The sequence below is a fragment of the Morus notabilis genome, unplaced genomic scaffold (assembly GCF_000414095.1).
Source record: "Morus notabilis unplaced genomic scaffold, ASM41409v2 Scaffold118, whole genome shotgun sequence".
Lineage (NCBI taxonomy): Eukaryota > Viridiplantae > Streptophyta > Magnoliopsida > Rosales > Moraceae > Morus > Morus notabilis.
This window is the reverse complement of record NW_010364457.1, coordinates 63,264-133,940: the sequence shown is the minus strand read 5'-3', so window position 1 is coordinate 133,940 and position 70,677 is coordinate 63,264. Positions and strand designations below refer to the sequence as shown.

The following is a 70,677-nucleotide window of genomic DNA, read 5'->3' as shown; positions in this document are numbered from 1 at the left end:
AGTTAAGCAACTGAAAATTGTTAAGGGAATATTTGTTTCATGTATCCGTCTCTAGTTTTGAATCACGGTTCATGATTCTCTATAATGTTTTTCTCTCACAAAAAATTTAAATTTTAAAAATTAAAATCATAAATTATAATTCTAAATCCATAAATAAAACGTTACCAAATTGTCTCAAACATGATCATATTAACAATATTTTGGTATAAAATTCTGGTACATGTGATGTCATTTCATTTATGCCATTAATTAGCGAGCAAATTTTGTAATAAAGGACTTAATTTGTTAGTGCGTCGTTTCACAAATGAGCAATTTTCTTTTCTCCCCCTAAGAACATGGTCGTTTTGACGCGAAAAAAAAGAAAAAAAAAAAGAAAAATACAATACGACTACCTACCACCTACTGAATTTACCAAAAAGGATAATCTCACGGCATTTTCTTTTTTCGGCAGTATCATCAATATCTCCGGAAACTTTGACCCGATTACAGCGAGAAATTGGAAGAAACAAATTATGCCAGATCATGTACGCGCTGACAATGGCAAATCCTGTAATTATAAGAAAATAGGGGGGCAAGTTTACTAAAAATAGCTCCAAAGATTCCACACCCTCTGAAGTTTTGAAGCTACAAATGGTGGACGAGTACTCATTTGAGCATTCCAATCCAAACAAAACAACTTTTCCTTTCCCGGAAAATTCCATTTTCTCTCTCTGATTGGTGAACTTCGAACGTCCAATTTCTTTTTCTCTGTTATTCTCTGCGTCCGATCGTCCTCTTCGGCGAGTTCGTCGTCGAGTTTCAGGTAATCTTCGCCTCTTTGATCGATCATCAATAAGTTTCTGTTCTTGGATTCTTCGCTAGTAGTGAGAATTTTCTTCTCCGAGGTGAATTTTACTCTTCGTCTCGAACCAGGAATCCATTCTCGGCTTTGTCTCTGGCTTTAGTTTGGATTGGATTTGTTTTGTTTTTGCTTCTCTGATTGTTTGGATTTTTGTTGGATCAAGTTCGTTTGCGTTTACTTGAATTTAAACCTTAATCGGCGTTTTTCTGGTTTCGTTGATTTTCTGAAGTTGATTAATTTCTCTAGTTCTGAATTTGATTCTGATTAATAGTAATTCTAGTTACATCTAAAAAAAAAAATTCTATTTCCATTTCTTTTGCGTTTGATTTTTCTCAAACATGACAGGATCACTGCTTGTGAATCTGGAATTCTAAAAAATTTAGAACCTAACTTGATTAAATGAAAATAAGGATATTACTAGCTGTAAGGTTTGTCTGAATTTTGCTTCTTTTTTTTTTCTTTTAGTTATTCGGTTTTGATTTTTGTTTCTCTGCAGTTTTTTCGTTCAGAAATTGAGGTGCAGTGCTTGGGAAGTTTCCGGAGTAAAGGGAAAGTGTAGGATAATCTGAGGTAAAACTGTTTTCCTCAATTTGACTACTCTGTAGACGATAGTTGTGAAGGGCTTATCCGTCATTTAGTTCGTTTTTTTTTTTTTTTCCTTACAAGAAGAAACGTTTCCATTTTTTAAGCAGTAATTACGTTATTCTTTTTGTTAATTTTTTATGGAAAATTACTGGATAATAATCTGGTAGTATGTGAACTAACTACTAAACAACAAAAAGAACGGGTCTTTCCAGCATATGGAAAAAAATAATAATAAAAGAATAAAAAAGAAAACAGCTAATTTCCTTCTGATATGATATCTGTCTTTTCTGAATCCCAATTGGCCTTCTGAATGATTCCCCTGCAAATCTAAAAGACATGCTGACGTGGCGCCAGATTAGAAACGTCACAACCCTTATTATTTCGCTCGTTAAAGAACAAGGCCGTTAAGCAGTTTTTCTTTCTTGGATTTGTGACTCTTGCGTTATAATTCTTTTTTTTCTCAGTTTTCCCAAAGAATGAAATAAATGAATGGGAATGGAATACTATAATAATATTCTATGGGTATGTCCTCTTTCATGCTGATTAACGTAACTGAGACTGGTTTCTGTTTTTTTATTAATCTTTATAGGTAGTGGTTGGATGTTCCTGATGCCACGAGTGATTTAGCTCGTTCGTGGATTTATTTATATTTATTTTGTGATCATCTTGTTTCTAGTGGTGCCTTTGGTTTTAAGAACATTGGGTTTTGACTATTCAAGTGGCTAGTTTAGTAAACAGAGAAATTAAGTTGGGACCATTATATCTTGTTTAACGGCTATACTTTACATATGTAGATCCACGAACCGTTTAGATTTATGTACCATACCATTAAAAGAGCCAAAGATGGATCAAGTAATGTTACTTTTTTTATTATTATTAATTATTATTTTATTTTTTAAGTGAGCACCAGTTGCCTATAAAATAATTTTAGGTTCAATTAATCCTACGTGTCAAAATAACACTTGGATTAACTGGGTACGTTCCTAGTTCTAAGTTCTAACATTCTGGCTTTTACTTTGAAGGAAAAAAAAGAAAGAAAGAAAAAACATTTCAAATTTAGTACCATGACGTTTACGTTACATTTAATAACTTTTTTCAGGAACAGTAATAATTTAGTTCTAGTATGAACTCTAGATATTGGTATGCAAACCCAAAAGTAAAGTTGTTGAAATTCTTAGACCTCGTTTATTTTATGTGTTTAAATTTATGGTTTTGATTCCGCCACAGTGCTTTTTTTTTTACAAAAAATTTAGAATTTCAAATGTCAAGAGTAAAAAATTACTGGTTTAAACGCATAAATCAAACGGACTTTTAGTGCGAGCTCGAGTAGAAATTGTATCGACTACAATTTTACTTTCAAACGTTCTTCCTCAATTTCTGTCTAAAGGTGACGCCATATATTACTGAATGAATTCTGCCGGCCGTTTTTCTGCCCATTTAAATATATATATATATATATATGCTATTTCTGAAGTTTGAAACATATGGGATTGTCTCCGATAGGCCATCCTACCGGTCAGACTAGTTTTTAAATCATTTGATCTGCTCAAAATCAAATGAGATTGAAAAAATATGCATAACAGACAGTCTTTTATACAAATTTGTGGTTGAAAACGACTAAAAAATGAACTACTGATAATTCTATTTTTCTGCACCTACGGAATAAACTCCCTTATTGCATATGTCAATAGTATTTCTTTAGCCTCTTAGGTGTAGTTTTGAGTCCTATCCAAATTGATCATCACCATGCTGAATAGATTCCAGACCAAAGAGCTCACTAGTCTCTAGCAACTTGGCTCCAAAATGTCCATGCTAATCTAAAATTTCAGCAGAGGAATTTGAATAAAAAGAAAAAGAGTTGTATATTTCTGAATGTGCACTTCTTTTACTTCCCTTTGCAACATCTGCTATTATGGAGGTACCTCCATTAACAGTCCATGGAAAGCTTTTCTTTCTTCTAGTAACATATACTAAAATAATAACCATAATATCAGCAATGTTTTCACATATATTCACATTCACCTTGTAAGACGTTCTTCATTTCATGCTCACGCCTCTCGACCTATAGGGAAGTAGTGTTTATTAGTATTTTAATTTGATTAGTGCTTCATGGTGCTTTTGGAATGAGAATAAAATATTTTGTGTTTCAGACTTTGGGTATGGACATTGTCTTGTCAGTTCATACTTTTTAGGGTGGTCAGAAAATTGAAGAGATGAGAAAGCACCGCATGGGGAGTTCTATCAAATCCTTATTTGGCAGTCACATTCAAGAAGAAAAGGATGAAGAGCTGGAAGGAGCTAAAATAGGTAAATTTTCATCAGACCTTTGAACTCTTCTGAGTCTGTAATACTTAACATTGATCAATACTCTGCTTAAAATACTCCACTTAAAATTTTGGGAATGACATAACGACCAATACTCTGCTTAAGTGTGCTTCAAATAGATAATTTACATGTTTTGCTCATCTTAAATGATTTTATAGCAGAGGCTTAAATAAATTCCTTTTCATTGCAGAAATTGATGATAACGTGAATAAAATCTTAAAGCTTATCAAAGATGAAGATCAAGAAGAAAATGATGATATTCCAGTGGCAAACTCCAAAAGAGAACGATTTGCAGAGCTAATCCAGGATTTCCACAAACAATACCAATCACTCTATTCACGGTATGATAATCTAACGGGAGAGCTAAGGAAAAAAATTCATGGCAAGAAAGAAAAGGACAGCTCTTCATCTAGCTCAGACTCAGATTCAGATGATTCTTCAAAGGAAAAAAGCAGCAAAAACGGAAACTTGGAAGGTGAACTTCACAAAATACTGGATGGGCTTAAGCAACAACTGGAAGTAGCACATCTCGAAGTTGCTGACTTAAATAGGAAATTGACCGCTACAACTGAAGAAAAGGAAGCTTTAAATTCAGAATACTTGAAAGCTTTGAGCAAGATGCAAGAAGCAGAGAAAACGGCTGGAGACTTGAAGAGTCAAGCTGAAGGGTTAAATGGTGAAAAGACACAACTTCTTACTGAAAATAGAGAGCTGAATCAACAACTGGACACTTTCAGGAAGATAGAGGCTGCTCTGAATAAAAAATTGGAAGATACAGAGAAAGAGAAAGATGACCTGGTCAAGGACAAAGACTATGCTATAAGAAGGATTGAAGAGGGAGAAAAGATTGCAGCAGACTTGAAAACCAAAGCTGATCGGCTAATTGATGAGAAAGCCACACTTGGGCAGGAGCTAGAAGCTGTTAGAGAGGAACTTTCCAATACAAAACAGCAGCTCCGATCTGCAGAGCAGCAAGTATCTAATTCAAGCCTCTCTGTGAAAGATAAAGAGGAAGAGAACACATCTCTAACCTTGAAAATTTCGGAGCTTTCAAACGAGATTCAGCAGTCACAGAACACAATACAAGAGCTCTTGGCTCAATCAAGTCAGTTAAAGGAGAAATTGGGAGAGAGAGAAAGGGAATATTCATCGCTCTCTGAGCTACATGCAGCACACGGGAGTGAAACATCATCTCGAATAAATGAATTTGAGATGCAAGTGGCAGCCCTACAACTGGAACTGGAGTTATTGCGAGGTCAGAAAAGGGATATGGAAGTGCAAATTGAGAGTAAAGAAACTGAAGCAAAACAACTGAGAGAGGACAGCGCAGGACTACAAGTCCAGATTTCAGGACTTTCAAATGAGATTCAGCAGGTGCAGGAGAGAATACAAGAGCACTTGGCAGAATCGAATCAGTTGAGGGAGATATTGGTTGTCAAGGAAAGGGAATATTCTACGCTCTCTGAGATGCATGAGACACATGGGACTGAAACATCAGCTCGGATAAAGGAATTAGAGGCACAAGTGACCGAACTGAAACTGGAGCTAAAGTCTGTGCAGGGTCAAAAAAGAGATGTGGAAATGCAGATTGAGAGTAAAGACACCGAAGCAAGACAACTAAGAGAGGATAACGCAGGACTACAAGCCCAAATTTTAGGACTTTCAAATGAGATTCAGCAATTACAAGAGACCATAAAAGGGCACTTGGAAGAATCTAGTCAGTTGAAGGAGAAATTGGGTGTGAAGGAAAGGGAATACTCTACTCTGTCTGAGACGCACGAGGCACAGGGAACTGTAACATCAGCTCGAATAAAGGAATTAGAGGCACAAGTGATGGGCTTAGAACTGGACCTGGAGTCTTTGCAGGGTCAGAAAAGGGATGCGGAAATGCGGATTGCTAGTATAGAAACTGAAGCAAGACAACTAAAAGACGAGATCGTAGGATTGCAAACCCAAATCTCACAGATTTCAAATGATCTCCAGCAAGCACAGGAAACCATAAAAGGGCACTTGGAAGATTCTAGTCAGTTGAAGGAGAAATTGGTTGTGAAGGAAAGGGAATACTCTACTCTCTCTCAGACGCATGAGGCACAGGGAACTGAAACATCGGCTCGAATAAAGGAATTAGAGGCACAAGTGACAAGCCTAGAACTGGAGCTGGAGTCTTTGCAGGGCCAGAAAAGGGATGCGGAAATGCAGATTGCGAGTATAGCAACTGAAGCAAGTCAACTAAAAGAGGACAATGTAGGACTGCAAGCCCAAATCTCACAGCTTTCAAATGAACTCCAGCAAGCAAAGGAGACCATAAAAGGGCACTTGGAAGATTCTAGTCAGTTGAAGGAGAAATTGGGTGTAAAGGAAAGGGAATACTCTACTCTTTCTGAGATGCACGAGGCACACGGAACTGAAACATCGGCTCGAGTAAAGGAATTAGAGGCACGAGTGATAGGCCTAGAACTGGAGCTGGAGTCTTTGCAGGGTCAGAAAAGGGATGCGGAAATGCATATTGCGAGTATAGAAACTGAAGCAAGACAACTAAAAGAGGACAAAGTAGGACAGCAAGCCGAAATTTCACAGATTTCAAATGAACTCCAGCAAGCACAGGAAACCATAAAAGGGCACTTGGAAGAATCTAGTCAGTTAAAGGAGAAATTGGTTGTGAAGGAAAGGGAATACTCTACTCTCTTTGAGACGCATGAGGCACAGGGAACTGAAACATCGGCTCGAATAAAGGAATTAGAGGCACAAGTGACAGGCCTAGAACTGGAGCTGGAGGCTTTGCAGGGTCAGAAAAGGGATGCGGAAATGCAGATTGCGAGTATAGCAACTGAAGCAAATCAAGTAAAAGAGGACAATGTAGGACTGCAAGCCCAAATCTCACAGCTTTCAAATGAACTCCAGCAAGCAAAGGAGACCATAAAAAGGCACTTGGAAGATTCTAGTCAGTTGAAGGAGAAATTGGGTGTAAAGGAAAGGGAATACTCTACTCTTTCGGAGATGCACGAGGCACACGGAACTGAAACATCGGCTCGAATAAGGGAATTAGAGGCACAAGTGACAGGCCTAGAACTGGAGCTGGAGGCTTTGCAGGGTCAGAAAAGGGATGCGGAAATGCAGATTGCGAGTATAGCAACTGAAGCAAATCAAGTAAAAGAGGACAATGTAGGACTGCAAGCCCAAATCTCACAGCTTTCAAATGAACTCCAGCAAGCAAAGGAGACTATAAAAGGGCACTTGGAAGAATCTAGTCAGTTAAAGGAGAAATTGGTTGTGAAGGAAAGGGAATACTCTACTCTCTTTGAGACACATGAGGCACAGGGAACTGAAACATCGACTCAAATAAAGGAATTAGAGGCACAAGTGACAGGCCTAGAACTGGAGCTGGAGGCTTTGCAGGGTCAGAAAAGGGATGCGGAAATGCAGATTGCGAGTATAGCAACTGAAGCAAATCAAGTAAAAGAGGACAATGTAGGACTGCAAGCCCAAATCTCACAGCTTTCAAATGAACTCCAGCAAGCAAAGGAGACTATAAAAGGGCACTTGGAAGAATCTTGTCAGTTGAAGGAGAAATTGGGTGTGAAGGAAAGGGAATACTCTACTCTCTGTGAGATGCATGAGGCACATGGGACTGAAACATCGGCTCGAATAAGGGAATTAGAGGCACAAGTGACAAGCCTGGAACTGGAGCTGCAATCTGTGAAAGGTGAGAAAAGAGACGTGGAAGTGAAGTTTGAGAGTAAAGAAGCTGAAGCTACGCAACTGAGAAAGGACAATGTAGGACTGGAAGCCCAAATTTTAAAACTCGAGTCAATGTCAAAAGAGAGAGAAGACGAGCTTTCTGCCTTGACAAAGAAACTTGAGGAAAATAACAACGAGTCAACGTCTAGAATAGCAGATTTGACAGAACAAATCAATAACCTGCTAGTGGATATGGATTCTTTGCGTGCTCAAAAAGTTGAGTTGGAAGCATTGATGGTAAGTAAAGGTGATAAAGCATCAATTCAGGTGAAAGGCTTAGTGGATCAGGTGAATTCACTTCAGCAAGAATTGGAGTCCCTGCATGGTCAGAAAGCTGAATTGGATGTGGAACTCGAGAGAAAAACTCAAGAAATTTCTGAGTACTTGATACACGTGCAACAATTGAAAGAAGAGATAACAAGCAAGACCCTGGATCAACAGAAAATTCTAGAAGAGAAAGAAAGTCTGACAGGAGAAAATAAGAATTTGGAGCTCAAGATTGATTCCATTCAGAACCAAAACAATGAGCTGGAAGAGCAAATAAGAAGTAATATCCAAGAGAATGGTCTGTTCAGAGAAGAAATTGTGGAGCTAAAGGACAAAGTTTCTGAGTTAGAGAAAACGTTGAAAGAGAAAGAGGATGAATTATGCTCTCTCCAGGAGGCACTTAAAAGTGGGGAAAATGAAGCTTCTGTTCAAATAATAGCCCTAACAGCACAAGTTAACAATCTGCAACAGGATTTGGAAGCTTTGCAGACTCAGAAAAACGGGATGCAGTTGCAGTTTGAGAGAGAGAAACAAGAACTTTCAGAAAGCCTGGCTGAACTGGAGAATCACAAGATTGAATTAATGAGCTCGATCGCTAATCATCAGATAATGCTGAAAGAACGAGAAGATTCACATAATAGGTTAAATGAGGAACATAAACAGGTTGAAGGCTGGTTTCAGGACTACAAATCGAACCTTGAAGTTACAGAAAGGAAGGTCGAAGACTTCAGTAGGAATATCGAGTCCAAAGATCAGATAATAGCTGATTTGGAACTGACGGTTGAAGACCTGAAAAGAGATCTGGAAGTAAAAGGAGATGAACTTAGTACGGTGCTTGATAATATCAGCAATATCGAAGTCAAGCTCCGCCTCTCGAACCAGAAGCTCCGGATCACAGAGCAGTTACTAAGTGAGAAGGAAGAGAGCTTCAGAAAGGCAGAAGAAAAGTTCTTGGAGGAACGGAGAGTGCTTGAAGAGAGAATTTCTGCACTGTACGAAGCAATGGCTGCCAACAAGGAAGCTTACGAGAGGATGATCACAGAAATCTCGGGGAAAGTAAACCGCACCATGACTGAACTGGAAATGGTGGTCCAGAAATTTGAAGACAGCTACACACACTACACAAACTCTATCAACACTGCATCCAATGAGCTTCAGATTACAAAGAACTGGGTCGCGGAAACAACCAATGAAAAGGAGAAGCTGAAGAAGGAAGTTGGTCATCTAGCTGAGCAACTGCAAGACAAGAGACAACAAGAATCAGAGTTACGGATCCAAGTCGAGAACTTAGAAGCAAAGGCGGCGAAAGAGAAGGGGACTTTGACCAAAGCGGTGAACGTACTCGAGACGAAGGTGGTAGGCTTGGAGAAGATGATGGAAGAGAAGAACGAGGGAATTTTGGGCCTGGGAGAAGAGAAGAGAGAGGCAATAAGACAACTTTGCTTGTGGATTGATTATCATCGAAGCCGTTATGACAATCTCAAGGAAGTTCTCTCCAAGACGACCACTGTAAGAGTCCAGAGGGCAACTTAGTTATTTATTATTCTTGACAGTTTGTGATTTGTATTATGTGTCCCGTTGCAGCTATTTTTATGTATTATTTCTATTGTTTCATTTTTTTTTCTTTTCTATTTCTTATCGAAAACAAAAGGCAGGTCAGTGTGTTGATATAAAATATTGAGACTGGTAAGCACATCAGACGGGTTTGGCTGCAAATTCGCTTTGCTTATATGTGTCAAACCTTTTCTTCAAGCTACCATTTCATTAGCTATTTTGACGTTGATTATAGAACTCATTATTTAAGAGGAGATTATATTGTTGAAGTCTTGCTTGATAATATTTATATTGGCTGGTTTTCGTTATCGTTTTTGTTTATATAAAAATAGAATGTCAAATTCAACTAAGCAATGCTTCGATATACTATCTAAAAATATTAAACTCTTTAGTTTTAATTAAAAATAAAAAAGAAAAGGAAAGAAAAGAAAAAATACAATGATTGCAAGCGGGACCTAAATGGATAATATCTTGTTTTGTGGTATTCTTTGTTGCGTTCTTTTGTACAATATTTGGGGAATCATGTCATGTTAGTACCCATTTGAACAATATGGCCCACAATGCAACAAGCGGCTTCAGCCTATGATACCAAAAGTGTAAACTGAAAATGGAAAATCGCATAATATTTGTCGTTATAATGCCATTTCTCGATATGTCACAGAACTTAGATGAATGATGACATATTCCCAATCCCAAGGCAGTGAAATTAGTAATCATGAAAAATGTCTCACAATATATATCTGGGTTTTATCATGCTACGATTACTTTAGGTCACAAAAGCCAACCAAACGATGCACACATCATAAAGCAAAATATCAATATAAACGGTGGCCATAGAGAAACGACACTAGAAGAACACCAAAAAAGAGTATAAAATCGTGTTTCGTAAACCAGCTGCACATATATAATTAAGGATTTACTTTACATTCTTCTCGCAATCATTTCTTAAAGCTTACTTATTTCCATGATGCAAAAGCACAAGAATAGAAAGGCTAAAGATTTGCTCCAAAAGCATTTCGAAATTCGCTGCTATCTCAATATTAAAGAATCAGCAAATATACCTTCTCCTAATATCCCCTTCGTTTTGTCTAAAGAATTAGCAGAAAGATGAACAAGATATATAGAAGTCGTCTTGCTCAATCAGATATCCTCATCTCAACTCCAAGAATGTCCTTCACCACCTCATAAGTCACGAACGCAATGGCTATAGACGGGACCACCTGAAAAGAAGGGCAAGTATGAAAAGGCGGTTATAATTTTACAATCGTAATTGACAATTGCTCTTGTTTTTCTTTTTCTTTGCTGATCAGAGTCTAACTAGTCACCTTCACAGAATTAGGGACCAAGCCCTTGTAGAGCGCTCTGGCCCCCTCATGCCGAACTGTCTTCCTGAATGCATCAATCATCCCAGTATATTCGAGAGGTGCCTTACTTTTCCCGTCACCAGTCACAATTGAAGCAGCATCTTTCCAGCCCACCATCTGCATTCGCCGCCGGATAACATCAAGAGGGTAAGCAACCGTCTGGCCAACAGTTCCAGCTGCAGCTCCACATGCAAGCCTTGTTGTCACACTCAGCTCAGAATCCTCAACTAGTCCAAAAGGTCTAGCTTTAATCAACCAGTCTTTTAGAGATTCATAGACGGCAAAGTTGAGACCAACATAAGGTACCTGTTACACCACGAAATAATATCAAACCCTTTAAAACAACAACTTCTGCAGCTTTAGACACAAAATGACCAGAAAAATAAAATCTCTCGCAATAAATCAATGAACAAGTATTCCTCTGCGGACTTATTCCATCACTTGTGGAACGGAAACTATGAGTCCTTGAATCGATTTATTACTATTATTGGATTTTAATATTAAAAGTTAGGACATTCACAGAAATAGATAAGCATTTTACTTACAACTCCTATGACAGACGGTAGCCAGCCCTTGTATAAAGCGCGGGGCCCTTCTTCTCGGAGAACTGTTGTAAGGGCATGGAAGATTCCTCTGTACTGGCGAGGAGATTTCTCTGTCTGAATAACATTAGGTAGTGAGAAAGTTAATCCACCAAAACCAAAATGTCAAACAATCAAAGGAGCTCACACACAAAAAGAGTAAATCCAGAACCCATGTCAATTCAGACTTCAAAGAGTCTCAATGATACCTGAACAGTCAGTCGACCTCGTACCATGTCCATTGGGTAAGTTGCTGACATGGCAATAATTCCAGCACACGCACCAGCTCCAAGGCGTAAAAGAGGTGTCAGTTGAGCCTCTTCTGCAAGAGGCAAAGAAACAACCGGCCATCATCACAGCAGTCATTGTTATAATATTATTCTTTCTCCCTCATCCCCGAAAAATTAATTCCCTTAGACATAGAAGCAGATGAGGATAACACGACAAAAGTAAACAATTCCATGACACGAGAAAATATACTAATATATTCTGGGCTCACAATAAGAACTAGACCAAATGAATAAGGAAAGGAGAAAGCTTCTATGTGATGGACTCAGTGACACCAGTAAAGGTTGAAACAGATCAATGCTTATAAAATGACAATAGAACAAATTGACACATATAAAAATGAATCTAAGAAAACACACATATAACTCCTTATAAGATGAAATGAACACAGTCTTCATACCCTCTCCAGTTTGCTGTCGGTAAAGGCATAGAATACCCCTGTTCAACAAAAAGGTCGGAATGAAAATAAAAAATCAGTCTCAACAATAAAAATAGATATTTATTTCCAGAAATTGAATTCTTAAATCGTATAAATCCAGTATGAATAAGGTAACGTAGGTGGGAAAAAAATTAAAATGACGTGAAGAAGCTTACTTAGATGCCTGCTCGTAGCTATAGAATTTGACAGCAGAGTTTGGAACAATGCGAGCACAATTAGTTCCATTGCCTTTAAACATTCCTCTAACACCCTCAGTTTTCCATATATACTTCAAACCCTGAATCGTTCCACTGTATCTGATACTGTGAGGATTTTGGACCTGCGTGATACCAATGCAAACTATCAATCATCTACAAAAATGGACCTCATCTCTCATTCTATCCCAAATTTCAAACCCCAAAATACAACCCGTTGACTCATTGTGCTCAATGCAATAATCCGAACAATGAGTCTTAAGTCCCGCAGCTCCAGAGGTGGTGATTATTGGCATGCATTCTAGTAATTAGCGATCTTCCTTGTGTATCTTATAACTATTTTAGTAAAGGAAATCGCAATAAAACCACCAATCCAAAGAAGAAGGGGAACCTGGAGCAAAATTTTTAATCTTTCCAATGGAGCAACAGCAGAACGTGACCTACAGCAAGCAAGTCCGTGGACATTTATATCATATAATTACTAAATTGAAAAAAAAAAAAAATTGCTAATTACTACGGTACATAACATAAATGCAAGTTCTGGTCAATCGTCTAACATCCATTCAGAGTCAAGCATCTCATAAAGATAATAGTATCCCAATTAAGTCAGAAGAAAAAGCAGTAACACTAAGCCACATATTTTGGTGTATTTTATTCATCCAAAATAGTTGCAAAAATAACAGAAGACTCGGCAAATTCAATACAAAAAACGTCAGCCTGGTTCTTAGCACGTAATACAATGATACAAACTGCTAAAAATGGGATCTTATAACTAAAAAGTTCCATTATCTTATGCGATTAATAAGAAATTTGATCCATACACTGAATAAGAAAAGTCAAAGCGGCTAATAACCAGCGCTTTCTTCTGGCACAGACAAGTAAGGAATAAATTCTTCAATTATTCAAAAAGAACAAAAAATCAAATCTTTAACACAAAAATCTTAGATAACAGAATCAATAACACAAGGTCGAGAGAGAAATGAACCAAACAGTCGCAGAATTTACGTAAATCGCGAAGAAAAATCAGAACTTCACCTAAAATAGAGCACAAGAAAACTAATTCAAGAAAACGAGCATTTAAACAAATAGAACATGAAAAGAACAAAAACAGATCCAACAAGCAACAACTGAGAAGAACATTGGAAGCGTCGCTACGAACTTACACTCCGCCGGCGACTCCTCCGGCGACGAGAGACTTGCAGACGCTGAGGAAGACGTGGCTCGGAGCCTTGACTCCCTCGCTGGCGTGCTTCGCCTCCTCGGCGAGGTTAACGATCGTCGTGACCGCCGACTCGCTCGTCGTCTTCCCAACCACATCCTCCGACGCCATTTCCGAAAGTCAAAAGGATCGCCGGAACCCGCGGGTTGCCGATTCCCGGATGGCGGCGATCGACGGGCTTCCGCGGCAAATTTATCGGGGAGTACGCACTCGCATGCCTACCTACACTGTAGGGAGAAAGATGCTGTTTGGCTCGAGAGAAAATAACACACTTTCTGGAAAGGAAAATTGATTTTTGACCCTCAATAACTATTTTATATAAGCGAAGCGTCGTTTTCTCTATGTTTATTCGTGTTCCTTCTTTTTTCAAATTTCTTTTTTTATTTTGATGAATAAAATAATAATATTCGTGTGTGTCGTTAGTTGGTGGTTGGCTCCGAATTTTTAACACAACAAAAGTAGTTGTACATGATTCGCGCGTTTTGTTTGCGTGGTAAATTGGGGATTTTACTTTTTCCTACCTCTTCTTTTCTCAATTTCTTTAAAAAAAAAAAAAAAATCTCTCATCCTGTTTTTTCTTGTTTTTGTCCACTGACCATCTCTCTTTTTTTTTTTTTTTTTGAAAATTGTATTAATAGAATTTATATAGTTTCATCTATCTTGTATATATAATTCTATTTTGATTACTTGATGTGATTTTTATCATATAAAAAACATACATAGTAAAGTTAGAAAAAAAAATCATTCGAATGAACAAAAATTTTAATTTAATATGAATATTTTTTACTGTTGTTTTTTTTTTTTTTAATTTTTTTACTATTGTAATTGTTTTACAAAAAAAGCCAAATATTTCTTAACATGTTTTTTTCGTCGGAAATGAATCCCAAACATACTATTACTATGTCAAATAAATGTTAACGTCACTCTTTTGATCATTTTTTAGTTTCTACATTCATGTTTGACACTTAAAAAATTTTACTTGCATGGTATATTATTATTTTAATAGAAAACGAGATAATAGAGTTTACATGTCAAATAATGAATGTAAAAAGTGATAAAAGAGAGTAGCACAAAAATTAATGCTAATATTTTTCTGTTATGTTATTTTCCCTCCTTTTCCCATTAAATTAAATTCTTAATTTGTTTTCTTTTTCCTTTTTTCCCCCAAAATATCTCTAAGTTTTCCTTTTAATCGTTTATGCTTCCAACTTTTTGGTGTTTCCCATTAATTCATGTGGATACCTCAATTTTTAGATTACCGTCTGAGTATGCTTAGCATATTTTGGATAAGAATGTTATTTCCCACAAAAGGGGTTTATCCAGAAAAAAAACGTTGCATATTTTGGATAAGAATGTTATTTCCCATGAAAGGGGTTTATCCAGAAAAAAAACATCACTATCTAAGTGAAAGCTGAAAATTGAGGAAGTATATGATGCTTTTGGTCCACAGATTGTTCTTGAGATGTCCAAGCACCAAGGTCGATTTGGCATTTGGCCACGGTAATTTCAACATCAAAGAAATAAAATGGTCATCAAAAGATTCAAAACAAGTCATTGTCAAGATTTATCCATTTAGGTGAATAAATAAACGCTGGTCGCACACGTAACAGGGCAACAAATTTAGTCACCAGACAACCAAAAAAAAAAAAAAAAACAAATCACGCAATTAATTTATTGAAATTTTTATGATTGAAGTTTATTGAAATTTTAAGGGTTGGATATGAAATTTTTTTTTTATAAGATTCTATTTTGAATAATCAAATTTGTAGTTGGTTTCGTCAGATTTTCATTATAAAATAAAAAATATTTTAATTCAATTTTTGGTCGAACCTAACATTTAGATACATGCTTTATATATAATAGAGCATACCCTATTGAAATAAGCTCCATACATTTATATTCGGTTGTGATTATTTTTTATTATCGTGATTCTATACCTAGAGGGTTGTCGGGATCCGGTAGATCCGGCAGGTATGACGTGGTGAGAGTATGCACGTGTAAGTATTTAATTTGTTGGTGGCGGTTCTAACGTGACCGAAGTACTTAACGGGCCTTCGAAGTAGACAACGATGTTAGGACCTCTGACGGTAGTGTGGTTCGCTAAGGCCTAAATTAGGCTGAAGAACACATGCTCTAGGGCCCTCTTTGTTGCCAAAATCACGAAAAATGCTCCTGTAAAAAATGGTAGAAAATTCATAAAATAATAATGAAGAACTTCGCGAATGAAGAATGGTGAGAGAAGTGATCACGTAGTTGGTAGAGAAATGACTCGAGAGGTAGATAAAGCTTTTTGATGGAGAAGGGCTCCAAAAGTAGTTTTTAGGCCACTTTGGAGGCTTTAAGTATGTAGCTTCACTGGTGGATAAAGCGCTGATGGAGAAACGTGATATGGAGGAGTTTGATGAAAGAGCTTGGGAGAAATGTAGGTCACTCCAAGAGTGTGGAGACTGTTTGGAGCATTCCCTCCGACGGTCGACAAGAGTGGCTCTGAGGTTGGAGGCTTAAATACTACAGGAAAAGTGTAGAAGAAACTCTTGGACCACTCAGATGATGGTGGAAAAGGATTTGGAAAGTGTTCTTGAGGAGTTTTTAAGGAGGTCAACACTTAGAAACTATAAATTTCCTCAAGAACTTGAAGAAGACTCCAAGTCTTTATAGCAAAAGACTTGAAAAAGGCACTCAAAAGGAGATGTGTTTTTTATGTGCTGGTGTGTCCTTGGTCTCTTGTTGAAATGAGGAAGGTAAATGGGGTATTTATAGAAGGATATGAGAGTGCTTGACAATTGCTCTGACGGAAGCCTGAATACTCATTTTCGTTTTGGAGTAAGTATATCAGAGGCCTTTTTTGATTTGACAAAAAGATAGTTCAGAAATGGAACGAAAGACTTTAGAGTGGAAGAAATGGCGGCAAATGGCATTCCCATTCAGAGGAAAGGTGTCAAATCAAAGAGACTCATTAAAATGGGATGAAAAGTTTTTGAAAATTTGCTCAGGTGGCGTTCAAATGAAGTAAGGCATAAGTAATTCCGTTCGTAGCAAAATCTCAACTGTCTTGTTTGAGAAAGCAAAATGACACCTTAGAAGTGGAAATACTTGAAGGTCAAGTTCTAGATTTTGGTCTGACGCAATGTGATTTCAGACTTGAAATCTCCAAGAGTGTTTGACTCAATCAAGTGCTTCGAAGACTTTCTTTTTTGGGGGATTGATCGTGTGTCAGACCTTCGTCGGAGATTGTTTGTATGAGAATGACCAAGTAGCCATTATACTTGCTCTGACAACAAACTGCTCGGATACCAAGTTGCTCCAAATGGACAACTTGATACGAAGAAGAGTTGGGAAAGTATGCCAGGCACGGGGAGTGCTCCAAGAGGCATGTCTGATCATAAGAAAAGCCTCTGAATGAGCCAAAACTAATGGATTTCTCAAGCCTTTGAGTTAGAGAAACTTTTTGAAAGATCAGGCTTTGGTTTTGCGTCTTTCAAGGGCTGAAATAAAAGATTTTAGGCTTCCAAAGACAAGGAAAATACTTTTTTAGGTTGAATCCTTCATCACCCATTCATGCTTAATTTGACTAGTTCTGAAAAACCCCCCAAGCAAGTTTCAAATTGGGCAAATTAAGGACAAATGGGCCTACGTGATAACTCATGGCCTACCAAATCACAACCCACGAGAGTTTCTTGAGTGTGACTTAGATCTACAAAACAGGACCAATTACGTCGTCAGATGTAAAAGATTAGGCCTAGACTCATAATGAGCCTGATACGAATTTAGGTATCAATAAAGATTCAAGAGATTTATTGACACAATAAGAATAGATATAAACCGCCGTAAAATTGACAAAAAGTTAAGAATACAAATTTATTTTTCTATGAAACAAAACTACGGAATATACAAAATTATCAAGCAACAATTTCTCAAAAATAGTAATATTAAGAATTTATAGTGCATGGACACTTGAATTTTCCGCGACTTGACACTTTTGTCTATAAATTTTCATTTAGTAATTTATTTTATGAATTTCCAAAAGAAGAATAATCAAAGTTTAATTTGTTAATGGAGGTTAAACTTTGTGCGGATGAATATAATATTTCAGTTCATATCCCCCAAATTTTTTCATAATTTGTATTTTTAATACCTGAATTTGTACAAAATCACCTAGATTTAACTCCCGTTAACCATTGAAATTAATTTATGTTATTTTAAAAGTAGAATATTGAGGGAAAAATAAAATTTTGAAGGAGAGTGTCTAACTCCAAAAAGTTTAAGAGGAAGACAAGTGAGAACACTCTAATTAATTATAAATCCCTCCACCTTAATTATGAGTTGAGGGTTTCAGTCACTTAAGGTTTCAGTCACTTTAAGTCCGCTTAAAAATCATGGCATTATCTTCTCCTCTTATATTAAAAAAAAAAAAAATTAGAGGCCACATAAAATGCCAGAATCCTAGAATCAAAGCAAAAACGCTAAAATTTCCTAAAGATCAAGATATGTTTATTTAATAGATATCCAAAGAGAGAAGAAAATAGACAAGCACGTAATAATTTACATGCCAAGAAGGAAGAGCCTATAGAACTTTTTACCTCAACAACAAGATATGCTCTCTCTTTTCTCTTCTCGCATCGTTCCCACTATTTATGTTCTCACCCTTAAAATTGGTGAGAATAAAAGAGAATTAATATAAATTTTTAAGGTCATGTTCATTTCTCTGATTCAAGTATATAATTTGAGTTTTGCTACAGTGAAAAGCTCTCTGAACTAGTCACATCTAACTTTTTTGCTATAGTAAAAAAATTTTAACATAAAGTCACATCTCAACTCGAATTAAAGAGGACTATGATTTTCGTGGTTTTATAATAGTATTATGGTGACATGCACTAGATAGGAACCCAACATAGGAATAGTCATTTAGGAATAACTTTGTTGGATAGACGAGAGAGGTCATCATCTTCTATAGTTCCATTTCTAGAACATGCTTTACAAATTCACTTTTGTTTCTGCTTCATTTTTGGTAAAGAAATCCAGTTATACAAGTTCCTACTCTCCATTTATGCCGTACTATATTTCATAGGAACAAGTAAGACAAGCTTTGCTATAATTTGTGAATGAAGAATTTTGTCAATTGTTGCATTATGAGTGAAAGCCACCTAAACTAATGATTAAAGAAGGTCATTGTGGTAGTTGTAACTTGTAACTGACGCTAGCCTAATGTAGTTGCATTGTTCTCAAATGTCGTGCATGAAATCTCACACATTTTCACCAAAAAAAAAAAAAAAAAAAAAAAAACGATGGTGGTGTTTCTAAAAAAATTGTGAGAATTAGTTGGCAAATTTGACACCCAACTATCTTCTTTTAGTGTAAAAAAGAAAAGATAAGTTTTGAAAATATATCCCTCTTTTACAGAGTTCAGCTTTAAATTAGAGAAAGTTTCAAATTCTACTTTTTTAATACGTGACTTATTAAAAAGCATTCATTTAAAAAAAAAAACTCCACCTCTTAATTAGTTTTAATTTAAAAGATAAAAAAAAATATACGTTAATATTAAGGAATAGAAATAAAAATCAACTCTTTTTAAAAACAGAAATAGTAGAAAATAGGCTAATATGAAAAGCTTAAGAAAGTATATTGGTCAATTTTTAGTTATAAAAATTAATAGGTCATAACTTGTCAAATTATGGTTCATAACCAAATAAGTTATGGACAAACTTGTCAAGTTATGGTTCATAGCCAGACAAGTTATGGATAAAAATCGTGAATTATGGATAATAACTTGTCAAGTTATGATTCATAACCAGACAAGTTATGGACAAAACAGTAATTTAGCATATTTATTAACTTATGTAAATTATTAACCTATTAATTTTAATTCATCTAAAATCTTGACATATTTCTCTCTTTCTCCCTTTTAAAAATCTCTCTCAAATTATGGAAGCCCATTTTTATTTTGACTAGGCTAAAGATGGGCCTAAAATTATCCAGCTACTGACTCACAGTTGATATCCCGCCACACGGTCCATGGTTATTTACAAGAAAACTTTGAAAGTAACTTGACATCATTGCCAATATTTTCATGGCCTGAGAAATTTTGATTAAACACTTTGAAAACTCAGAAAAGTGGCAAATCAAAGTGGGATATTGAGGAGAAAGGTACAGCAATGAGGAGCACTAAAATATCCCCTGGCCAAATCAAAACTAATGTTCAGAAGCCACCACCCACAGAACACCCTTCATGAAGAGACACAAAACCGTCTAGCCAATGGAGCGCCAAGCTTGTAGATTGCTGATTTTTAGTCCATTCATCATGACAATGTTCTAGGACTAAAAATCTCTATAAGTTAATTATTTTTCTGTGGTAACAGGTAAATCATACTCTTTAGTACCTAAAATATTTAACTTATTTTTCTGTGGTAACAGGTAAATCAGACTTTTTTTACAAAGTTCAATAGTACCTAAAATATTATAACTCCATGTGTGCAAAGCTGATTTGCCGAGTGTCTTGTGGATGAACAATATTTAGTTGTAAAGTTGATCAAGGAATCTCTTCTATATAAGAATTTTTTTAGTGACATTATGTCAATAGTTCACCAACAAATTATATAGAGTTCTAGCTAGGGAAAACTTTTTATTTTTTCCTTTATGATAATTAGGCAAGATCAAAGACCATTTGGAGATGAAAAAATGAAGAAACTAGGAGAGGAAAATCATCTAGCTGTTGTTGCCATATGGGACTGTGGAAGTCCTTTGTATGATTCTTATGAATTGGCTTCTCTCGGTCATCTCCTTGACCGCCATACCATGGCCTCACCATTTTTTTGTCGCTCTTCTTGGTTTTCGATCCCAACAAGCGTTTTGGATCAAATCATGGCCGTAGGATGAGGAGAGAAGATGATCATCATCAAGAAGGTGGATTCATCACCAAGTTTGGAGGGTTCACTAATCTGTTGAAGACTAAGAGGATCACCCGCAGAAATAACATTGAGAAAGCCAAGGGGTTGAGCGGACTAAATGGGTTTTTTTCTTCTTTCTTTTTTCATGTAAGAAATAGTAGAATAGTGAAGAAACTGTGGTCTCGTTCATATCACCGATTCGAGTTTAAAATTTGAGTTTTGTTACAGTAAAAAGCTCTCAAAAACAGTCACATCTAACTTTTTTGCTATAGTAAAAAGCTCTAACATAAAATCACATCTAAACTCGAATCAGCGAACTAAACGGCACTTAGAGTTGGCTCATTACTTTAAGTCTTATACCAAGTACTTGAAATCTGTTTTATTTTCTATAGAAAGATGTGAAGTACATGTTTAGTTGTTTTTCAGATTAACTTGGAAAAAGCCAGGGGCCTAATAAAGAAGTCTGTTCATATTTAGGAGTTTCCTAATAATTCTCATCCTAGTATGTTCTTATTCTTTGGTTTTTGTCTGTATATATGGCAACTTTTATAGCATATAAAACAAATATTTGTATCATAAGTGGATGCTTCAGAAGCTATTTTAAGTATTTTAATTGATTTTCATCTCATGGGAAATATGCTGATATGAATCCTCTGTCTATGGCAAAAAGAGTGAGAAAAGCCATTAGCAGTCTCAGATTACAAGCCAGCTTAAGGTTCAGGATGATGAATCTATTTTCGGTTTGAGCCCAGTTTATATATTCCATTGGATATTTATAAGCTTCCTTTTTTTTTTTTGGTTTTGTATTTTAAGTCTTCCACCTTTATGCCATGATCAAGTTATCGAAAAATATGATGATTAACTAATAAAATCAACCACTACTGTGGAAACGACAATATTTTATAAAATCACAACATTTTGTACAAAACAAAAATAATACGAAAACGACAATATTTTCATATACTGTCACCTAAAAACGACAACGACTTTAAAATGAGGAAATATTTATAAACGGCGGACAATAAATATTAGAAACGAAGTCATTTGAAAAACCGATGATGACTACCTTTAAAAGAGAGACGTATCATCATCAATTCGTCACGCCTGACAACTTATAATTTCGAAAACAACAATAATTTGAGAAGCAAAAAATTGAGCGGGAGGAGATGACAAGGCTTTCGACAAACGATGAGTTTTGCACAAAAGATATGACTAAGGAAACGACAAGTTCTCATGTAAATGAAAATAAACAATTACCAACATTTTAAGCAAAGGACAACGACTGATAGACGATTAAGCGACAAAACAAGTTGAGTTTACAAATGACAATTTCTCTGTAGACAAAAAAGAACATTTTTTCCTTCCAAAAAAAAAAAAAAAGCTTTACGAGCACACTATATAAATGGCTCTCGATCCAAATGACGTGACTTTAGAAAAGAACATATCATTCCTTCTTAATGGACAGAAAATCTTAAAAAACGACGTCATATATTAAACTGTACAACGAATTTAAATCAAGATAGCTTCTTTTAAATGTTTTATGATCACCACCTCAAGCGACGCAGCAAGAAGCTATAAAACAACCAGATAAATGTAAGGGCTCTTAAGCCATAAGGCAACGACAGTCAAAACAACTAAAGCAAGTTCAAAGCGGCAAGAACTAAAACTCCGCAAAACACAAGGCAGCGACAACAACTAACATAGAGGGACATTCAAAACGACAACTAATGCAAACTAACATAAGAAACTTCAAAACGACAAGTAGCAGAAGCATCGTAATACAAGGCCATTTGAGGCCAACTGATTGTTTTTTTTAACCCAAGAACTTTTTGTTTTTCCTCCAACAAGACTATCGTGACTCTCTTCTTGTCTCGTTTGTCAGCAGCTAGGAATTATAATCACTATCATCAGTTTAAAATTAGAACACAGTTACCTCTTCTGCGCGCAATATCCAGTACTGGTCGTTAATATTCTCGATTTTTTCATTGAGCGGAAAAATCTGTGGGCAAATAATAGAAGAATAATTAGAATTTTATAGAACTTCAAACTAACAGGTTGCATTTAAATAAATCTTCAGAAAGTGCCGGGAGCATCAGCATCCAGCTACAAATGAGCTCGGATCATTGTACAGGATACTCCACAGATTTGGAGTAATCAAAGAATCTTAATTGTATAGAAAACAAGCTGATTTAATATGCATTTACCACAAAAGATAAAAGAAAGGAAATCCACCAATTAAAGTCCTAGGGTATCTAGGGATCATACAGAAGAAATCCATCTTTGCGAGTAATCTTATTGATAGGAAAGCTTCAACGAAAATTTATCCAATACCTTGTAGATCTTGTTGTAGAAAACCTCGATCAATTTGATTTCTCATTAGGATGAGACAACTCCACCTGTTTCCAATAAGAAGGAAAAAAAAGCATTATTTTTCTCAATTGAGATATAACTAGAAATTTATGGAAAAGACATCCACAAATATAAACAAAGGGAAAATGAGAGTAACAATGAAAATCTCTCAATTTATTATTTGCAACCAAACTTTTAAACTGTTTTTGCGATACTCACCGTCCCAAACCCAAGCCCCACGCGACCCAACAGCATATTGTTTGACTCAGTGGACACTTTTCTTTTTAAAAAAGAAAATCCTCATCACAATATTTGGGAATGATTTCTCATGATCAGTTGCAGAAAGACCCTAGAACTTTGAAAAGATTTCAGTTTGGAAGCGCAAAAGTCACAAAGAGACTTTACCTTCTCTTTAAGGCCATTGATCACGTCACCTATAGTACTCTACTTTGGCAATCGAACGGTATGAATCACGACATGAGAACAGAAAAATGAAGATCTATAATAACCTGAAAAAATATCAAAACTGGCAACACTTCCATTGTAATTTAATAAGATGTAATGTAATCAGAACTCACTTCATCCTTGGTAGCTTGAACTCTTAAGGCCTTGCAGATCTGGAAGAGGGATATCCAAAATTTCATAATAGAGAATATCAGAAGTCTGAATAAATAAAGAATACATTTTAAACGAAATCTGGAAACAAATGAACAGACAAAAAAACAAAGAAAAGAGAAGATATCAACAGTGGGAAACAAAGACCTGATCATTGTGCACCAGCATGTCAAGACAAATGTTCTACTCCTCGAAACTAGATCGGTTGACGTTTAGGTTGCTGGGAGTAACAGTTGTGAGATGTGAGCCTGATTTTTGAAGGATCATGCAACCCAAGATGTTGAGCAACTCTCTCAACAACATCATCATAGGTGTCAAGCTTTGACCTAAACAGAAGAAAGTATACCAAGGAATTTTCTATCTGAGACAATCAAAATTAATCACCCACAAAATATAACTCTAGAATGCTGCTTATGAGGAACTTACAATTCGAGACAGAACTCATCCTCCTCCGGTTTCTCCAGATGATGAAAGCGAACAACCTAACCAACATATAATTGAATAAAAAAGAGAGAAGCATGATAATATGATCAAATACTTGTAATTAATCAACAAAAGCTCAAGATGCCAGCATTTCCTTTCCTCCCCCGTTCATGTACGGAAGTATATATTCCACCTCAAATTCATGTGTGTGACTGCATGCGTTCAATTTTTGAACAATGTACCATAACAAATGAAGAAGAAAATGCGACAATCCATGAACCCTTACATTCTTAAGTTTTAGAAATGAAGGGGGAGCAGATAAACCCATATGCCAAGGAGTGTTTATCTTATAGATTTTCTGAAACTTCAAACTGTTACAGGTATGAATGTCTTACAAAAGAACTGAAGATCAACTATTATATGTGATAGTGTTGAATTACAAATAAAATGACACCGCAGTTAGACAAAGAAAAAAAAAAAAAAAAAAAAAACCTTGCAGATACGCACACACACTCTGAAGAAACATCGATACCAATCTTCAATTAACGGAAAACCTTGAATATATTGAAACGCACGCACACATGTGCATGCACACAAACGAAAAGTAAAAAAAAAAAGAAGAGCCAGACAATAACCTCAAAAAGTTCAATTTATTCATCAACACTAAAGCCAGCCATTTCATTTAACTTTGTCAATATCTCAGCAGGCATTCCAGTTTCCCTCACAAACAGCCTCCCGACGTACCTGATGCGTGAAAGAAATAATGAGTATGCATGCAACTCAAATTTTAGGGAAGGGAGGCAAAAGGATTTAGACTTTGAAGCACGATGGTACAAATTTTCTATTGATGACGACAATGCAATATTTATACATGAGTAAAGAGAATCTTAATCTAACTCAAATAACTTAAACTAAGGACTTAGCTTCTAATAATTAATAATTAAAAAAAAAAAACTCAAACTTTAAACTAAAAGATAATCACTAATCTAATCTCTAAATACTAGGGATAAGTCAAATACAAATTAATTTATCTACTTCTTTATCAAATTAATTAAAAATTCTGTTGGTATTTTTATTGAGATTTTAATTTGGTGCAAAAGTTAATAAATTCATGCAAACACAAGCTTGTCTGCAGATATGTAAATATTTCACAATGAATCTGCACCACATTGGCTTGTTTCTTGCCGGCAGTTTCCTGTTTCATGAAAGTTGCATAAATAAACAAGAGCTAATAATAAGAAGGAAAAACTCTCGCCTAAGTAGAGAGGACCAAAACCTCATTTGCTTTGTCGCTAATGTATTAACTTAACATTCACTGTTTTGTTTTGAAATCTCATTGAGGATTCTCTAATAGGAAAAAAAAAAATACAGTTCCCACTATTCAAATCACAACAGAATCGTATCACAATAAAAATACCAAATACGAATTCAACAAAATCCGAAAATTATTTGATGGCCTAGAACCAATAGGGTGCTTTTTCATGCTCGACCAAAGAATTCTCTTATTCTTGTACTTGTTCATTATCAACTGTTTCTACAGTTTTGTGATCCTCATTCCCCATCATTACTCACCCGACATTTCAGAGCCAGAGGCATGAGAAACGATAACCGAGGCAAGTATCTGTGCTTTACCAGCTTCTTTATCCCATTTGATCCTGAAAACAAACACCAATAACAGAACTAGACAAGCAGCAACCCCTATTAATAACCCTGTCAATAATCCACCGTGCCCAAGCCCAACCTTAAAGGCAAAAACCACCCCTAAAGGCAAAGCCAGGAGATAAAACCCTTGCGTACATAGTCAGCCATGGCCTAGCTGTTCCCCTAACAATTCCTCCACAAACTGTTAAAGGGAAATTCATCATTTCAATCAAAGCCATCAACAACAACATCTTCTTCACGCCTCTTATAATCCCCTTGTTATTATTATTCATAATAATTCCCTAATTTCTCCATTATTAATTGTTTAATTTCTTGTCTCTCTTTTTTTCACCTTTTTTAGCTGCTTCATTCCTCTTTCTTCTCCTGTCAGCACAGCAGCAATGGGTGAAGAAGCGGGTTTTATGTTTATGGTTAACCGGACGATTGGAAGCGTGTTATGTTGTAGATGTGGTATTCGAATGGCGCCAAATGCTGCCAATATGTGTGTTAAGTGTTTGTCATCTGAAGTTGACATCACACAAGGGTTGCAAAAGCGTGTTAGCATAAACCATTGCCCCATGTGTGACCTCTACTTGAAGGTGCCAGGTATCTGGGTTAAAGCCCCGCTGGAATCGAGAGAGCTCTTACAGTTTTGTGTTAAGAGATTGAAGAACATGAACAAGGTCAGATTGGTGGGTGCTGAGTTTATTTGGACCGAACCTCATTCCAAGAGAATCAAGCTCAGATTGACAGTGCAGAAAGAAGTTCTTAACGGAGCGGTACTCGAGCAATCTTATGTCGTGGAATTTGTTCAGGAAGAGCACATGTGTAGATCTTGTTCGAGGATTCAGGCCAACCCTGATCAGTGGGTAGCAACCGTGCAACTCCGCCAACGTGTGCCTCACAAGCGTACACTCTTTTGTTTGGAGCAGCTGATTTTGAGGCATGGTGCTGCTAACTCAGTCATAGAGATTAGGCAGAAGGATGGCGGTATGGACTTCCTTTTCGCTAATCGGAGCCATGCTTTGAAATTTATGGAATTCGTGGGCAAAGTTGCTCCAATAAAACGTGATCATAAAGAAAATGTGGAGCGTGTATCTCATGATACTAAGAATAATAGCTCCACTAACAAGTATGTCTTCCCTGTGGAAATATCTCCTATATGCCGAGAGGACTTGATCTATCTTCCTCCTAGTGTTGCACTACGTCTGGGAAATCTTGGCCCTCTGGTTATTTGCACTAAAGTAACCAACAACATTGCTTTGCTTGACCCTAGGACCCTGAGGAAATGCGTCCTGAACACGAATCAGAGTTGGAGTTCTCTCTTAGAGCCCCTACTCTCGAGCAGGCGGCTTGTGAAATACGTTATCTTGGATGTGGAGAAGGTTCGATCTGAAGATCACAGCAGTGGCTCAAGATATGCATTAGCGGGTGCACGCGTTGTTCGTGTATCTGATTCCGAGAAGACAACTTTCTCTACAAGAACCCATCTGGGCCATCTCTTAAACCCTGGTGATCATGCTCTTGGTTATGATCTTTATGGAGCTAACATCAATAATATTGAATTAGACAAGTACAAGGGACGTGGCCTACAAGAAGTGATTCTCATAAAGAAGTGCTATGAAGAAAAACGCCAGACGAAGCGGGAGAAAGCTGAGAAAGATGAGATGAACTCGGAGTATTAACAGTTCTTGAAAGACCTGGAAGAGGATCCTGATTCGAGGTTCAACATATCATTGTACCGTAATAGAGGATGCCAGTCACCAGAGATGGCCCCTATTACCGATGGCGAGGATGTCCCCTCAATTCCGCTGGAAGAAATGCTTGATGATCTTGATTTAAGTGAGGATGAAGATGGGGACAGCAACATGAGGGACTGAGTACCTGCCAGCTGTTTATTCTAGTTTTACTCGAAAGTTCAGGATTTTGATTGTTTGTTTTCTTTTATGCTGTCTCTGTGGAGTCTTGTTTTGGTTTAAGTTCAGGATTTTGCTTTTCGTTCAGATACATGGAACTGTCTCCACGCCATTAAAGTTGTTGAGAAAGTTGAAGTTATGGAGTAGAAGCAGCCATGCATGGAATCAAATTTATTTTGCTTTCTTTGTGTATTTTTGGTGCTGCAAATTCTCTTCCGTATTTCACCCTATTCATTGATCAGTTCTTCGGTAGTATAGATTATGATGTTAGTCCAAATCTGTGGCATGTATATCTGTCTAGCTGTGAACTCGTAGTTTCCGATGGCGAAATTATTTTGCCTTGCATGAATGGCTGGTGCTGATCAACTTTCTCGTGCATAGTCATCCCATGATAACCACAGTCACTGGTGTCGAGATGTTCAAGAAAATCCGGGACAAGTAAGCTATTGATTAAAGTAGTAATTTAACAAAAGTTTTCTTCTTTGAGGCCTAAATGTCTCCTGCTTTTTGTTCATTTTGGTATCGTAGAGAAAATCCGGTGATCATAAGTTTTTCTTGTTTGGCTAAAGATTTTTCAATTTTGTACTACCCTCAAGAGGTTCTCTACCTTGTTCAACTTTTTTGGTTCCTTCGGTGGTTATAGAATATATGCATTAGTCATTTGTTTTTAATCCAAATTGCATCTGATTTGCACTTGAGAATTGAATGAACAAGTCTTGACTTTTTCCGTGAGTTTGAACTGGTTTAAAGGATGTATTCGTAATAGAAAAAGTTAGATGTGATGTTTAACAAGTCTTGACTTTTTCCGTGAGTTTGAACTGGTTTAAAGGATGTATTTGTAATAGAAAAAATTAGATGTGATGTTCTCATGAAGCTTTTCAACATCAAATTCCTCAAAAACCAATACAATGAAATTTTATGAAAGAATTAAGACACCTAGAAGAATTTACTCATTCATAAAGTTTTAAAATACATTTTTTAGGCGCGTTTAGAACTCGTTTTAAAATGATTCTGTTATCAATACAAGAGTAAAAATGAGATTATTTTGATAATCATTCTAAAACTGATTTTGAAATTGCATTTAATTGGTTTTTTAAGAGATTATTTTTAATATAATAAAAAAATAAAATCGTGTTTAGTTGTAATTATTAATTAATATATTATAACATTATTGATAAGTACTATAATAAAGAAAATAAAAAATAAAAAATAACTTTTAATTGTTATTTAGTTTCTTCAAAAAAACCATTCTCATTATTTTTTATTTTTATTTTTATTTTCATTCTCAATACATCTACTGAAAAAACTTTGTTTCGTTTTCAATTTCATTTTTTTCTTCTAAAAAACGTGAAAGATGTTCTTGGAAACACTTACAAACACGCACGTACAAGTTCTCATCTAAATGAAAATAAACAATTACCAAAATTTTAAGAAAAAGACAACGACTGGTGGTAGACGATTAAGCGACAAAACAAGTTGAGTTTACAAATGAAAATTTCTCTGTAGACAAAAAAGAACATTTTTTTCTTCCAAAAAAAAAAAAAAGTTTTACGACCACACTATATAAATGGCTCTCGATCCAAACGACATGACTTTAGAAAAGAATATCATCCCTTCTTAATGGACATAAAATCTTAAAAAACGACGTCATATATTAAACTGGACAACAAATTTAAATCAAGATAACTTACTTTTAATGTTTTATGATAACGACGCAGCAAGATGCCATAAAACAACCAGATAAATGTAAGGGCTCTTAAGCCATAAGGCAACGACAATCAAAACAACCAAAGCAAGCTCAAAGCGGCAAGAACTAAAACTCCGCATAACACAAGGCAGCGACAACAACTAACATAGAGGGGCATTCAAAACGACAACTAATGCAAACTAACGTAAGAAACTTCAAAACGACAGGTAGCAGAAGCATTGTAATACAAGGCCATTTGAGGCCAACTGATTTTTTTTTTTTTTTTGTTTTTTACGTAACAACTTTTTAGCCCCCATTCACTTCGCACATGAGTTGAGATGTGATTTTATGTGATAATTTTTTATTATAATAAAAAAAATTAAATATGATTTTTTATGAAAGTTTTTAACTGTAATAAAATTAGAATTAAAATTTTAAATTGATAAAATAAATATGACTTAATTTCTTCCAAAAAAAAAAAAAAAAGTTTTACGACCACACTATATAAATGGCTCTCGATCCAAACGACATGACTTTAGAAAAGAATATCATCCCTTCTTAATGGACATAAAATCTTAAAAAACGACGTCATATAGTAAACTGGACAACAAATTTAAATCAAGATAACTTCTTTTTAATGTTTTATGATCACGACGCAGCAAGATGCTATAAAACAACCAGATAAATGTAAGGGCTCTTAAGCCATAAGGCAACGACAATCAAAACAACCAAAGCAAGCTCAAAGCGGCAAGAACTAAAACTCCGCATAACACAAGGCAGCGACAACAACTAACATAGAGGGGCATTCAAAACGACAACTAATGCAAACTAACGTAAGAAACTGCAAAACGACAGGTAGCAGAAGCATCGTAATACAAGGCCATTTGAGGCCAACTGATTGTTTTTTTTTTTTTTTTTTTTACGTAACAACTTTTTAGCCCCATTCACTTCGCATATGAGTTGAGATGAGATGTGATTTTATGTGATAATTTTTTATTATAATAAAACAAATTAAATATGACTTTTTATAAAAAAATTTAACTGTAATAAAATTAGAATTAAAAATTTAAATTGATAAAATAAACATGACTTAATATTATCTTGACTCTCTTCTTGTCTTGTTTGTCAGCAGCTAGGAATTAATGAAGCATCATCATGTACTTAATCTTAATGTGTCAATGCTAAGTCAACCACCTACAAATTTTCAACCAACTTGTAAAAAAGATAAATAATAAATAAGGAGCTTTCTACACTAAACACTCGATAAACGGTAGTGTTTGTTTTTTAACATTAAATTTAATCAGAATCACTTGAAATATATAAAATTGATAAAACTTGATAAAATATGACAGTTTAAACTTTCTTTTTTTATACATAACCTACTGAAATTCAAAATTATATAAATAATGACATAAAGATGTTCACTATAAATGCTTGCCTTTTGTCAATTTCTATCGGATGACAGCTCTTTTGCTGGCTTTTTAGCTGGAAGACGGTTTGCAAGGGCCCATCTCATCTGCGTTCTCATGGCACGGCAAATAACTCAGGCTTAGTTAACTTCACAGATTCGAGTTTTTAATTCGAGTTAAGATGTGATATTTTTTTAGAGTTTTTCACTGTAGCAGAAAAAGTTGATGTGATATTTTTTAAAAATTTTTTACTGTAAAAACTTAAACTGAAAACTCAAATCAGTAAAATAAATGAGGCTTCAGTGTCTGTCTTCTCATGGGGTCATTAATTAATAGCAGGAATACTTCTATTTTTGGCACACAGGCTTAAAGCGTGTCTACTCAACCGCGTGTATATATACTGTATTTATATATACATGAATTAGTCCAAGTGTATTTTTAGAGTAACAAAGCACATTATTAACGCAATTTATACAATTTTGAGCAAATGACCTATCATTACACAGGTATCGCTAAAATAAAACTGTCATTCGTGTGATAAAAAGTATAAGTGATGCAACTTCGACATAAAGAACTATATATGACAACGCCAAATTATGAATATGAAAATTAAGGTCGATCATCAAGATAATAATTAAGCTTCACCACTTGTCAAATTTATTTGACGGTCCGAAAGTGAAGGAAAACAATATCATGACGCACGTGAGACTTTTGATGTTTTATGTATCCAAATAGAGATTGTGTGTGAAGGGGCATAGCCATGCCCAAATAGTACCCGAATACTCTTATAGCATGTTTACTTATAAGGAATGAGGATTGAAAATCGGAATCAACTTTATATTTACTTATTAATTCTTATCTTAGAATGAGAGTGAAAATGTGTGGGTCTCACACTAATTTATAATTGAAGAATGAGATTGGCACTACTCCCACCCCCACCGGATTGGCACTCTCAATTCTAATAGTAAATATTAATTACAATTTTACCCTTAATTTTACTAATAACAAATTTGTGAATAAAAAAGAAAAAAGTAAAAAATTGAAAAGTACCCTAATTTACTTTCACACCTCTCATATCTTCTTACTCATTTCTTCTGATATTTTTTTTTCTTTTCTTTCTTTCTTACTAGTGCCATGGATGAATTCATATCAATGCAAATAATTAAATGAAACTAAAATAGTTTTTTTTTTCATGCTTATAATTTGATTCTTGTGTTATGCCTATTGCTTTTCATTTTTCAATCTTTATCCTAAGCTGATTTTTATTTTTTAAAATATGCAATGCAATGCTAAATCTAATTTTATATGTTGATAATGTAGAGTAACCATATCTCCACTTTTAGCATGAAAGAAGAGAGTGATTAACAAAATTTAATTACTAATTAGTTATCCTAATTTAGATGATTAATTAGGTATGATTAAAAAAATCTAATTACTAATTAGTTATCTTAATATTAAGATAGTTAGCATAATATATAATTTATTTTTTTAAGTTCAACACACAAAATCTACTAATAGGGTAACTGAGTAAGTAAATTTATAACAGTTTATTCTTATTCTGGGCGTAAGTAAACGCGTGAATGAGATCGGGCCTGATTCCGACTCCGATTCCTGGAACCTAAGTAAACAGCTTATTCTGACTCTGATTCTTGACTCTGATTCTTGTCCACTTCAAATCTTATCCACTCTGATTCATGTTCACTCTGATTATGGATAAATAAACATGCCATTAAATTGATATCTATCGTAAGTGGCCGGTTGGTTTGGGATATAAGAAGGTTCTAGATTGATATATATTGAAAAGTAGAATAATGGGGTTAGGAATGTTAAGAGCGTAAAAAAAAAATGGTTATAATTGAGGTAGTGAAGACTGATTCGGGAAAAATAAAATAAAATAAAATAAAAAAGTGTAATTCCCAATCATAAGGACTTTTGGGATTCCATTGCTTTATAATAAATTTCACACGTTTATAGTGTATCTCATTCATGAATTAGACTAGAAGAACCAGCCAAATGGGTGTCATCATTGTGCGACAAAGTTTAAAATTAATGAGCTCCATTTGGGCAATAACAGTATTTGGCATAGTCAAAGCATCACAGTTATTACAAATGGAATAAACTAAGAACAACACATAATATAGTATTACAAAAAGTATTTGTTTGCTAAGTGACATCCACTAGCTAATTAATACAGCTAAAAGTGGACGTTTAGTTCATGAATTCAGAATCATGATTTAGAACTATTTTCGTTTTACGTGTGTTTTTTATGAGAGAAAAATATTTTAGAGAATCATGAATCATGATTCAAAATTAAGGACGAATACAAAAAATAAACATCTCATTAATTAAGCTTCACGACTTGTCAAATTTATTTAACGGCGTCAGAAAAGTGAAGGAAAACAATATCATGACGCACGTGAGGCTTTTCTTAATCATTGTTTGATGTTTCCTGTATCCAAATAGAGATTGTGTGTGAAGGGGCATAGCCATGCCCAAATAGTATCCTGATACTCTTATGACATGTTTACTTATGGGGAATGGGAATTGGGAATCAGAATCAACCTCATATTTTTTTACTCATTTTTATCTTGAAATGAGAGTGAAAATGTGTGAATCTCACACCAATTTAAGAATGAGAAATGAGATTGGTACTTCCCTCACCCCCACCGGATTGACACTCTCAACCTAATAGTAAATATTAATTAAGATTTATCCTTAATTCTACTAATAACAAATTTGTGAATAGAAAATAAAAAAATTGAAAAATGTCCTAATTTACTTTCACGCCTCTCGTATCTCCTTGCTCACTTCATTTGATATTTTTCTTTTCTTTTCTTTCTTTCTTACTAGTGTCATGGACGAATTCATATCAATGCAAATAATTAAATGAAACTAAAATAGTTTTTTTTTCATGCTTATAATTTGATTCTTGTGTTATGCCTATTGCTTTTCATTTTTCAATCTATATCCTAAGCTGATTTTTGTTTTTTTATAATATGCAGTGCAATGCTAAATCTAATTTCATATGTTGATAATGTAGAGTAACCATGTCTCAACTTTTAGCACGAAAGAAGAGAGTAATTAACAAAATCTAATTACTAATTAGTTATCCTAATTTATAGGATTAATTAGGTGTGATTTAAAAAATCTAATTACTAATTAGTTATCTTAATATTAATATAGTTAGCATAATATACAATTTTTTTTTTAAATTCAACACATAAAAATCTACTAAGAGGATATGTAAGTAAATTTATAATAGTTTATTCTGATTTTGGGCCTAAGTAAACGCATGAATGGGATCGAGACTGATTCTGACTACGATTCCTGAAATCTAAGACCTCGTTCACTTCACAGATTTGAATTTTCAATTCGAGCTAAGATGTGACATTTTCTGAAAACTTTTTATTGTAGCAGAAAAAGTTAGATGTGACATTTTTTGAGAACTTTTTACTGTAAAAACCTAAAACTGAAAACTCGAATCAGTAAAATGAACGAGACTTAAATAAACTTCTGAGAACTTTTTACTGTAAAAACCTAAAACTGAAAACTCGAATCAGTAAAATGAACGAGACTTAAATAAATAGCTTATTTTGATTCTGATTTTTGACTCCGATTTGTGTCCACTCCAAATCTTATTCACTCTAATTACGAATAAATAAACATGCCGTTAAATTGATATATCTATCATAAGTGGCCAGTTGTTTTGGCATATAAGAAGGTTCTAGATTGATATATATTGAAAAGTAGAATAATGGGGTTAGGAATGTTAAGAGCGTTAAAAAAATGGTTATAATTGAGGTAGTGAAGACTGATTCAGGAAAAATAAAATAAAATAAAATAAAAAAGTGTAATTCCCAATCATAAGGACTTTTGGGATTCCATTGCTTTATAATAAATTTCACACGTTTATATTGTATCTCATTCATGAATTAGACTAAGAAGAACCAGCCAAACGGGTGTCATCATTGTGCGACAAAGTTTAAAATTAATGAGCTCCATTTGGGCAATAACAGTATTTGGCATATTGAAAGCATCACAGTCATTACAAATGGAATAAACTAAGAACAACGCATAATATAGTATTACAAAAAGTATTTGTTTGCTAATTGACATCCACTAGCTAATTAATACAGCCAAAAGACAAAATCTCAACAAGAATCTAACCTCAAATTAGCAGAATTTACCCAGTCATTAGTCATCACAAATCAAAAGTTGAACTGTCATTGTCGTTATCTAAACTTTATTTATTTGTTATTTATTTTGTTAATGCCAAAGTCAAAATATCAACCCCACGTCCCCACCCAATTTACCTACTAACCACTAAATTTAAACAGTAGTAATAGAACAACTAGAAAATCAAACTACATCAGAGTCTTTAATATTAAAAAAAAAAAATTTAGAATCTGATCATATCAAATTTTAAAAAATAATAATTTAATAAAATTTGATAAGAATCTACAACTTATGCAATTTATTAAAAGTAAAGAGTATTTTTTATACTCGTCCAAAATTCTCCTAAAATAAACTATCAGTATCTTGAGCTTTTTTTGATACGGGAAGGGAAAAAAAAATACTACAGATAGTACCGAGTTATATCAAATTCTTATATTTTTATCAATTTAAATTAGAGTTTTTTTTTGGTCCCCCAACATAATATTCTCATTGGCATAGTTTTTTAACTAGATTTTGTCAAATATAGTTTTTTTTTTATAAGTCAAATATAGTTTTTTTTTTTTTTTTTTCCTGATAGATTTGAAAAGTTAAAACCGAGTCGTATCCGTGGTCAACGTTTTGCTCGTTCAAGATCATCTAGTACACATGTGGTGGTTTATCTCTTCTCTTCTGTCAACGCAGACGCGTGGGCTTATTCAAGAAAGCGATGATTTGCTGTTGAAAACGACGACGTTCTTAGCATTGCATTGCTGCCAGCCAGTAACATAACATGAGCATAAAATATATATATATTTATATATATTTTTTTTTTCTCTGAAATTTGTCGGGAATCGGAGAGAAAGACCAGTGAAGATTATTATTCATTCCTTCCCTCCAATTCCAAGGTTACAATTTCATCGGGAACCGCAGAGTCTCAGTTTAGTTAAAGACTAAAGACCAAAGCATTTCTGTTATTTATTTATTTTTTCCTTCTCGCTGGGGAAAATCACAGTACGGGAAAGAAGTTAGTTATTTGTGTGAGAGACTTTGAGAGATCTTCTTTTGATCAACATCTAAGCTCAAAGTTGAACTTTTTGTTCTATACTTATCTTGGTTTGTCTTTGATTTTCATGGCTAAAATGTTTTGATCCTAAAGTAAAAGCCTTTTTCCTTTGTTGTCTTTATCAGTTTTCTGCTGTAAAAATAAAAAGTTTTCGGATTTCGAGGTTTTTGAGCTTTTCTTGAGCATTTGGGTGGTTTTCTGGTTTTGGGTCTTCGGTTTTTTATGGTTCATGTAATACTTACTAATGGCTGAAGGGTCAAAAGTTAGGTTAGTTCGTTGCCCTAAATGTGATAATCTATTACCAGAACTTCCAGATTATTCTGTTTATCAGTGTGGTGGTTGTGGTGCAATTCTTCGAGGTATGTTCATATCTTTTCCTTTGGTTATTTTTATTTTTATTATTATTATTTTTGAAGATCTCTTTTGCTTTATTATTTATTTTTCTCTTTGCTCCCTATTTCTTTGTTTACTATTGCTAAAATATCATAAGAAATTTGTAAAGAAAAGGAAAAGGGAATTTCGCAAACATGCACTGCTTTGTTAATCCAAACTCTTGTTTTAGTCTGTCCGAAAGTTTCCATTTTTTGCCCTCCTTTTCTTCTTGTTGCGTTTGCAATTTGTGAGCAAATCAAGGACCTTTATAGTGATTCTGAGTACTTTTCTTTTTCCTTTTTTTCCCCATAATTGCAGCAAAAAAGAGATACGCAGATAATGATATGTTGTCTGAAAAGTCAGATGAGGAAAAGGGTGGTGGGGATTCTGAGAAATTAGAGAAGTTAGTAGAGAAAGGGAGTGATAATTCAAATTTTGCTTCCGAGAGTGAAATGGAGGATAGTGGGAATGAGCATGTTAGGAGAAAAGAGAGAGCCTTTGTGGAAAAAAAGGCTAATTTCATTCGTGGTGGTTTGCAAAGAACAGAAAAGAAACAGGTTTTGGTTGGTAAAGATACAAGTGTTAGTGAAGAGTACAAAGATTTAAGACTTGATCAGTGTGTTGAAGAGAGAGAATATGGATCTGTTGATAGGTATACCCGATTGTCGGAACACCAGATGGATCCCAGGACTTGTGGAACTGGTCGATACAGGGACATGAGCAGATCCGAGTCTGTGAATTCGAGTTTAGAAGAAATTTCAACGCAAGTGAATAGGTTTACGGGGTCCTTGAGATCGAGGGCGGGAATGGGTTGGTCAGGTGTAGAAAGAGGTAGTAGGCTTGAGGGATTATATGGGAACAACTCAGTTTCTGATCAGGAAAGAGCACGAACTTTTGGTTATCCTGATGAGGGGACTTCAAACTATGACCCGTATTTGTTTCGTGACCATGAAAGGCAGATAATTAGTGGTCAACATGTCAAAGTGCCTGATGGAGTAAAGAATTTGGAGCAGGAACGTGCCGAGATTCTTAGGAAGTTGGATGAGTTGAAGGAGCAACTTAGCAGATCTTATCATGTCGCTGATAAACCGAAAGAAAGGGAACCTACGGATAGGACTTTGCCTTATCCTTACGGAATTCAGGTTCCCTATAATGTTTCAATGCAGCCACCTGCCCTGGATAAGCAGGTCCCTAGGCCTCCTCATTACAACTATAGCCACGGATCGGTTCCTCATACGAATCACCATCATGTTGATATGCATAACCTTTATCCTCCTAGAAAACATAGCTTGAATAAGATTCCAGAATATGATGATCCTTTTCAGCCACAACTGACAAGAAAGCCTCACCGTCTGCCGCCCCATCAATACCAACATGTATCACCTCATGAATACTATTCTGGACAGTACAGGACTTTTGATTTAGTAGAGTCCATTGCATCATATCCACATGAAACCTTTTCCCATGCTCCTACATGTGCTTGCTTGAGCTGCTACAACCAGAATTTGCAGGTTCCTCCGAGTGTCCCACACACTAAAGCTCCAATCAATCCAAATTTTTACCGTCATGGTGATCCTGTTGGGTTCGGGCCACAAAGTTGCCCTCCGTCGGAATCACTTCACCAACATCTGCATACAAGATGGCCCGGTGATCTTGAATCAGAACACAATAGTTATGGTCAACCAAGGAGGGTAGCTGCAACCTGTAAGACTGGACGGCTTTACCATCCCATTGCAGGTGGTGCCCCATTCATTACTTGTCACAAATGTTTTGAGTTGCTGAAACTGCCCAGAAAGCTTGGAATATCAGGCAGTAATGAGCAAAGACTACGATGTGGTGCCTGTTCAGCTGTGATCTTGCTAGAAATGGAGAATAAGAAGCTTATCATGTCTGACCCTTCGGAACTCAAACGTTTGTCTGCTGAGGGAGACGAAAATTCTCAAGAGGTGTCAAATGACAGCCTTGTAAGTTCTGGTTCTCTGAATGCTAATGGCACTAGCTCCTGCACGGAAGATTTTAAAAAGTCTGGTTATAACTTCCAGTCAGCACTGGTACAAGATGAGAGATTGAACTTAGATGAGTTCGAGAAGAGGCGAGGCCATACTTTGTCATCTTCCATTTCTTCCAGGGAAGACGAGAGTTTTGATTGTGTGATTTCTCGAGAAGATGTTTCTGTATCTGCTGAGATGCCCTTAAAGAATGTTCTGTCTCCAAAACCTCCACGTTCACCTGTCTGGCAGGAGTCTGATAGTCCTAAACATGCCATGAACAGATATGGGCAAGGAAACAAGAGTAAACGTATGGAGCATGACAATGAGGTCTTCAGTATGGTCAGCATGGGAGAAAATTCGGTGAAAGATACAATGGAGGCCACTGAGTTGGATGTTTCTTTTGAGGAATACCAAAATAGCAGTTTGTCTCAAGACTCCACAGAAATATGTAAAGAAGAAGATCGATTCAAGTTCAGCAAAGGCAGTGATACCTTCTTCGCAGGTTTCATCAGGAAGAGTTTTCGAGATTTCTCAAAATCTAATTATGGAGGTATGGGCGAAAAGCCTAAGGTTTTTATTAATGGGCAACCTTTACCAGATCGTGTGGTAAAACGAGCTGAAAAGTTTGCTGGCCCAATTCGTCCCGGAGATTATTGGTGAGTCTGGATACTAAAGCTTAGGTATTTGAATTAACATTTCAAATCGTGTATGTTATAAATTTCTAAAAGCAATTCATGAACATTATAGTTCACTATTAGATTGGACGAACATAAGGTTAGCGAGGAAAATGTTAATATTGTATGGAATTATGAAATCCCTTTATTTCATTTTTATAAAAAACCGAATATCCCTTTGATTGAGATTCCTCTCAATGTTTTAAGTTATTTGAGAGATACTATTTTTCTTTTGATTGAAAGATTCATGCTCTTTTTTAACCAGGTATGACTTTAGAGCTGGATTCTGGGGAGTCATGGGTCAACCTTGCCTCGGCATAATTCCCGTGAGTTAAATGGATTTTCGACTTCTGAATCTCTGTCAGTTATCCACACTGTCGAATATATGAACAAAGCGTTTTCTTGTTTCTGTTACCTTCAGCCATTTATTGAAGAATTCAATTATCCTATGCCAACAAATTGTGGCGCCGGAAACACTGGCGTCTACGTAAACGGGAGAGAGCTCAATCAGAGAGATCTAGACTTACTCGCGGAAAGGGGACTGCCAACCACAAGTGAAAAGTTTTACATTATCGAGATTTCGGGGAAAGTCATGGATGAGGACACTGGCGAGGAGCTTGACAAGCTTGGAAGACTTGCTCCGACGTAAGTCTAAGTCCTATATACTGCATTTAGTTAACTACCGATTTAGCACGTGTTATATAGCCTTGTGGTTTCCATACTAATTATTATGGACACTTTGCTGAGCAGAGTTGAGAGGACAAAGCTTGGATTTGGCATGAAAGTACCAAAAAATGGTCTCGTGATTCGGAGCTAGCTCGTGGGATTTTCATAGCCTTCATTGATTGCAGGTTCTTCAATTTTTCTTTGTAGAGCAGATCCAAAATCCTTGGAACTATTGTATTTGTTTGTTGCAGAAAAACTTCTTGCCAAAATATTTGCTTGTTGGTATAGATTGTCATGTAGATTGAGATAGATGAGACTATTACCCCCAGGCGTTTGAGTGATGCATTTTGTTATCCTTAGATGGCTTTGGCTATTAGTAGATCCAAGGTCCAAACCCTTACCAATTTGTATTTTGTTGTCCTTCAGGCTTTTATGTATATCTTCTCTTTGTATTACTCAAGGGCATTGGATTTTTCATGTAAAGTGTTAGGACTAATTCTTTTTAGCAGCTTCCTTAAGGGACTCGCTTCGCTACCAAAAGAGAAACACACAAAAACAAAGAATCTGTGGTAAGAAAGAAACAAAAGTTTCTTTTTATTTATTTTCCTGCTAGAAGAGGTTGAAACGTTAAAAACACCGTCTGGCTCACAGATTCATGTGGTTTGAACCATCAGCCAATTTCGAACAGATATTTGGATGAGCGAATTTTGACCCCAGTTTAACTCATGCTGTGATGTTTGAAACCAGTTTATGTTCCAAATCACACTTTTTAAATAGTTGAAACCACCACATTTTGGAACCAACGACCCCAACGATTGTGTGGTCCTGTAACGGTTTGGACAAGATATGTAGGAGTGTCTTCTGCTTTTATGTAGCTATTCAATTCAATGCAGTATATGGCTATTTTTTCTACCAAAAAAGCACATAGCTACATACCATAACTTGTTATATTTGTCTTTTTTTTTTTTTTTTTTAAAAGTTTATATTTGTGGTAACAGAGAAGTTACAACACTCCATGGGGCCTCTGTTTGTTGGCAACAAACTTTTTTTTTTTTTTTAAAAAAAGTTTATATTTGTGGTAACACCAATTCCCCCACTCTCTTTCTCTCTCTCTCCACAATGATGTTTAAGGGTCTATTTCAGATTAAAGTGACGAGGACTAATTTGTTAATATCTTATACCGTAGCTATGTGTTCCAAGTGTTACACATAGCCCATATATGAGATTGACAGAGAAGTTACAACACTCCATGGGGCCTCTGTTTGTTGGCAACAATACTATAATCCTAGATGATTAAACCAACACTTATTTGCTTAAATACTAAGAACTATTAACAACAACACTTCTTGATCTGCTATCAAAAAAATATTTATTTGTTTGTTATTTTATTCATCAGGCTTTCCATACTCAAATAAAAAAATATTATTTTTGTGAGAAAATTTTTAATTTTTAATAAATAAAACCGGTTGCAAAAGACGCTCATCTAACAAGAAAGATTCTCCATTTAGTCAATTTTTATTGTTTTTTTTTTTTAATCACGAATTCGGTCTAAACAGGGACAGCAAAAAGTGGCTTCTGTATTACAAGCTACTATGAAGTATGAACTATCTCTATCCCTTCAAAATCCATTGTTTAGGCAAATATCAGAGACAGACCAATCAATTATACAAAAAAATAATAATAATCACCAAAACTGAGTTCTTAGTCCCAAGTGCCAGCTACCTTTTTCTTGTTTACTTTGTTTTTCAAAAGCTTCCTTATTACTAATGAATTTAGTATATGTACTTGTAAACTTCCCTTTTGTTTTTCCCTTAAACACTTCTAAATAAATCAATAGCTCTCATATTCCCACTAATAAACGTGTAAAGGCACAAAAAAAGCCTTCTAAATAAATCAATAGCTCTCATATTCCCACTAATAAACGTGTAAAGACACAAAAAAAAGTCACATGATCATCAATTTAAAAAGTGATTATTAATCATATTTGCACATCAAGTTATTATTAAGTATCGAAAAGAAAATGTACCATTCAAACCTCTCTTCTCTCTCTTCATTTTAGGGGAGGTAAAATTTGGATTTAGCTACATGTTATATGAATTCACTATTTTATACTCGATAAACTCAGATTAGCAAAGAATTTGAGTGCAATTTACGTTTTGAAGAATATTATTTTATAGAGAAAAACCATTAAACAAAATTTTCAAAGCAAATGTAATAGTAATAATACTAAATGAGACATAAGTTAATAACAGTCATCTGTCGATAAATTTACGGGAAAAAACTTATCAGGACCTCAATATTCATCTACACTTCTTGGCCTTGTAATGTCGGTCACCTTGATCCAGTCCAACATTTTTTTTTAATTACTTTTTTCTGTATAATAATATACCAGCCTAGCCAACAGAGAACCAACAAACAGAGGAAAAAGAAAAAGAAAAAAAAAAAAACTTTATTTATTTGATTCTGGACATTTTGGTTCAAGACCCAGATTCAGCTACAAGCTAAAATAAGCACAGGAGAGAGAGAGAGAGAGAGAGAGAGAGAGAGAGAGAGAGAGAGAGATGAAGTTACTGAACTGGAAGCCATGGTTTCCGCACAAGCAAAATCAGTTGCTTGTGAAGGTCGCGGTTGGTTTTCTGTTAATGGGTCTTGCTTTTCGTCTTCTTTTCATTCGCTCCACAGACATTTCTCCGGAAATTGAAACCCCTTTTCCTCAAGAAACCCATCTCCCTCAGAAAGTTGTCGCTTCAGAACCACCGGCTTCTGTTGACCAAATGCAGCAAACTGGTAACTTTTTACACTTCAAAAACTGTTCTTACATATTATATTAAATTTAGTGGAAAATGAGATCTAATTTGTCATCAATGGTGAATGATGAAGATAATGATGGGATTTGTTTGTCATGCTTTGGGCTTTTACCTTAAATCATGTAAATTTTTAATGAGTGCTTTGTTGATTAGGGCCACCGAATTCTCTAGAAGTTAAAGAAAATGATGAACAGATACCTCAAAACACAGGTAATTCTACCCCAAAAGTGTGGCTAATTTAGTTGTGAATTGTGTGGATTGAGATCTAATTGTCATGTTTTGGTTTTTGCATGTAGTTTTTTGGTTTGTTGAATGATTTAAATTAGTTACCAAAGTTCTACGGCTGAGATTTTATTAATCTTTTCGTGCCCAAATTTGGTGTAGGAAAGTGTGATCTTTTTACCTTAAATTATGTTAATTTTTAATGGGATTGTCATGCTTTGGATTTTACCTCAAATTACGTTAATTTTTAACCTTTTTTTTTTTAAATGACCACTGGATTCTCTAGATGTTCAGGAAAATGAAGAACAAATACCTCAAAAGACAGGTAGTTCTACTCCAATAGTGTGGCTAATCCAGTTATGAATTGAGTATGGATTGAGTTCTAATTATAATGTTTTGGTTTTTGCATAATAGTTATTGAATTAATTGGACTAGTTTTGTAAAGTTCTCCATTTGAAATTATTGTACTCTATTTGTGCCGAACTTCTGTGCAGGAAAATGTGATCTTTTTACTGGGGATTGGGTTCCAAACCCCGCTGGTCCTATTTACACCAATAAGAGTTGTCCCTTTATTGAAGGGCACCAGAATTGCATGAGAAATGGTAGGCCTGATACAGGGTATTTGTATTGGAGGTGGAATCCAAGAGATTGTGACTTACCAAAGTTTGATCCTGAGAGATTCCTTGAGATGATGAGGAACAAAGCATGGGCATTGATTGGCGATTCAATATCTCGCAACCATGTCCAGTCATTGCTGTGCATGCTATCAACGGTATATTTGTTTAAATTGTTTAACATAATTAATCAAATTTGGTTCTTTGGATGATTGTTTGAATTGAAACTCAGCTAGTCCCTTTTCCATTTATTTCGTTTCTGATATTTGTAAGACTTGTTTTACTTAGTCCGCTTTAGCTATTTCTATCGGTGTAGTATTTCAAAATGGTTGGACTTGGAACCAGTATAGCCATTGTATAACCTTTCTAAGATGGTCATGGGATTCAAGTTGTGCTTTTTTGCTGTAATTCTGAGGATAAAGCGGTGAGTCATTATAGGTATAACCACCTGGGTAGTACATACATGCACAAGTAGCGACCTAAGTAGGATGGGCATTATGCTGTAGATTTGAGTTCTTACTCCTTTTTCGTTTTGGTATTACCATGGATTGAGAGGATTATGAATTTTGTGATTGTTAGAGTGCACATAATTAATGTTGATCTTGATCTAGTTGACTGTTGATTCACTAGAGTTTGGCTAGTGAAAGACTTGATGAAGATCTCAATCTTCCACATTGATGTTTCTAAAGCTTAATTTGTTTGAGAAACTATATGCAATTTGGTTCTTTTAGTTATTTTCGTACACGGTTCATCAATAGTTTGTGTAGCTTGCTTATGTTCTAGAGGTATTTTAACGTCTATGTGATTCTCCATTGTTGTTCTTTGCCATAAATTTTTTCATTCATACGAGGAACCTTTTGGTGTAGAAGGTTACTTCCTGGGATATTGTGTTCGATAAGGGCGTGAATTTTTCCTTCGCAACTTGGAATATGAATTGACAATTCCTTTTTTCTTTAAAAGATTTTGTTTGAACTAAATATTATCTTTATCCCTTGTGGTCGTTCATCCAATAGTCAATAATTGGGCCTTGCCTTTGGTCTGTGTTCTTGGCAAGTGTGCTACCTGAATATAATGCCTCAAATGTTTGAAAGTCACTATTTCGTTGATGGTTAACATCTCTTTGCTTTGTTGATTTATCATAATTGTACATGTAATCTGTAGAGCTCAAATGCAAAAATCTTCACGGGTTATGTCAAATGTGAAAATTGTCTTTGCTTTCGAGAAGCTAAGGGGTTTCTAAATTTTCAAAAAAAAAAAAAAAAGGGTCTTCTTTCCAATTGCAAAAGATGAATTTGGAGCCTGCATTTGTTTTTGTTTTTGTTCTCTAATAACAATGACGAGTGATATTCTAAAGACAATGCTGTTTGTGTCGTCATGGTAGATATTTATTTTCAGCCAACGCGATGTAGCAAATGTAATCTGTCCCAAATTCCGATCCTTTTTGAAATAGACTTTTCATTATATATCTTGTGTGCCCTTCAGGTGGAACGACCCATTGATGTCTACCATGACAAGGAATATAAGTCCAGAAGATGGCACTTTCGCACATATAATTTGACTATCTCTGTTATTTGGTCTCCTTTTCTTGTAAGAGCTGCCATCTTCGAAGATTATAACGGTGTTTCAACATCTGAAGTCAAGCTGCATCTTGACAAACTTGACAGTAAATGGACCGATCTTTACCAGAACTTGGACTACATGATAATCTCAACTGGGAAATGGTTTCTCAAATCTTCAATCTACTATGAGAACAATGAAGTGGTGGGCTGCCATTACTGTCCTAAAAGGAACTTCGAGGAGTTGGGTTTCGATTTTGCTTACCGCAAAGCACTGAGATTTGTTATGAACTACATAGCAACATCTGGCCACAAAGGCTCAATTCTCTTTAGGACGTCAACGCCAGATCATTTTGAGAACGGGGAGTGGTCTAATGGTGGGACGTGCAAGAGGACATCTCCAGCTAAAGAAGGTGAGTTTCAACTGAAGGACATACACAGGATTCTGCGTGATATCGAATTGGAAGAATTCAAGAATGTAACAGAAAAGGCATCTGCTAATGGGGTGAATCTGAAACTCCTCGATGTAAACCCGCTTTCGTTGCTAAGGCCTGATGGGCATCCGGGTCCCTACAGAGGGTATCATCCATTTGCTCATGACAAAAATGCAAAGGTACAGAATGATTGTCTGCATTGGTGCTTACCGGGGCCGATAGACTTATGGAATGATGTGATAATGGAGATGCTGGTAAATGGCTAAGAAAATCAGCCAGGTTGAATGCCTCACGAAATGTCCTCTCCATGTAAAGTGAAAATTGCATCTTGGGATTCTTGTAAAGGGTTACTCTTGCCATGATTTTGACAAATGATAAATCCCAACCTTCTATGCACCATAAAGTTCATCACTCTTGTTCATACATGCCATTGCCAGGTTGTTATTCCCACAAGTGAACCTCTAAGTATGAAACGGCCTGTCTTTAATTTTCATCTCCGCATGGTGTAGTTAGAAGATTACAACGAGCTCATATGATGTTAATTAAAATTTCAGCCATCATTATTTAAATTCCCAGACTTTGATTTTGTTATTTATAAAGTGTGCTGTGGTTCCACCTCCATTTTGTTAGATGGCCATGGTGGGTTGTGAGGGACTTAAATCACTCTTGTTCATACATGCCATTGCCAGGTTGTTATTCCCACAAGTGAAAGCTCTAAGTATGAAACGGCCTGTCTTTAATTTTCATCTCCGTATGGTGTAGTTAGAAGATTACAACGAGCTCATATGGTGTTAATTAAAATTTCAGCCATCATTATTTAAATTCCTAGACTTTGATTTTGTTATTTATAAAGTGAGCTGTGGTTCCACCTCCATTTTGTTAGATGGCCATGGTGGGTTGTGAGGGACTTCAATATTCAAGATTATCTGCAAGGTGCTTACTTTCAGAGACAAATTTGAAATTCTACGACAGTTTGGAGTCATTTTCGCTTTTTGTTAATTGCCCCCCTAAGGCTCAGCAGAAAGAGTTTTAGAAATGAAATTTTGCTGCATACTTTCTACACTAAATGAGAAGACACTTCTTTTTTTCTTTCTTTTTTTTTTCCCCCGATTGATAGGAAAATCCCTTTTTCCTTTTTTAATTTTTGGTAGAGATTTTCTTCTTTTCAATTTCAGTTTCCTTTTCTTTTCTTTTTTTTGTTTTTAAATTTGAAGGACAATTTTCCTTCTGGCCAACTTTCTGTATTATTGCGTATTTATTTGTGGCAAGATTTTCTTTCCCCGCAAGAAAAGTAACTTTATTAGAAAGGATTGTATATGACATTTCTTTTCTTTTGTTCGTTAAAAAGGAAAGATATTTTATTTTGTCAAGAACCAAAGCAAAAGAATGTTATGTATAATCTTAAACATCATTGCTAAGAGGGAATAAGTTCCATTTAGATTTTTGTGTGTGCGTTTTTCATTGTACGTTTCGTTAGACTTCATCCGAAAGAGTTTCTTTGTATTTTTTATGCGTTTCACATGTTGTTTTGCATTTGGAGACGTCAACAATCATTACTCGTTTTCTTCTCCTTTTTTCTTTTGTTCTTTTTGAAAGAAGTTAAAAGGTTGATTGCTTGTGGGAAGGTTCTTGCATCCCAATTCTAAAGAAACACATTGGGTTCTGTCAAATATGGTTGCTTAACTTTTTTATTTTAATTGTCAATGAATATAAATAAATCATTGGTAATAATAATCTTTTTATGGAAGTATTAACATTTTATTGTAATAGATGTAGAATAATTAAAATCAAATTTTAAACAAATACTTTATAATAATTTAAACATATGGAACATTATTAAATTATTTTAAAGAATTTCAACTAGTTTTCAGAAAAGAAGAGGAGGAAATATTTATCCACCAGGTTCTTTTATGGTATTTCCACCAACGGTCAAATTAAATCAAAAGATCCCCCACCCCCAGCGCCTGGATCTCAAACAACTCTTCATTCCCAAAAACTAAATTTGAATTTGAAAAATCCGACCGTTGGGTTTCTCTCCAACCCACCACCTCCTCTATATAAAACCCCCGTCTCTTTCCTTCACCAAACCACCCCAAACCCCCGTCCTCCACAGTCCAAACCCTCCCTTTCTCTCTCCTCTCTCTTTCTCTCTATCTCTCTCTCTCTCCAGCCATGGCTGACACTGCAACTGCCGAACCAGTAGCCTTTCCAAAGAAGCCGAAGAACAGCCGGAAGGCCCTGAAAGAGAAGAACGCCCCCGTCGACACCGACCTGCCGCCGACCTCGGCGTGCCCAATCCCTCCACCGATGTTGACGGATGATCCGACGAAGGAGAACCACGAGAGCCTGTCGCAGCCAAAGAAGGGAAAATCGGGCGCCGCCGCGTCGAAGAAACAACAGCAGGCGAAGCAATCTACGGCGGCATCGGCGTCGTCGTTCGAGAAGGAGTTGCTGGAGATGCAGGAGATGCTTCAGCAGCTGAAGATCGAGAAGGAGAAGACGGAGGAGCTTCTGAAGGAGAAGGACGAGATGCTGAAGATGAAGGAGGAAGAGCTCGAGACCCGAGGGAAAAAGCAGGAGAAACTCCAGGTTGAGTTGAAGAAATTGCAGAAGCTGAAGGAGTTCAAACCCACCATGGTTAGTCTTCTTCTTGATTTGATTGGTTTGATGATTCTTGATTGAATTAAGTAGGTTATTTTTAACGCTTCTTTGTTTTTCTTGATCCAATTTGATGATTCTTGATTCAATTGTTTGGGTTATTTTTGGTGCTTTTTGTTTATCTTGATCCATTTTTAAGACCATTTGTTCGTATTTCTTCTTAGTTTTGCATTTCCTTTCGTTTTATTAGTGAGAAAATGTGGGAAGAGAGAGGCTTACTTTTTCTTTTCCTTGAGAATTTTCATGGTGCATTTTGTACTGTCTGGCAGATTTCGGACTTGATTTTGTGATTCTTGATTCAAGTTTTTGGGGTTGTTCGACTTTTTGGTGTTTTTTTGTTTATATTGCATTTTTGCTCGCTTGGTTCTCGGGAAAATGAATTTATGGTGTTGTACCAAGAATTTTGTGGTTTTGTGCTTATTTCAGTTTTGTAGAGAAGATCTGAAAGCGTGAATAATATATGTGAATAATAATCTTTCTACAGACATTCCCAATTTTCCAATCAATGCAAGACAAGGAACAAGACAAGAAAGAGAAGAAGAAGAAACCGGAGAAGAAAAGGCCATCTCCATCATACATCTTATGGTGCAAAGACCAATGGAATGAGGTAATAAAAGCTGAGAAAGAAAAACAATTTTTTGAGAATTGAGATTATTTTTATTAATTTCTTTGGGTTTTTTAAATGCAGATAAAGAAGGAGAATCCCGAGGCAGAGTTCAAGGAAATTTCAAACATTCTGGGGGCTAAGTGGAAGAATATTACTGCTGAAGAAAAGAAGCCTTATGAGGAGAGGTACCAAGCTGAGAAAGAAGCTTACTTGCAGGTAATCGCGAAAGAGAAGCGCGAGACCGAAGCGATGAAGCTCTTTGAAGATGAGCACAAGCAAAAGACAGCCATGGAGTTGCTTGAACAATACCTTCAATTCAAACAGGAAGCTGAAAAGGAGAACAAGAAGACCAAGTAAAATTCCAATCACATTTCTATCTGTATATATCTTCATTCGTTATGATAATAGTAATGATGGAGTTTTCTCACACATTTTTTTTTTTTTTTGTTTTCAGGAAGGAAAAGGATCCTCTGAAACCCAAACAACCCATGTCGGCGTTTTTCCTGTTTACTAACGAGAGGCGAGCAACTCTACTGGCGGAGAACAAGAGTGTTACCGAAGTGGCAAAGATCACCGGTGAAGAATGGAAGAACATGAGCGAGAAAAATAGAGCGCCTTATGAGAAGAAAGCGCAGAAGAACAAGGAGAAGTATTTGCAAGAGATGGAAATCTACAAACAGAAAAAGGAAGAGGAAGTTGCCAGTCTCAGGAAGGAAGAGGCAGAGCAGATGAAACTTCAGAAGCAAGAAGCCTTGCAACTGCTCAAGAAGAAGGAGAAAACTGACAATATAATCAAGGTTCTTGACCATGAATTCGAGTTGATTATTTTTTGTCGTTTAGCCCAATTATGGACCCAACATTGCTTACTTTTTTGATTGAATAATCTACAGAAAACAAAGGAGAATCGGCAGAAGAAGAAGAAGAAGGAGGTTGACCCCAACAAGCCTAAGAAGCCAGCTTCCTCGTACCTTTTGTTCAGGTAATATCTCGGGGAAAAAAAAAGTTAAATGTCTTTTAATTATAATTGAAGGAAGGTTTCAAGAAAATTGCTTAATTTATGTGCTTACGTGCAGCAAAGAAGCAAGGAAGAATTTATTGGAAGAGCAACCGGGCATTGATAACAAGACCCTCAATTTAAAGATTTCACTTCAATGGAAGGTATATATATATTCATATAATTCCTAATGTCCAAATTTGTTCAAATTTTTAACCTTTTTCCTACATGTTCTTTGGTTTATTGAAGAAGTTCTTTTGAAATTTTTAACCCCAGTTTTAAAATTTTGATGTGGATGATGAACTTAGGAATTGAGTGAAGAAGGAAGGAAAATGTGGAATGACAAGGCTGCTGAAGCCATGGAGATGTACAAGAAGGAACTTGAGGCATACAACAAGACTACTGCTGCTTCTATCTCCACTGAAGAATGAAATCATGATGTTCAAGTGCTTCTTGAACATGTAATATTCCCAGTGTTTCCTTTGGGCTAGACAAGTATTTTCTTTTCTTTATGTCAACGTTGCCTTGAGCAGATTTGGAATTTAACGGCTTCATGTCTGTGAAATGTTTTTATTTGATTTGATCGCTCACTCAAAAAAAACTGCCATTTTCCGGACATGAAAAAAAAAAAGATTTTGACATTGTTGTTACAATGTGTTATTAAAATTGAGTAATTTAAAAAGATCATTGTTTTGTTATCAGAATTGGGGTGTTAAAAAAACTATATGGGGTGTGTTTTTTCTGACACTAATTTAAACATTATTATTATTAAAATAAGACATTGTAATAATTTTAAGGTTGAGATGATAACTTATCTCTCGTCAGTATTGAAACATCATCATCATTAGTGCATTTTCCACGTTCCTGTCTGTGAAATGTTTTTATTTTGATTTGATCGCTCACTAAAAAAAAACTGCCATTTTCCGGACATGAAAAAAAAAAGATTTTGACACATTGTTACAACAATGTTTTATTAAAATTGAGTAATTTTAAAAGATTTATTGTTTTGTTATCAGAATTGGGGTGTTAAAAAACTATATGGGGTGTGTTTTTTCTGACACTAATTTAATTTTCAAGTGGAAAATCTTTATGTGAACGTGCAAAGTTCTCTCAAAAGTTAGTGCAAATTTTACTTGAAAATGTTGGCTAATTCAGCCGGTCAGTCATCATTCACTGCTGTACGATATAGCAGGCCCCACCCCCTAACACAAATGTGACTTACTTAAAAATGTACTCTGAAAAAATCCTTCGATTTATTTTATTGGGGTGTTTTTTTTTTTTTTTTTTTTCGGATTCTTTTCCGAATATTTCCTCATTCTAAGAAACAACCAAAAAAAAAGGCAAATCTAGTTTAAACTTTTTAGAAATATAATGAAAATTGAAACCATCTTATAGGTCCATTAAAAATTATTACTAAGTCACTAAATAACAACAAATAGTGCACTTTAAGAAACAACCAAAAAAAAAGGCAAATCTAGTTTAAACTTTTTAGAAATAATGAAAATTGAAACCATCTTATAGGTCCATTAAAAATTATTACTAAGTCACTAAATAACAACAAATAGTGCATATTATTAAACATATCATTAACATCAATATAATAGTCGCGCTCTGTTCAATAAAAGAACAAAATCAAAAGTAATTTTTACGATAAATCTATTTTTTAGAAAATACAAAAAATAAACTAACAATTCTTCCTCCAACAACTAAAATAAAAAATTCAAATATTTCCAATCTTCGACGAATATTCTAATTTAGAGGGAAAAAAAAGCAAATCTAAAAAAAAGAGCAAATCATACCAGATCATTATTCTCTCTGTTGATAGCACTTTCAAATAGAATTATATCTTCCACAATAATTTAATTAATTTGTGATTTAATTTCCTTATTTTTGGGATTTGATTTTTTTTAAACAGATAGATATCTCACGATTTGTGGGGCAAATCACAGATATCTCACGATTATGTAAAAAAGTAATATATCATTTATAAAGTCAATAATGTAATTACGTAATATTTTATTTAAATATCATTATACAATTAGGTCGTGTATGAGATATTCTCAAACATAAGCCAAATTTCAATTCAAGATTTGTAATTTGGCTAGATCTAAATCACCCAATATGAAATACCTTTATACTTCTATGCCCATTATATTTAAATTGGTCATACTCTTATGCTATACTAACTTTACCTGCTTCCAGTGCAACACAATTTTCTTATGTGTTTCCTCCTTTCTGTTGGAGAATTTTATATATAGAGGAAGAAAAGAATGAGATAATTTTTGAGTTTGAGGCGTATTGTAAAATACTTTATTTAAAAATTTTATTTGCCATCATTTCTCAAAATTTGTTAATGAGTTTTAATGAAAAATTACCTCAAGATACAATAAACTTTTGAAAATAATATCTAACAATAATATTGAGTTCCATAATATGAATTAAGTCTGTAAATTTTCTGAAAAATTAATAAAGACAGAAGTGTCATTTTATGAATAAACACATTCTCTTCAAATATCACAATCATTCACATAAAGATAACTTTTTCATTGTAAAGGTATCTCTTCGTGTATTAATGCATCTATTACAATAAATATGTCTATTGCTAATAGGTATTCAAAAATGTATTAAAACATATCACCAATGGTTATATCAATTTGCATTACAAATCACACACTTGCATTTTTTCTGTCGAAGGCGTTGCAATGGGTTTGCCAGAGAAAACACATTGGCAACAGTAAAGAACAAGTTACAGCACGACAACCGCACAACCGTTGCAACGCCTGTGACTTTGCAGACAACACATGTTTAGTGCTGTCTCGCGGGTTACAACACATTTTACATGCGCTGCAGTACTTATGCAGTCTCAAATGCTTCCATTTGCATTTTAATGGTCTAAAAATGTGACTTGTTATGAGAGACATTACAATCTTTCTAACACTTTAAAAATGTATGACTTGTTATGAGAGACATATTACAATTTTTCTAACACTTTCTCTCTGAAAATTATGAGAACATAAAACTAATGCAAATTTATGTTACACTTGAATTTTTTTGGTGCCATTTAAATAATTCACAAGATGTTGAATGATGGAAAAATCAACCGGTCCTCAAAATTTTCAAGGATTCATGGTTTGAACTTTAAGAGTATGTTTGGTATGAAAGAAAAGTAGAAGGAAGGAAGAAGGTGGGATTTTGGGAGGAAAAATGAAAACGTCGGTTGTTTAGTAGGAGAGAAAAGAAAAAGGAAGAGAAAATAGAGTGAAAAATAATACATGTGGGCCCCATTATTTTTTTCTTTCCACAAGTGGGCAGAAAATGAGATGAAAAATGTAGACAACTCATTAAAGTGAGCAAAGTTACTAAACTACTATTTTCTCCATCAACATCCAAGTAAAAAATTTTAGGGTATAAAAGTAATTTACAAGTAAGATTTTTTCTTTCCTCCCAATTTAACTTCCAATACTAAACAAGTGAAGGTAAGCTCATTTTTTTTCCATCTTCTCATACCAAACAACATAACATAAAAGAAAATTAATTTTCTTTCCAACATTACTATTTTCTATCACTTTCATATTTTATTTCTATCATATTTTTTTTTTCTTCCTATCAAATATAGCATAAGTTCAAACTCTACAGTTCAAAACTCATAGTTCAAATCGAAAAATTTAAACCGTTCTAATTAAAACCCTCATAGACCCTTAAGGTTATTTTCATCGCATGGGACTTGATTCGATTTATCCCAAACTTTATTGGCCAATCCTAATGCCGCAGAGTGAGTGAATAAATCCTAGCACAGCAATCAAAGTATATTGCACGCGAGTATAAAAATCGGACATTTTCTAAGGGAAAAAAAAAGGGATCATATCCAGAGGTACTGCATCAACGCAGTTGCAGAGTGAACATAATCTAAAAAATCTGGAATCTTCTGCGGGGAAAAAAAATGTTTCTTTGTGCTGCAATTTCACCATCATATATTCTTGTAAAGCTTCATCCTTTTTTCTTTTTTTGGCTGGACTTCCCTTTTCTTTTTTTTTCTTTTTTTTTTGTACTTTTTTTTCGTTGGAATGCAGCTACGGTTTAAAATTAATGACGTAATGATGAGCTGAACTACACGGCATCTTGTTCGTGGTTGGTGGCCCACCTCTGTTCCGTCAACTATAAAAAGACCAAAACGACGTTGAAATATTCACAAGATGACCAAAACGACCTTATTAATATTCACGACGACGTAACCTGATGTTTATCCACGTATTCATTGGCCTTCAACTTGCCAATAAAAAAAATAAATAAAAAAAGGAATCAGATGCCATGTTTTTTAACCTCAATATTACAGAATTTATTCCTCAATTACCTTCAAATTAAATAATATTATTTTAAAAGGAAGAGTACAGATATTTCACACAAATATCGAGCTTGAAGTACAAATTGAATGCCGTTTATTTCATCAATTTAAGTTTTTAATTTTAAATTCTTATAATAAAAAATTTTTAAAAAATATCACATTTAATTTTTTTTATCATAATAAAAAAATTTTAAAAAATATTATAATCTACGAAGTGAACGAGACAATATATCAACTGAAAAGTCAAAAGCCGTGCGCATAAAAACACATCTAAAAAAAGAAGTTATCAAGGGTAAATTGGTAAACACGACACTAGAATCCGAATAAATTCCCTCCTTTGCCAATCCGAACCGTCAAAAATACTAGAGAAGTGAGACCTAAAAAAAAGAAAAAAAGAACGTGAAGGGAATTTTATTTTCATTTCCCTCATTCCCACCCGCATCCCTCGGGCGGCAGAGACAGCTCACCCCCGTCGCTTCCAAAGACAACATGATCACCACCACCAACAACAAACTCTCCCACCCTTTTCATCCCCTCCGCTAACGTGCGCCTCTAAGGCGTCGTTTAACGTATTTACCTTAACATGCGCTCAACCACCATCAACACCACCCTTCTCCGTCCAGTGGCGGAGCCTCCGAAACCCGTCTCGTCCCCCGACAACGACGCTGGTGCAGCCTTCGTCCTCGAATCCAAAGGTTTTTATTTTTATTTTTTGTTTTTTTTTTCATCTTCATCCGTGAAATTCTCGATCTCAGCTTAAATTTACGAAATATTTAATATTTTAAATGTTATCAACGTTGCTAATTTTTTTTTAAAATTATTTTCAGGGCAATGGTGGCACGCCGGGTTTCATCTGACGACGGCGATAGTGGGGCCCACGATCCTGACCCTACCGTACGCGTTCAGAGGGCTTGGATGGGTGCTTGGGTTGCTGTGCCTGACGATCATGGGGATCGTTACCTTCTATGCGTATTATCTCATGTCCAAGGTGCTCGACCACTGTGAGAAAGCTGGTCGCCGCCACATCCGATTTCGCGAACTCGCCGCCGACGTCCTAGGTAACCGACGATCAATATTATTTTAAATTAAAAATAAAAATAATAAAATAAAAGTGATTGGTTTTAAAGGTCGATAAATTCGTAACTTAATTTGAATCATAATTCAATTTTCTACCGTATTTTTTCTTAAAAAAATACACTTAAATTTATGAATCAAACGTTGACTTAAGTTTCTTTCCTCTCCGACAACGAAATGGACGTTAAAACGTCGTCGTCTCGCCTCTATAGTATTCTTGAGTAGGATTCTGACTCGTGGCCTGATGATGGTTTCTGATCGGCCCCGCATTTAGTTTAACTCCGTTACCATAAGTGACGTACATTTTTGCAAATTGCTGTTTGTTTGGTTGCCAAGAAAATGGAAGTTTGCAAATTTTCTCTTCATTTTTTAGACTTGTTTTTGTTGGTGTTGAGTAACTCAATAATGGCTATCAAGTACACACGTGTGTCCTTTTTGACCTTATGCGAAGATTGGCATGAAAGTTATGACTTTTGTGGTTGTACTTTTTGTTCGTTTATTATTTGCTTCTGTATGAAGTGAATTTAATGATCTTTGGTGGAGTAATAGCGTATGAACATCATGAAACGTGACATGTGAGTTCTTACAAAAGTTGAAGTATTGTTTTTTTTAAACGTGACATGGGTCTTATATGGACCATTACGCCACCTACCTCGGCCATGTGTAACTTCGCCCCTAATCGTTATTGCCTTTTAGGATTTAAATTAAAATGGTTAATAAGACGAATACCTCAAAATTTTCTAGACTACACAGTTATACTTTATAAATACCGTCTAATTTAAATAGTAATTAAGGTTAATAGTTCGTACGGCGGTGGTAACACTCTAGAGTAGAGTTTCTATAAGTCATAGTTTCAATAATTAATGTGTTATAATACTTTTTTTGCATAATGAGGTCAGTAAAGTGATATCAAATATGTGGCTTTTGTCATGTCTTTGTAACAGGTTCAGGATGGATGTTTTACTTTGTGATATTTATTCAGACGGCCATAAATACTGGGGTTGGAATAGGAGCAATTTTGCTTTCTGGACAATGCCTTCAGGTACAACGTATTTTAATACTTTCTGATATCAATCCCTTGTTTTTGTCTTGAAACTGATATTTATCCAGGTCGGATAAAACTCCATCACTTATAAAATAATGTATTCTATTAAGTTGGGTCCCACTTATCCACTTAACAGGTTCACTTTATATGAGTAGCTGAGTTTTAATTCACGAAGATATCTGTAAAATTACTTGAGTTAGATTACTTTTTACGTCTCATCCTTAACTTAGGTAATGCTGCTTTAGTAGTTTGTTGGATTATTAGTGGGAAACTTCCATTTATAGCCTACAAGATTGGCCATTAATTTTTGTCCATTTCACCGGGATTAGGACCCCACAATTTTTTTTCTCCATTTAAATTCGTAGCTGATTTGTGCTAAAACCAGTGACACGTTAAAAAGAAGCTGATGGGGTCCAATAGTTGGTTGGAACTGATAAATTAGTCTTCTGAACTAACGAGGACCATTAATTGTTAAAGCATAGATGTAAGTGAGCAAGAGCGTCATGACTTTTCCAAATTTCGGAGCCACTTGTTTGTAGACACTGTGCAAAATACCAAAGAAATTATGCAGATGAATATGAATGTGTCAGAATTTCATTTATAATCCAAGACAAAAACAGTTTAGTCCTCTATATGACCATTATGAATGTGTTACTTGTGTACTTTTCTATAATGAGATTGGAGTATTATGAAGAAAACTGGCACTGCTCAAATCTTGCATTATCTAAGCAACTTATTTTTCACATTTTTATCTCTGGCTGTATAGATTATGTATGAAGAGATTTCCCCAGACGGGCCTCTGAAATTATACGAGTTCATAGCAATGGTGACAGTGATCATGATAGTCCTGTCTCAGCTTCCTAGCTTCCACTCCCTTAGACATATCAACTTGGGCTCACTGGTTCTCAGCTTGGGCTACTCCTTCCTTGTGGTTGGTGCTTGTATCAGTGCAGGTACTAGAACCTTAATATTTTCATTACAATGTTTTAGTCTTCCTCTTTTACTATTAAGTAAAAGGCCATGGTTGTCATTCCTCACCGGTACCGCTGTCTCACAGTAAACGTTAGGTTGAGCCCACTAATTTAGTTGACTTGCACAAATACTAATTTGTCACGGTTCCTTCTCTGCGTTTTATCTACAACTGTCATATTGCGTTTAAACTATTTTGAATGGTCAAGATCTGATGAGGTACTAATGCGTAAAAATTAATAGTGGGGGATGACAGTCCAAGTAAAAAATATAAAAGCTCGTGGGATGGCACATAAATTCTGATACTTTAAGCATCTTGCCCATCTGAATGTTTCTTAAGAATTACTTATGTTTTTTGTGGAATTTAGTTTAGTTCTTGACTTAGACATAAACAACTCTCTAGCCTTGGTAACGAAAGAAAGCGTGTATTATGAGGTATCTTTCTGTGTTCACGTGGACGTTTGCCGTTTCTATTGTGATTCAACGTGTGTTATTTAGGGCCACACTGTTTTGTAATCCTTCAAAGTGGTTCCAGAATTTTCAAGTTGGTAGTTGCTACTGGAAGCAGAACTTGGACTTTGTACTGTCAGTTGCTCAATAATTTTATCAAGGTATTTATTTGGTCCTGCATGTTAGATTGTTTCTGATAAACTCGAAAACAAAGAACATAGATAACCCACGGGTTGCTTGACCACAATTTTTAGAGGAAGTAACATCGTGGCTCATAAGAGGACCCCACTGAGTGACCATATCTAGGCAATTGCTCACTGGAAAGGCACCTAAATGTTAGATTATACCATTTAGGAAATGAGGTTTCTAGTGTTTGCATACTCTTAGAAACTTGTTAGCTTAAGTTATTTATGCTACTTTCTACTTTGGTCTGCAGGTACTTCAAAAAACGCCCCACCAAGGGACTATTCCTTAGAATCTTCAAGCTCATCCCGGGCTTTCAGTGCCTTCAGTTCCATCTCCATATTAGCCGCCATTTTTGGGAACGGGATACTACCTGAAATACAAGTAAAGACACAGATTAATCCTTGGAGCATTTGATGTTAAACCATTGTATGATCTGTTTGAAATCACAGACATTAAAACACACGACTCAAACGAGAAATGGTTTTGCTAGTTCTTCATTTTAATTACGACCTTGCCGTCCATACAGGCTACTCTGGCTCCACCTGCTACTGGGAAGATGGTAAAAGGCCTTTTGATGTGTTACTCAGTGATTTTCATCACCTTCTACTCAACTGCTGTATCCGGTTACTGGGTTTTTGGGAACAAGTCTAATTCGAACATTCTCGAGAGCCTAATGCCGGATGAAGGACCTGCTTTGGCTCCAACATGGGTTCTTGGACTTGCAGTTATCTTTGTTCTCCTTCAGCTCTTTGCCATTGGCCTGGTAAATATAGCACACAATTTACTTTGAAAAAAAAAGGTCAAATCAGTCTACAAATCCACGTTAGGAGGAAGGAAATGCTTTTATGTTGAGCAGCCTAACATAATTTATTGATTAGTTTCACTTATGCTTCAGAAATACTCAAGCTTAAGGTTTATCTCACATGCCCTTGAAGTTCAAAATGTGACATTTCCAATTAGAATATCATCTCAATTTCTTATTCCGTCATGTTAGAATGTGTTGCCAAATGTGACATTTAATTCTTAAATTTTCTCCTGACACGTTCTGCTTTCCAAGTTTATGGATTGCAAATGTCACATTTTGAAATTTAGTGAAAATTGAGACGACCACTTAATCCAATTTATCCTAATTTCTTAACAATGTTTGTGCTCAACTTAGTATGGCTCTCCAATATAATGCAGGTATATTCCCAAGTTGCGTATGAGATCATGGAGAAGAAATCAGCAGACGCCGACCAAGGGATGTTTTCGAAAAGAAACCTCGTTCCTCGGCTAATTCTTCGAACGTTGTACATGGCGCTCTGCGGATTCTTTGCAGCAATGCTTCCGTTCTTCGGAGACATAACTAGTGTGGTAGGAGCTATTGGGTTCATCCCTTTAGATTTCATCCTCCCAATGCTTCTCTACAACAAGACTCACAAGCCTCCAAGATCATCCTTCACCTATTTGATCAACATCTCTATCATCTTTGTGTTCACAGGAGTAGGAATAGTGGGTGCATTCTCTTCTCTGCGGAAATTGATTCTTGACGCCTATAAGTTCAAACTCTTTAGCAGTGATGTGGTTGACTAGGCTTCTACATAAATACCAATATACATATAATAGTTTCTTTTCTTTAGTAGGAAGAAACTTCAATCTTAATGGCATTTTAGAATCTTACAGAACAAAATACTTGTGTTATACAGCAAGAATCATTCCTATCTTATTAACGAAAGAAGGGAAAAAAAAGAAAAAAGAACAAAAAAAGACCCTATGATCTCGAACCGATCTTACTCAAAAACAGATCTTACTAGAAAATGCAAGTGTGTCTAATTGGTTTATTTTGTATATGGGACGTCATTGGGGTGAATCAAAGGTATAGCATTTTATTCCCCCTCAAAAAAGGGGAAAAAATGGATTACCACTTTTGTTAAAAGAGTTTAGTCTAATTTACACGTAAATTAGTATAGGTAAATTATTTGGGAGTGAGAAATAGACTCCATTGAAGCCTCACTCATAGCACCAAAAGGAGAGGGAGGAGTAGCGGGAAGGGGAGACTCTCTTTGAGAGAGCGATCAAATTATCCTTCGAGAAGAGCAGAGTAAGGGTTGTTCTTCTGTTGCTAAGGAAAGTCATGAAATAAATGGGGCCTTGGAGGGGTAGGGTGGGCCGTGGGGTGGGATGGGGGTGGGCTTACTCCCATTTGAAGCCTCCCCGCCGTTCGAAGAATAGAGTAAAGGGACAACCCAACTCGTAGTTCCACCTAAGACGGCCTGCCATTCTTGATTAAATAGTATTGGGTGTAATACGCGTGACATCACTTGATAAGTGCAACAAAATCTTGAGAGAAAGAGGAAAATATGTTAAAACTTGAGATGAATTAAAATTAATAGGCCAATAGTTTACATAAGTTAATAAATAGGTTAAATTATTACTTTCGTCCATAACTTGTCTGGTTATGAACCATAACTTGACAAGTTTGTTCATAACTTATCTGGTTATGAACCATAACTTAACAAGTTATGGCCTATTAATTTTTATAACTAAAAATTGGCCTATATACTTTCTTAAGTTTTTCATATTGGCCTATTTTCTACTATTTCTCCAAAATCTTATACTATAACCCAAAGGGCAAAGTCAAAGGCCCAAGACATTTAGATCTCGTTCATTTTACCGATTTGAGTTTTTAATTTTAGATTTTTACAGTTAAAAGCTCTCAGAAAATGACACATCTAATTTTTTTTTACCACAATTAAAAGTTCTCATAAAATGTCACATCTCAGGATAAATTGAAAACTCAAATCTGCAAAGTGAACGAGGTCTTAATGTTTCTCTGGCTTATTTTGGTATTGCTTTTTCCTCTCAAAATCAGCTTCTGCTTGTAGTAGAAGTTGATTTTAGTGTTTGGTAAATCTCCTCAAAAGTGCTTTTTGAATAATTATTTAAGAATCTACATTCAAAATCAGAAGCAGCCTAAAGACAACTTTAGCTTATAGATTGTGCATGAATCAACATAATACAATTAATTAAACTTTCATAATAATTTTACCCCTAATAAAATTTATAATTTATAATTTATAATTTTCTCAATATAAAATTCAGACTCGTAATATAATATAATATAATAGTAATATTGTAACAAATAATATCATAATTATATTAATAACTCGAATATTATTATTCTATCATATAATATGATATTATAATTATTATTTTATAATATATAATATATAATATATTATATTGTATTGATATAATTATATTTATTATATTAATAATATTACAATAATATTATTACATTATATTATATTGATATAATTATATTCATAATAATAATAATAATATAATAATTTTCTTATGTAATATTATAATATGTTTTATAATATTGTAATTATATTAACCATTTTAATAATATTATTATATTCTATATCATAGTTATATAATATGTTATTGAATAATAGTTTTATTGTATTATATTAAATATAACAATAAATATACATTATATTGTAATTATATAAATTATATTATAGTATAATATAATATAATCGTTATTTTTAATTATTGCAGTTATTATTTAAATAATACTATTATATTTTATATCATAATTATATAATAAATTTTTTTTTGTATTATAGTAAATATAATAATAAATATATATTATATTGTAATTATATAATATAATATAATATAATATAGTCGTAATTTTTAACTATCTATAGCAATTCAACCTCATAATTTATCAAACGTTATTACACTGATTTTGAAACCAGCACAGTTATTATAATTATAGTTTATTAAACACTCAATTACTTTTTATAACAGTTACTTCTTCTTTTAGTAAAATTAAAAATAATTTTTTTAAAATTTACAGCACTATCAAATTAAGCCTCGATATTGTAAAAGTCACTCTAATAGTTACACATGAGAGGGGTATCAGTTGAAATTTTAAGCCAACCTGAAACCTTACTCAAAGTTGGAAATGACGTGGCATTTATTGCAAACACTGCATAAAGCAATATTTGTGTCATGTTGTGGTTTAGTATGGAATGACATGCTTGCTATTTGAATCCAAAACAAAACAGACAAGTTAAGGGTTGTTCTTTTACAATAAAACTCATAAAAAGTTTAAATTCAAGTTACAACTTTATTCAAGTTTACGTTTTTTTAAATTCTAATTTTATTCAACTTTACTCAACTTTATTCAAGTTACAACTTTAACTCAAGTTATAACTCAAATTCAACTAAAAAACTATACTCAAGTCACACTCCAAAAGAACAAGTTCTTAGTAACGCAATAATCACTGTCTTCTACTAAATATCAATACTGTTTATGACAGGTATTGCTCAGTATACAAATTGACATATGAAGAGAGGTAAGCAAACAAAAGACATCTATATTCCGTTATGTTTATACAATATTTTTTTGCTTAAATGATTAGTCCTTTTAGAAGTGTTTATCTATAACAAAACAGACACATCTTTTGGCCATCTGTATAACAGTCTTTTAGGAGTAAAATAAAAAATGTCAGTTGAAGAAATTAAATGAAAAAAGTCGCTCATTTTGTAAAACGATTTTTAGAAATCCGAAAATGCCCTCCATCAGAGATACACCACTCTCCTCCTTCTTCCTCTTTACTCTCTCGTTGGAACCACGAACAGCAAATCAGAAATGTGAAGCCGACAATGGTGGAACGAAGCTCGCGACGGCGTCTGCATCTGCAGGTGGAAGATCACGCAAATTGAGAGGAGAAAAAGAGAGAGCAGCACAGAGAGAAAGGGGGCGAGCAAAGAGTGCGCGAGGAGAGAGAGAGGGCAGAGGAGAGAGACTGTAAGCAGAGAGAGGTGCAGAGGAGAGAGAGACGGGGCAAGGGTGAGAATAGAGAAGGTAGAAAGAGAGAGTGAGAGAGGATAGAGAGTTAGAGTCCGTTTAATTTGTTAATTTGAATTTATAATTTAAGTTGTGATGTGATTTGATGTAAGAATTTTTTACTGTAATAAAAAAATTAAATATAACTATTTTTAAAAATTTTTTATTGTAATAAAATTTAAATTTTAAACTTAAAACAGTGAAGTAGAGATTTGAAAATTTTGAGTATTTTTGGTAATTAAATATAGAGAGAAAGAGAAAAATAGGTCAAGATTTGAGATGAATTAAAATTAATAGGTTAATAGTTTACATAAGTTAATAAATAGGCTAAATTACTGTTTTCGTTCATAATTTGTCTAGTTATGAATCATAACTTGACAAGTTATTGTCCATAATTGTTCATAATTTGTCTGGTTATAAATCATAACTTAACAAGTTTATCCATAATTTATCTAATTATGAACTATAATTTAACAAGTTATGACTTATTAATTTTTATAACTAAAAATTAACTTATATACTTTCTTAAATTTTTTATATTAACCTATTTTTTATTATTTTCCTTAAATATAAGGTATTTCTAACTACTCTTAAATCTGATTTTTAGGGGTCCTTCTCTTGTGCTAGGCCCATTTCGGCATACGGATGGGACAAGTAAAAAACGATGTTGATTAACTTTCGTTATTTTATAGATTTAAGTGTTTAATTTAAATTAAAATATATTATTTTTTAAAAATTTTTAATTGTAATAAAAAAAATTATATATTATATTTTTTAAAAATTTTAAATTTATATTTAAAATTAAAATTTTAAATCGATAAAAATAAATAAAATTTAAATTATAAATAGGTATTTTACTGTGCCCCACCGTGTAACGTGGAAGGAATACAGGAAATCAACCGATAAAAATGTAAAAAGTAGTTTACTGACGTGTCCAGATCCTTGGACCCTCTTTTCTCTTTGCTACACGTGTCTCTGTGTACACTGCAGATGCTCTCTCCTCCTTGTTCTTCTCTTCCCCCACCCATTCTCTTCTTTGCAGATGGTGGGGCTAAAAACCCAGAAAATCCTTCTAAAAATCACCCAGGATAAAAAAAAAAGAAAAAAAAACACAATTGAGAGTCGGGTGATATGTTGAACATTTCTAAGCTTATTAACTTGATTTAGATTCGAACGTCATTTTGCTGGTTTTTTGAGGATTTTAATTGTAGACGAAAGGATAAAGACCTGAAATAGAAGAAACGTAAATGAGAAATTTGATTCTATGTAAGTCAGATTATATAAAACCATGTACGAAAGAAGATGAAATAATGGTCAATGACTTCAAGTTCTTGGCTGGAGATGAGTATTAATCAATGACTTATGTAATTCTGTTGCTTCAAGTTCTTTGCTGAATTCTGATATTAAAAACAAAAATAAAAAACAAAAACAAAAACAAAAAATGTTCTTGGCTGGAGATCTGCCATTGCGGTAGCTTTTTGGTTGTAGTTTATTTTTGTCTCTTGGTGCTTTCGTTATACATAGAAATTAAAAAAAAAAAAGTCATGAGTTGTTTCATTTGGAAATTCCACGGATCCTTTTCATTGCAGATCTGCAATCAATTTTTTATTGTTTTTTTTTTCCATGGCAGAGCTTTAATTGAGAGGTAATTGTGCCAAAAAAACCCATTTTGATATATGTTTAAAAGGGCAGTTGGATGAGAGACTGAAAATGGCTTCTAAAGTCAAATAATCCAGTTGGTGAAGGGTTTAAGCATATGATTCATATTTCTTTCCCATAAATACGGAAAAGTCCTTAATATATGGAGTTATAGGACAGATATGGCCGACCTTAATCTAAGGTATAACTTGAAAATCTTTAAAAGCTTGGTTTCTCCTTAATTAATATTATGAAGTCAAAGCGCTGTATTTAATTAATCTGAATTGTGATTTGAGACAGTAAGATATTGGGTTTTGTTAATTATAACACTGATTGTTTTTTTTTTTTTTATTATTATTTTATTGTACTCGTATTTCACACGTCCAAAGTGGGAACCCAAATCATCCTCCTAATCTGCGTTGATCATAATCTTGATATACTTTTGTCAACTTATCCTTTTTCTGTCATTTCTTTTTTTTTTTTTTAGGAGCTTTTGTCTTTTATGGAATTGGATGGGTTATTTTTGATGAACAAAGCTGAAAATGACTTATTTGTCTAATTGGTCCATATGTATGTATTTCTTTTTCCTTGTTCCTTTTCATGAAGCTATCATGAATGGAAACTTGACTATATATCTGAAAAGTATTTTAGTTAGTTTTTTTTTTTTTAAAATTATTTTTATCCGTAATCTTATCAAAACTCTTTAAAAAATTGTCAACATTTCGAGACTTGATTCTTCTTTTTTTGTCTTGTTTTATAGTATCTTTTAAGCTAACCTAAATATAAAATTAATTTATATAAAAAAAAAGATAAATGTATTCAGAGAATCAGAATTTAGAGGACACATGGCCATAATAGGAAAATATTTACCATCTTAAGCCATTACGAAGTGGGCTACCCTAAAAAAATATTTAAGTATGATGTGGGGAACAAATTAAGGTCAAAATCAAAATAAAAGTACACAACCCTATTTTAGGAGTTAAAACACCCATCTTTATTAGCCAATTCTTAGGTTAAAATTCTATGTTTAGAAAACGATTCTATTTTTTTTTTTTTTGAACTGAATTTTTTTTAATAAATTAATAAGTTATACAAATAGTCGCAAATGACCATAACTTATAAAGAAATTTGATTCTGGATATTGACTGAATTCACCAAAATAAATGAAGAAGAACTCTTATATTGTCACAATTCTTATATACCGCACATATTTCATTACTTAATTGGCTGCTCAATAAAGTAATATTATCTTGATTAACAATTAACATTAAAAAAAGTTATATTTATAGTAGGTTTATGTACAATAAATCTATAACATTGTCAATTAAAACGTAAACACCACGCATTCAGTTTGGGCGTGTGTTGAGTTTCCCAACTAATGTGTTAGTTAAAACTAATTTGTAATCCACTTTTTGACTACTTGCGCTTGGCTATGATAAAGAATCCACTTAATTCAAGGTGGCTCAAAATCATGTTAATTAATTATATGGTCCTACATCTGGACAAGGAATAAATAATCTCAGCAATATTGATCTATATATCACTTTCAAAAAAAAAAATAAATAAATAAATGAATCTTGATCTATGTATTACTCACACCAATATCTTGCATGTATATATAAGTTGCCCAAGAGTGGTTCATCAAAGACAGAATGAATTTCTTCTAATCCGCGTATGTACTACTGTGGAGTCATAATAGCGAAGACAAAAAGATAAATTATTTGCATTAAACATTTTAACATTTTATTAAATATATGGGCCCATTTAATAAATGCCCTCGTTATACTTCTGCACGATTAAGATATACAATAATTCGAATTTCCTTCACGTTCACGTAACATGTACTCTTTGATGAATAATTTATTTGTTTAAAATTGTGGATTAGGAGTAATAATCACGAACTTGCATGATGTATTACCTATACTTTTGCACATGATTAAAACTCGTTTTTTTTTATTTGGTTATTCTATAACATTCCTACAATCACCAAATTGGCCTTAAAACTCATCTTACGCACGTATATTGGCCATATTACATCTCTCATTTGTTGTTCTTGACAAGGTTTTCTATGAAGCATGAACGAATATCAATTATTAAATTTTTTTATTATTACACAGAAACTCATCTACGAACAATACTAATGTAACAACAGTCGAAACAATTATTAATTTTGGAGTAATTATATATATATTCCAATATGCAATCGTGTTATTACACGTATCTACTCTATATAATACTAAATGAGAAAAAAATTTGATGATTGGATTTATTCGGACGGTGCTTAACAGCTTTTCCCACATGCTTAACGTGAAAAGAGGATCCAAGGACCACATGTAAAAGCCTCCTTTTTAAGTAAAAATCACAGGTTGCGTCACATAAGCTTGATTTTTAGTGTTCTTGAAGCAAATACGTGATTGAATAGTATTTCTATCATAATTTATAATAGAGCTCAACAATCAATCGATTTTAGTTCAATTCTCACTAAGATTGACAATTCGTGTCACGTGTCGTGTTTCCGTGATACGAAATTTTTTAAAAACCAAAACACGAACACGACACAACCACTTTACGGGTTGACACAACACGACACGAAAATAATCCGTGACGCGAAATTGACTCGTACACCTGAAATTGACACGAAAATTATATACTTTTCTTTAATTTTTTACATATTAAAAATAACTTAAAATTCATAACACACTAAAATACAATAATATCCATCAAAATTAAGCAAATAATAGTATAAGATTTTAAGTATAACTATCACGATATCACATGTTCATAATAAAATTTTAAATATGTAATGAAAAAAAAAAATTTTAATTTTTTACGAGTTTAGTGTCATGTTCGGGTTAGGCGGGTCTAACTCAAAATTGACCCGTGTTTTTCGTGTCAATTTCATTCAACCCAATCATGACCCGAACCTCTTTTTTCTCAACCCTAACCTGTGAAATTTGTGTCGTTTTCGAATCGTGTTGTCGTGTCGTGACTCATATTGCCAGCCCTAACTAAAACTAACTAGCCAGTTTTTGCAAAATCAAAACCGAATTGATCGGTGTGAAGTTGAAGGACCGATCGAAATTGGTCAATCAATTTCGATTGGTTTTTCTATAGTTTCCCGCATTTTTTGCCCCGATAATCCTATGGTATAACTCAGGTAACCAAATAGTTATTATCATCTTTTTCTTCTAAAATGATTAATACATGGTAAAAAAATATTGATTATATCACTGCACTAAAAAATAAATAATTCTGATTCAATTAATAAAAAGAAAATAAAAGGCCACAATAATACTTAATTATTTAAAATGACTTAAATAATAAGCATTTACAAAACCATAACAAACTATGGATATTTCTCCAAAGACACAAACACATCACATTATCTCTAACCAAACGCCTCAACATAGTCTCATAATATACTTTTTTTTATGTATATATAAACAAAAGGAAAAGAACAGGTAGTAAGTTGGTTTCAATCACAAACCAAAAGTATCTCAAAATCGATGACCAAATCGCTCAATAATAAACGGTTCGATGAACTAATTAATCACGTCAGTAATGACGTGGCATTAGTTCTCCCGACCAGTCTCATCAGCATTGTTGGAATTTTAGTTTTTCTTTTTTCTTTTTCAACAGACTTAATTTATAATAAAATGTACATCAATCAAAGAAATGGGAAATGGCAAGCATATATAATATTATTTCAATGGCATTAAAGAAATACACGGGATAGTCATAATAAAGTCTCCAACTATATCTCTTTCATTTCCATTAAATGCAGGCTCAAGCAATTCATGGTCAAGAAGAGCACGACGTGAACGAGCTTCGTGGGAAGGTGAAGAAAGGAAAAACTTTTAGGTCGTAAACTCGTAACTAACACGTTTGAATCTTCGAAAACCATTTCAAAAAGCTCTCAAAACCTTCGCAAAATCACGCCCTTCCTCTCTCCCTTTCTCTCTCTCTCTCTCTCTCTCTCTCTCTCTCTCTTAAATATTTTTTTTTCTCTTCTTCTCCTTAATTTCTCGCCAGCCAAACACATGGAGAAAAAATCGAAGGAAAACGGAGAAAATCAACAAGGTCAGAAGAAGAAGACGCCGGTTTGGGACTGCGGAAGCACTCTCTACGACTCCTTCGAGCTCAATTCCTTCAAACGCCAGCTCGACTCCGCTATATCTTCTAGAAGCCTCTCGATGCCTCACCTGACTGATCGCCGAGTCATTGCCGCGCCGCCGACGCAGGCGGCCGCGGCGGTGAAGAAATCGTCGAAGATCTCCCGATCGATCAACAAACTTCTCCGATCGGTTTTCCGGCCGAAGCCGAATTCCGTTTTTCTTCCGAGTGAGAGAGCAATCGAAGGACGGATTCTTCGTCGTCTACGACAAATCCGGCGCGCTCACGACGATTCCCGAGGTTCCGGAGATCGATTTCGGCGGATTTTCGCCGGAGATTGAATCGTTGGTGACGAGAACAGGATCGGGACGGTTTGCGGCGACGAGTTCGCTCGGTATTTCCTGTGCTTGATCGATTGCATGTGTCTAGGTATAGCTTATATATAGTGAATATTGAATTTTTGGCTAATTTTCCATGAATCTAAGACCGTAGAAGATCGTACAATATGCTGCGTGTATAGTAATGAAGAATTTCTTGTCTATATTTTAATGTTTTGGAATATTGTTTTCTTCTTCTTTTTTTTCCTTAATAATAATATCTTCTTGCTTAGAGCTGACAAATTAGACTACGAGACGTTTGATTCATAGATTAGAATTATGTGATTATAATTATTTTTGATTTACGTGTATTTTTTATGAGAAAAAATACTGTAGCGAACCACGAACTATGATTCGAATCAGGGGACGAATCCCCCAACCAAACAACAATCATTGTTTGAAATTATAATTAATTCTGGATCATTGTGGTTAATCCTGATCTTGTCAATATTTGTGGAGGCTCATGACTAGCTTGGCCTGGTGTTTGGATGTGCAGATTAGTGGCAAAATTCATAGTTCGCGGGTTAAATAACTAATTTCACTGTTCACAACAAATATATGTATATGTGCTATATATATAATATAAGTGTGGACTCAAATATGCTGTCTAATTTTGGTGTTTTAATTAGTGTAACTAATTAAATCATGCAATGTCATGTAAAAAAATTTATATTGCTTTTTAGCTTATTCTTTTGTGCTTAATATGTAATGATGTGATATGATTTAATTGGTTAGACAACAATTAAGACACTAAAAATCAACAATAATCACGTATACTCTACCAATTTACAATTTCTCTGTTATATGGATTTTTTACACAATAATATCATTCTCTAATAGAATCTTCTATAACTATGACGCGTCTAATGAAGAGTATGATGACATAGTTGATGGTGTGACTTTTTATTATTTTTTGTTTTTGTGTTAGGGCATGAAAAATACTTTAGTGATAAAATAAAATTCTATATATAATTAAATATTTATCAAGTCTTATTAAATTACCATATAAGTATATAATTTAACATCTATCATGGCACCACATAATTTTTCATAGTTATTTAAAAGGAAGATGTAAAAGATCAAGTTGTATCAGACAACCTCTTTATTTGTTTATTTAGGATATATATTTTGAAATGTTTATTTAGGATACTATACTATAATTAATTAATTGAATTGGATATATGCTGCTATGATATATATATATATATATGTGATATGTCTTTTTTTTTTAGTTGAAATAATCTTTTCTTCACTCATACAACTAACAAATTGAAATAATTAATAAGAAGTTCATTATCACGTTCCAGGTACAATATAAAAGGCATAACATCATGATGTGGGACATAAACTATTTCAAAAGAAAAATAAAATACTCTTTTGCCACCCAAAAAAAAAAAAAAATCCTCCAGAAAAATGAGGGAAATTAATGGTAATGGGCCTGCGGTATTTTGAAAAAGGAAAGAGAGATAAATACTACTTAAAATGTAAAGTCTTGCATTACACTTGATTAATTTACTTAAAGAATTATATTAGTCAAAAAAATATTAATTAAGTGTAAAGAGAAAATCTTAAAATAATCCATTCAAACAGTGAGCTCACTAATTTTGTGTTTTTCGAGGAACCGATGAAGAATGGCCTACGTAGTTAATGTCAGTGTGTACAATTTAACTGTGATGTATCCGTCACAATAGCAACTGGGCCACTGATTTATGTATCAGGCCACTGAGGACACTTTTTAAAGACTTAAGTAGGCCTCTTAAGAGATTTAAAGGGTGCAACTATGCAGTAATTCATGGAGTGTTTCAAAAACTGACAATTTCTGGGGCTCTTTCTATAAAACATCTCCATTTGTTTTTATAATTGTCTTTGTTTTTAGATTTAAGTACCAAAAATAATCGAGAAAGAACTGCAAAGTCAAGCACAACTATGAGGGCAACAACCTCCGGAGAAGTTAACAGACTTTAATGGAGGCGGACTTGGCTAGTGCGAGGCCAAATGTCACGGTCCGGGATTTTCATGTTGCCGAATACGACCGACTTTTCGTGAGACCAAACCTAGCAGTGGCCTTCTTGTAAAGCTCTCACACAGCACATTCACAAGGCTAGGCGAGCCAAGCCTTGGCCTCGCAAGGTTGAAGGCAAAACGAAGTCGTTAGCATGAGGTTGGGTGTTCGTTCGAAGTTGCAAGCCTCGACTGTGCCACCTCTAGTGTCAAGTGATGGATAGAGAGAGAGAGAGAGAGAGAGAGAGAGCTAAAAGATCGATAAGTGGGAAGTTTATGTGAAATTATGTCCTCCAAAAATAAGTAGTTACTGTCATGAATGGTATAAATTAGCCAAACAAGATGAGTTGCTTTCCTAACTGCGGTTAATCTCTGGCAAGAAAAGTAATAATAAGGGCTTTCTCTAATATAGCCTACCTACCTAACAGGGATAGTTTTTAACGTTGAATTTAGTTAAAATCACATCAGCTTGAAAAATTAGACATAATAGACAATTTTTAACAT

At 34.5% G+C, this 70,677-nt stretch overlaps 7 protein-coding genes and 1 pseudogene across 8 annotated transcripts; 7 read left to right on the top strand and 1 right to left on the bottom strand.

The window, feature by feature from the left end:
* The first annotated feature begins 737 nt into the window (after positions 1 to 737).
* Positions 738 to 9,472, top strand: LOC21395299 (COP1-interactive protein 1). Its single transcript, XM_010106682.2, has 4 exons — positions 738 to 802; positions 1,338 to 1,411; positions 3,577 to 3,733; positions 3,942 to 9,472. Exons 3-4 carry the CDS (start codon positions 3,640 to 3,642, stop codon positions 9,287 to 9,289), a joined length of 5,442 nt encoding a protein of 1,813 aa, XP_010104984.2. The 5' UTR covers positions 738 to 802; positions 1,338 to 1,411; positions 3,577 to 3,639; the 3' UTR covers positions 9,290 to 9,472.
* A 606-nt stretch (positions 9,473 to 10,078) lies between these two features.
* On the bottom strand, positions 10,079 to 13,667 carry LOC21395298 (mitochondrial adenine nucleotide transporter ADNT1). The gene is made up of 8 exons (XM_010106681.2): positions 13,340 to 13,667; positions 12,568 to 12,616; positions 12,138 to 12,301; positions 11,944 to 11,981; positions 11,465 to 11,577; positions 11,220 to 11,333; positions 10,636 to 10,980; positions 10,079 to 10,530 (listed from the first exon to the last, which is right to left on the bottom strand). Exons 1-8 carry the CDS (start codon positions 13,504 to 13,506, stop codon positions 10,447 to 10,449), a joined length of 1,074 nt encoding a protein of 357 aa, XP_010104983.1. The 5' UTR covers positions 13,507 to 13,667; the 3' UTR covers positions 10,079 to 10,446.
* A 12,032-nt stretch (positions 13,668 to 25,699) lies between these two features.
* On the top strand, positions 25,700 to 27,187 carry LOC21395296 (annotated as a pseudogene).
* An 8,141-nt stretch (positions 27,188 to 35,328) lies between these two features.
* On the top strand, positions 35,329 to 39,723 carry LOC21395295 (protein ENHANCED DISEASE RESISTANCE 4). The gene is made up of 5 exons (XM_010106678.2): positions 35,329 to 35,896; positions 36,228 to 38,556; positions 38,840 to 38,900; positions 38,996 to 39,219; positions 39,325 to 39,723. The coding sequence occupies exons 1-5, from the start codon at positions 35,782 to 35,784 to the stop codon at positions 39,389 to 39,391; spliced, it is 2,796 nt and encodes a 931-aa protein (XP_010104980.1). The 5' UTR covers positions 35,329 to 35,781; the 3' UTR covers positions 39,392 to 39,723.
* A 1,930-nt stretch (positions 39,724 to 41,653) lies between these two features.
* Positions 41,654 to 45,520, top strand: LOC21395294 (protein trichome birefringence-like 24). 2 transcript variants are annotated; one of them, XM_024171176.1, is made up of 5 exons: positions 41,654 to 42,027; positions 42,201 to 42,257; positions 42,556 to 42,594; positions 42,764 to 43,041; positions 44,366 to 45,520. In XM_024171176.1, the coding sequence occupies exons 1-5, from the start codon at positions 41,802 to 41,804 to the stop codon at positions 45,137 to 45,139; spliced, it is 1,374 nt and encodes a 457-aa protein (XP_024026944.1). In that variant the 5' UTR covers positions 41,654 to 41,801; the 3' UTR covers positions 45,140 to 45,520. The 2 variants fall into 2 exon arrangements, with proteins under 2 accessions (XP_024026944.1, XP_010104979.1); XM_010106677.2 differs by lacking the exon at positions 42,556 to 42,594 and having other exon boundaries at positions 41,655 to 42,027.
* A 1,451-nt stretch (positions 45,521 to 46,971) lies between these two features.
* LOC21395293 (high mobility group B protein 6) lies at positions 46,972 to 49,814 on the top strand. The gene is made up of 7 exons (XM_010106676.2): positions 46,972 to 47,510; positions 48,016 to 48,138; positions 48,220 to 48,491; positions 48,593 to 48,935; positions 49,029 to 49,117; positions 49,212 to 49,296; positions 49,441 to 49,814. The coding sequence occupies exons 1-7, from the start codon at positions 47,046 to 47,048 to the stop codon at positions 49,561 to 49,563; spliced, it is 1,500 nt and encodes a 499-aa protein (XP_010104978.1). The 5' UTR covers positions 46,972 to 47,045; the 3' UTR covers positions 49,564 to 49,814.
* A 4,031-nt stretch (positions 49,815 to 53,845) lies between these two features.
* LOC21395292 (probable GABA transporter 2) lies at positions 53,846 to 58,975 on the top strand. The gene is made up of 7 exons (XM_010106675.2): positions 53,846 to 54,169; positions 54,302 to 54,532; positions 55,493 to 55,590; positions 56,360 to 56,546; positions 57,449 to 57,579; positions 57,725 to 57,961; positions 58,381 to 58,975. The coding sequence occupies exons 1-7, from the start codon at positions 54,058 to 54,060 to the stop codon at positions 58,768 to 58,770; spliced, it is 1,386 nt and encodes a 461-aa protein (XP_010104977.1). The 5' UTR covers positions 53,846 to 54,057; the 3' UTR covers positions 58,771 to 58,975.
* Positions 58,976 to 67,423: 8,448 nt separating this feature from the next.
* On the top strand, positions 67,424 to 68,418 carry LOC112093184. The gene is given in 2 exon segments (XM_024171184.1): positions 67,424 to 68,036; positions 68,038 to 68,418. Coding segments are annotated over 2 exon segments (483 nt in total). The 5' UTR covers positions 67,424 to 67,722; the 3' UTR covers positions 68,207 to 68,418.
* Positions 68,419 to 70,677: the final 2,259 nt, after the last annotated feature.

Bases quoted from the DNA above. Each gene is read 5' to 3' on its own strand.
- LOC21395299 (XM_010106682.2), top strand. From the start codon at position 3,640: ATGAGAAAGCACCGCATGGGGAGTTCTATCAAATCCTTATTTGGCAGT. The intron at 3,734-3,941 runs GTAAATTTTCAT...TTTTCATTGCAG, and splicing joins GCTGGAAGGAGCTAAAATAG to AAATTGATGATAACGTGAAT.
- LOC21395294 (XM_024171176.1), top strand. From the start codon at position 41,802: ATGAAGTTACTGAACTGGAAGCCATGGTTTCCGCACAAGCAAAATCAG. The intron at 42,595-42,763 runs GTAGTTCTACTC...ACTTCTGTGCAG, and splicing joins ACAAATACCTCAAAAGACAG to GAAAATGTGATCTTTTTACT. The intron at 43,042-44,365 runs GTATATTTGTTT...TGTGCCCTTCAG, and splicing joins TGCTGTGCATGCTATCAACG to GTGGAACGACCCATTGATGT.
- LOC21395292 (XM_010106675.2), top strand. From the start codon at position 54,058: ATGCGCTCAACCACCATCAACACCACCCTTCTCCGTCCAGTGGCGGAG. The intron at 54,170-54,301 runs GTTTTTATTTTT...AATTATTTTCAG, and splicing joins CTTCGTCCTCGAATCCAAAG to GGCAATGGTGGCACGCCGGG. The intron at 57,580-57,724 runs GTAAAGACACAG...CCGTCCATACAG, and splicing joins GGATACTACCTGAAATACAA to GCTACTCTGGCTCCACCTGC.
- LOC21395295 (XM_010106678.2), top strand. From the start codon at position 35,782: ATGGCTGAAGGGTCAAAAGTTAGGTTAGTTCGTTGCCCTAAATGTGAT. The intron at 38,901-38,995 runs GTGAGTTAAATG...TGTTACCTTCAG, and splicing joins CTTGCCTCGGCATAATTCCC to CCATTTATTGAAGAATTCAA. The intron at 39,220-39,324 runs GTAAGTCTAAGT...TTTGCTGAGCAG, and splicing joins CTTGGAAGACTTGCTCCGAC to AGTTGAGAGGACAAAGCTTG.
- LOC21395293 (XM_010106676.2), top strand. From the start codon at position 47,046: ATGGCTGACACTGCAACTGCCGAACCAGTAGCCTTTCCAAAGAAGCCG. The intron at 47,511-48,015 runs GTTAGTCTTCTT...ATCTTTCTACAG, and splicing joins AGGAGTTCAAACCCACCATG to ACATTCCCAATTTTCCAATC. The intron at 49,118-49,211 runs GTAATATCTCGG...GCTTACGTGCAG, and splicing joins TCCTCGTACCTTTTGTTCAG to CAAAGAAGCAAGGAAGAATT.
- LOC21395298 (XM_010106681.2), bottom strand. From the start codon at position 13,506: ATGGCGTCGGAGGATGTGGTTGGGAAGACGACGAGCGAGTCGGCGGTC. The intron at 11,982-12,137 runs GTAAGCTTCTTC...TTTGTTGAACAG, and splicing joins AGCTACGAGCAGGCATCTAA to GGGTATTCTATGCCTTTACC. The intron at 10,981-11,219 runs GTAAGTAAAATG...GTGGTGTAACAG, and splicing joins TACCGTCTGTCATAGGAGTT to GTACCTTATGTTGGTCTCAA.